The sequence below is a fragment of the Gorilla gorilla genome, chromosome 20 (genome assembly GCF_029281585.2).
Source record: "Gorilla gorilla gorilla isolate KB3781 chromosome 20, NHGRI_mGorGor1-v2.1_pri, whole genome shotgun sequence".
Classification (NCBI taxonomy): domain Eukaryota; kingdom Metazoa; phylum Chordata; class Mammalia; order Primates; family Hominidae; genus Gorilla; species Gorilla gorilla.
Window position 1 is genome coordinate 66,188,285 of NC_073244.2, and position 69,777 is coordinate 66,258,061.

General features: G+C 47.9%; 5 protein-coding genes across 7 annotated transcripts in view; 1 reads left to right on the top strand and 4 right to left on the bottom strand.

The window, feature by feature from the left end:
- Positions 1-301: 301 nt before the first annotated feature.
- Positions 302-1,194, top strand: LOC101153956 (ATP-dependent zinc metalloprotease YME1L1-like). Its single transcript, XM_004061429.4, has 2 exons — positions 302-649; positions 1,043-1,194. Exons 1-2 carry the CDS (start codon positions 302-304, stop codon positions 1,175-1,177), a joined length of 483 nt encoding a protein of 160 aa, XP_004061477.2. The 3' UTR covers positions 1,178-1,194.
- A 4,766-nt stretch (positions 1,195-5,960) lies between these two features.
- Positions 5,961-13,788, bottom strand: LILRB2 (leukocyte immunoglobulin-like receptor subfamily B member 1). 3 transcript variants are annotated; one of them, XM_055370523.2, is made up of 15 exons: positions 13,368-13,788; positions 12,870-12,951; positions 12,671-12,706; positions 12,198-12,482; positions 11,749-12,051; positions 11,216-11,512; positions 10,658-10,960; positions 9,951-10,001; positions 9,611-9,661; positions 8,869-8,991; positions 8,478-8,553; positions 8,361-8,398; positions 8,048-8,100; positions 7,001-7,159; positions 5,961-6,921 (listed from the first exon to the last, which is right to left on the bottom strand). In XM_055370523.2, exons 1-15 carry the CDS (start codon positions 13,368-13,370, stop codon positions 6,775-6,777), a joined length of 2,007 nt encoding a protein of 668 aa, XP_055226498.1. In that variant the 5' UTR covers positions 13,371-13,788; the 3' UTR covers positions 5,961-6,774. The 3 variants fall into 3 exon arrangements, with proteins under 3 accessions (XP_055226498.1, XP_030859810.2, XP_055226499.1); XM_031003950.3 differs by lacking the exon at positions 9,951-10,001 and having other exon boundaries at positions 7,001-7,156; positions 9,611-9,658; positions 13,368-13,787; XM_055370524.2 differs by lacking the exon at positions 9,951-10,001 and having other exon boundaries at positions 7,001-7,156; positions 13,368-13,787.
- A 4,278-nt stretch (positions 13,789-18,066) lies between these two features.
- LOC129528683 (leukocyte immunoglobulin-like receptor subfamily A member 2) lies at positions 18,067-30,941 on the bottom strand. Its single transcript, XM_055370527.2, is given in 10 exon segments — positions 18,067-18,547; positions 18,550-18,666; positions 18,807-18,857; positions 28,087-28,389; positions 28,641-28,937; positions 29,174-29,476; positions 29,623-29,907; positions 30,096-30,131; positions 30,295-30,376; positions 30,793-30,941. Coding segments are annotated over 10 exon segments (1,560 nt in total). The 5' UTR covers positions 30,796-30,941; the 3' UTR covers positions 18,067-18,464.
- A 16,691-nt stretch (positions 30,942-47,632) lies between these two features.
- LOC109024105 (leukocyte immunoglobulin-like receptor subfamily A member 3) lies at positions 47,633-52,009 on the bottom strand. Its single transcript, XM_055370537.2, has 7 exons — positions 51,976-52,009; positions 51,779-51,814; positions 51,302-51,589; positions 50,852-51,154; positions 50,321-50,617; positions 49,765-50,067; positions 47,633-47,939 (listed from the first exon to the last, which is right to left on the bottom strand). Exons 1-7 carry the CDS (start codon positions 52,007-52,009, stop codon positions 47,881-47,883), a joined length of 1,320 nt encoding a protein of 439 aa, XP_055226512.1. The 3' UTR covers positions 47,633-47,880.
- A 14,936-nt stretch (positions 52,010-66,945) lies between these two features.
- The window catches only part of LILRA5 (leukocyte immunoglobulin like receptor A5), a 6,148-nt gene continuing 3,316 nt past the window's right edge, over positions 66,946-69,777 (bottom strand). The window contains exons 6-7 of the mRNA XM_019014791.3: positions 67,651-67,701; positions 66,946-67,502 (exon numbers count right to left, since the gene is read on the bottom strand). Of these exons, the coding sequence (XP_018870336.2) occupies positions 67,366-67,502; positions 67,651-67,701 (188 nt within the window). The 3' untranslated portion in view covers positions 66,946-67,365. The remainder of the gene's footprint in view (positions 67,503-67,650; positions 67,702-69,777) is intronic.

The window sequence follows — 69,777 nt, forward strand, 5'->3', positions numbered from 1 at the left end:
CCTAAGTAGTCAGTCCTAATTCTTCCCTTCCCTCAGCCTTAAGAAATCACTAGTCTACTTTCAGTTTCTATGGCTTTGTCTATTCTGGATATTTCATGTGCATAAAATCACACCAAATATACGTCCTTTTGTAGCTGTTGATGGAAAAGAAGTGGTTACCATGAAGGAACTGAAGTTTTCCAAAGACAAAATTATAATGTGGCCTGACAGAAGAAGCATAGAAATTGATAACAAAAACAAATCCATCACAACTTATCATGAATCTGGTCATGCCATTATTGCACATTACACAAAAGATGAAATGTCTATCAACAAAGCTACAATCATGCCACAGGGGCCAACATTTGGACCTGTGTCCCCATTACCTGGTGATGACAGATGGAATGAAACCAGAGCCCAGCTGCTTGCACAAATGGACATTAGTATGGGAGCAAGAGTGGCAGAGGAGCTTATATTTGGAACTGACCATATTGCAACAGGTGCTTCCAGTGATTTTGCTAATGCCACTAAAATGGCAAAGCAGATGGTTATCAAATTTGGAATTAGCGAAAAGCTTGGAGTTATGACCTACAGTGATACAGGGAAACTAAGTCCAGAAACTCAATCTGCTATTGAACATGAAATAAGAACCATTCTAAGGAACTCATATAAATGAGCAAAACTTATTCAAAATTCAAATAATTGTATGACATGGTTATAACAAAACACCATCCTACCCCATCCATAGTATTTATTTAGATGAACAAGTTTTCTCAGTCCTGTATCTATACAAATGAAAACTGGATATAGTATTGATGTTTAGCTCTGTTTCAGTCTAGGAATAAGTAATATTTACCAATGGACATGTGAACAATTGATAACCATAATCAAGAAGTATTTTTAAAACATTTAGAATCTTAAATTTATATAGTAGAGATGGATAGGGTGATCCATGAAAGATGTTTAATTATATAATTATTACATTTCTCTAAAAACTTGTTGGTGATGTTGAATGGAAAATCAAGTCAAAAATAAAGAAGAATGATGCAAACCTTAAAAAAAAAAAAGAGCAAAACTTATCTTGAAAAGTCATGCAGAGGAGCATAAGAATCTAGCAGAAGCTTTATTGACCTATGAGACTTTGGGTGCCAAAGAGATTCAAATTGTTCTTGAGGGGAAAAAGTTGGAAGTGAGATGAGAACTCTCTTGATGTGGATGCTTTGCTGGTTTTATTGCAAGAATATGAGTAGCATTGCAGTAGTCTCCTTTTGCAATGCTTTCTCCTCATTATTGATGTTGTGTAATTTAAGGGTGTGAAACAGTTTGTCAATATTTTGTCACATTTACCCAATTTTGGTTATTCTCATAATGACACCCATTGCAAATCAGCATCCCGTGGCAAATATATTTTTAAAAATAAAGAACTATCAGGATTAAAGACAGCTCATTTGGGAAATGTCAATTAGTTATGAAGTTGAAAGTAACTAATGATTTTATGGTTGGTTACTCTACTAGAGGTGAATAAAACTTCAGCCTTTAGCCTTCTATATACATCAGTGGAAACTTAATTAAGATGCATTAATTATGTTCCAGATTGACCATCAGTAAAATGTTTTTAAATCTAAATGTAGAGAATTGTAAGCATACAGTTGCAACCCGAATTTAAATGATTATAACCTTTTGGCATGGTGTGGTGGCTCACGCCTCTAATCCCAGCACTTTGGGAGGCTGAGGCGAGTGGAAGGCTTGAGGCTAGGAAGTTCGAGACCAGCCTGGCCTACACGGTGAAACCCTGTCTCTACTAAAATTAAAAAAAATAGCCTCCTGTGGTGGTGCACACCTGTAATCCCAGCTACTCAGAAGGCTGAGGCACAAAAATTGCTTGAACTGGGGAGGCAGAGGTTGCGGTGAGTCGAGATCTCACAACTCCACTCTAGCCTGGGCGACAGAGTGAAACTTTGTCTCAGTAAATAAATAAATAAATAAATAAATAAATAAATAAATAATTATAACCTTTTAAAAATAAAAAAACCCCCAACAAATATATGTCCTTTTTTTGTCATTATTCATGATAGCTAAATAGTGAAAACAACCCAAATGTCCATCAATTGGTGAATGCGTAAACCAAATGTGATATAGGCATAGAATGGAATATTCTTCAATCATGTAAAGGAACAGAGAGCAATTACATGCTATAGCGTGCATAGAGCATGAGAACATTTTGCTATGTGCCCTTGTTGTTTTTAATGTGGTAAATTTATTTTTATTTATTATTTTTTAAAAAAAATTCAATAGCTTTTGGGGAACAGGTGGTGTTTGGTTACGTGGATAAGCTCTTTAGTGGTGATTTTTGAGATTTTGGTGCATTCATCACCCAAGCAGTGTACACTGCACCCAATGTGTAGTCTTTTATACCTCATTCCCCTCCCGTTGTTCCCTGTGAGTCCCCAGAGTCCATTATATCCTTCTTATGCCTTTGCATCCTCATAGCTTAGCTCCCACTTATGAGAACATACGATGTTTGGTTTTCCATTTCTGAATTACTTCACTTGGAATAATGGTCTCCAACTGCATCTAGGTTGCTGTGAATGCCATTATTTTGTCCCTTTTTATGGCTGAGTAGTATTCCGTGCTGTGTGTGTATATATACACACACACACATACATGGTTTTCATATGTTTGTGGACCGCTTGTATATCTTCTTTTGAGAATTGTCACAAAGGGAATTGGATTTGGAGGGAACAATTTTATGGCTATTTTTCAATATAATCATCAGGTGAATATAGTGTCTGTTCGGCCAGTGTTACTTTAATCCATTACCTGTAGCCAGGAAGGGAGACGTTTATCACAGAGATAGGCACCAACCTGGAATGCTTTCCTCAAAGGTGATTAACTGTAGTGTGAACCCTAAATTTCACCGCAGTTTGGTCCTGATTTGGCACAAGATATGCTTTATCCACTGATGTGAAATGTCCAGGTGTTTTTTGTACGGTTTTGTTGCTGAAAGACACAATACCCTCTAATCTAAGGCATCCTCTCCAAATCCCACTGAGGCACAGGAGTGACACTAGGGAGGGGGTCACGGAGCTTCCTGAGAGAGATTCGCCTCCTGAACCCTGGGCAGATCCTCCCCACCTTGGGATCTCTGTGAACCTCTGGGGTCTTCTATTCAATCAGGACCAAGTTGTGGGGTGGCATTCCTTCCAGGCTACAGTCTCCCCTCTCCCTCTTTCAATTTCATCAAGACAGATCAGAGGTTTGCGGGAGGGAGTCATGGCGTCTCCTCCACAGACCCCAGCTGTGCAGATGGATGAGGCCACAGTTCCTGGATGGAGTAAATCTACTGGGAGCCTGGGTTCTCCATCACAAGGTTGTCCCGTCATCAGCCCCACAAGAAGGGGAACTGCCCTCTCCGGGAGACTGGCTTTCATTTCTCCAAGGCTGGGGCTGGGTAAGGCACCAGGCTGTCTTCAGATACTTCATACAGAAATGGTGTCTCCCTGACCCTTTTCTGCGATTTGCCTCATCTGTCCTCATCTCATCAAGGGTCAGGACGTAGGAGCCGATAGACCCAGCACCTTTCTGAGTCTGTCCTGTCCAAGTGAGGGTGACTGGGGGCTTGTTCTTCTTCTCAGAGCCTCCCCGTGGGGTCCCCTTCCCTCCTTCAGCCTGCCCATCAACACAGCATTGAGGGATCCTTACCATGGCATCCAGCCCTGGAGATGCTTCAGGAAAGCTGCAGGTCCATGCTGCAGGACAGGCTCAGATCAGCAGAGACGCATCTCACATCGGGCTGTGAAATTCAAGTTGAGCTGCAATTGGCAATGAGAAAAAAAGGAGAAATAAAGAAATGCTGACTCTTCTTTTGTCTTTGGAGTATGGGTTTTATTTCTTCCAGTTTCCTTCTTAGACTTCCCTTCTTTTTTTTCTTCCTATTTTTTTTAATAGTGTTCAGGTCCCCCTCCCTTAAAAGTAACCTCTGAGTCATTCCTGCCTCCTCGGCGTCCCTCCCACCCCCAGCCCCGCTTCCTTGGGCATTCCCCTGCATCTCAGTCTGCCTTCAAGGTTTTGGGAACAAGTACTTGTCTTCGGCTCTGATTTGGGGGTGGGATAGGGAGTTAATTTTTTCTGAATTGCTCACCTTCACCCCGTCTGCATGACTTTGGGCAGTAGGTTCCATCTCTGAGCCTCGGTTTCCTCATTTGGAACTTGTTGTCATGAACCCCTCTCCTGAGTGGTTTTGGGGACCAGTTGTGCCTGGGTCATGGGAGGGCCTCAGTCATGGTACATTTCCAGACCTGGTTAAGACTTGAGGGGTTGAAACATGAGTGGATCCTGGTGTTGGACTGCACAGTCACGGTGAGCCACTTATGTGCTCAACAGCCCACATCTGCTCCTAACATTGGGAAAACCTACTTATAATGTGTCTGAAATATGTAGCCATGGTCCTATGAAGAAAATGAGAAATGAGACTTCCTGTCACAGGCAGGAAACCTTAAGAAGCAGAAGAGGCCAGAGCCGAGTGGCTGCTGGTGACTTGCAAAGTCTGGGGGTCACTAAGGGGGAGGTTTCTGCCTCTGTATGAGACGGAGGAGAACCCCAGGGCCCTCACAGACAGGGAGGGGTCGGGGTTTTGGATGGAAGTGGGAAGTTGTGGGTCCTCTTTCCCTGTGTTTGTGGATGGCACTGGGATATCTCTGCTCATTGACTCAGGTCCATGGTCAGCCCTGAGCCGCCTCTTCCATGTGTGTGAAACAGATTCACTGCAGCGTTGTCACACATGGGCATCTGTCCCACATGTGAGTCTGAGGCTCACACTGGACCCTCCCTGCTGGTTACAGCCCTGAGCAGACTCATGTGGCACTGGCAGGCGGAACCATCTCCCCTCTTCCAGGCTTAACTCCCAGCACAGCCCTGGTGGAAACCCTCTCTGGAAGATGAGGCATGTGGGAAGCATGTGTCCAAAAATGACAAGGAGGAGGAATTATCCTAATGATCAAAAGTGCTATGATAGGCTGGGCACCGTGGCTCATGCCTGCAGTCCCAGCCCTTCGGGAGGTCAAGGCGGGCAGGTCACTTGGGCCCAGGAGTTCAAGACCAGCCTGGGCAACATGGCAAAACCTCATCTCTACAAAAAATACAAAAATTAGCTGGATGTGGTGTCATGAATAATGGCCTCCAGCTCATCCAGGTTGCTGCAAAACTCAATCCCTTGTACATCAGTTGCAAAAAATTAAAAATATCTAAGAATGTACCTAACCGAGGAGGTGAAAGATCTCTACAAGAAGAACAACAAAATGCTGCTGAAAGAAATCGTAGATGACACAGCAAAATAGAAATATATCCCATGCTCATGGATTGGAAGAATCAATATTGTGAAAATGATCACACTTCCCAAAGCAATATTTAGGTTCAACGCAATTCCCATCAAAATATCAACATCATTTTTTTCACAGAATTAGAAAAAATCCTGAAATTCATATGGAACCAAAAAGAGGATGAATACCAAAGCAATCTTAAGCAAAAAGACAAATGTAAATTTAATAAACATATCCTAGGCTGAATTGTAGGGGGTTTGTTTTTGCTCACTTCAACCTCCACCTCCTGGGTTCATTCAAGTGATCCTCCTGCCTCTGCCTCGCAAGTAGCTGGGATTGCAGTGTGCGCCACCATATCCAGTTAATTTTTGTATTTTTAGTAGAGATGGGGTTTTGCCATGTTGGCCATGCTGGTCTTGAACTCCCGGCCTCAAGTAATCTGCCGCCTCTGCCTCCCTAGGTGTTGAGATTACAGGCATGAGCCACCGCACCCGGGCACATTGCCTCTTTTTCTATTCTCAAGAAACATTTGTGATGCTCTGGGTGTGTTTGTGTGTTTCATTAGTGCGTCAACATTTGTAAGAAATCACCAGTGAAACTTCCTGAACTGGAGTTGATACAATGGTAACATTTTTATTACAGTCAATGTTTTTCACACACACACACACACACACACACACACATATATATATACACACACATACACACACATCTAAAATGAGTCAGATTCTCTGATTACTCTTACGTTCATTATGTAAACTCCAGTTTTGAATATTTCATCTATTTAATCTGCATTTTCTAGTATGTTGGCATAGGTTTGCAGCCTGTTCTGGGGTTAGTTTGTGAAAATGTGTGTAGGATCTGCTGGGCTGTCTGCTGGCTCACTCCCATATGGAAATGTGTGCCTGCTCTTTCTTTCTCTTGCTCAGTGTAGTTAGGATTTATGACTGTAATTAATATTTTCAAGAATGAGCTTCATTGGCTTTGTTGAATTTTCAAGTTTTGGTTTTTCCTCATGAGCAACTCTTCTTCTTATTCCCTTTCTTACACCTTCATTTGGAATAATTGGTTATTCTTTTTCTAAATTCCTTATACGAAAGCCAACGTCATTCATTTCCTAGTTTTTTTTTTCTTTTCTACTTTTTTCATTTGTGGTTTGTAGTTTTTCAATTTCATTGTGTGATGTGTAATATTTATATTGTGATTCAGTTTAAAGCACATTCTTACTTCTGATTTTAGTTTTCTCAGTTAACTCATCGATTATTGAGAAGTCTGTTGCTTTAATTAAAAAATGTAGGGATATTAGTTATTTCGACCGCAGAAGCAAGTGAGTCCCAAAGTTCCCAGCATCTCCTCATGGTCTTTGTTAGGGGTCCAGGCTGGCTGGGGTTCACTGGTGTCCACTGGGGGCAGCTCCCGTGCCTTCAGCAGTCCTGAGTCTCCTTCTACTGAGTGTGGAGTCTGCCTACCCTCCGGGCTAGTGGATGGCCAGGGTGGCGTAGATGCTGGGCTCAGCTGGAGAGGGCCCTTCCTGGGATGGAGGAGGCTCAGTTGCCTCCCGTCTGAGGGTCAAGCTGTGCAGCTGGGCGTAGGTCACATCCTGGGAGGCTTCAGATGCAGCAGCCTGCAATGGGGGAGAGTGAGAGGGAAGGAACGTGGTGGGGGTGGGGGAGGCCTGGGGGCCTGGAGAGGAAAGGACTCACCTGAGTGTCCATCTGTCTGTCCTCTTCTGCCTGTGTGTCCTTTGTGTCCAGGAATTCCTCGGACAGTGAGGAGGGAGGAGAGGCCGTTTCTCTCCTGGGTCTGGAGTGTTTCACCGGGGCATACGTCACTGCCTGGGGGTCTTCATTGTGTGGGCTCTGCTGGAGAGAGACAGTGGTGGGGGGTGTCCTTGAATCCCCCTGACCCCCTGGAGTCAATTTTCCCCACTGTTCCCAGGGTGATCCAATTACATCCCTTTCCTGATGGAATCTCAGGGATGCCCTAAGGCCGTGGAGGGTCTGGCCGCTCCCTCCCTGTGGTTCTGGCCTCTGCTCCTCACTCTGACCTTGCCCATTTGGCTGCGGCCTCACGGGCCTTCCTGCAAGAGCTCGCTGCTGCCTCGGGGCCTTTGCACGGCTGTTTCCTCTGCCTGCAGGGGCTCGTCCATTAGAGGACCGTGTGGCCCCCTCCGTCCAGGCTTCTCAGATGACAGCTGAGCAGACAGCCCTCCCCTTCCATTCAGACTGGCCCCACTGCCCCACACTCTCTGCCCTTTCCCTGGTTTATGTTCCTTACAGCACGTTGCACTCCTGGACACGGTGCATTTATTTGCATTTTGTCTCCCACCACGAGGTGAGCTCAGGAGGCGGGGGCGGCTTTGCTCCCTGCTGTGTCTGCAGCTCCCACGGGGAGCCCCATCCACAGTGAGCTCCCTGGGAACACTCGCTGGATGAATGAATGAAGAGGAGCCCAGGGGACCGAGGTGGTTCATTTATTCCTCATCCTCCTGAGGCCTGGGGAGAGCTCTAACAACCAGACAGACGGCCAAACAGAGGATGAGGAGCAGGAAGGGGACCCGGGAGGAGGCCCACGAGGTCCCAGGACAGCAGGACAGAGTGAGGTCCCAGCAGGCGGGAGGCAGCATGCTGGACAAGGAGGGGTCCACCGTGACGATGCTGAGAGCCGGGGGAAGGAGGACAGAGAAGTCCTGCAGGATTAGATCTGGCACCAGGAGGACTTTGGTGCCCGGGACAGGGGCGGGGTCTCACCTGAGTGTCCATCTCCACCCTGTCCTCAGGCTGTGTGTCCTTCACGGCAGCATCTGCTGGGGCAGAGCAAAGGGTTCGTCTCTTGGGAAGGTTCCCTGGGACCGCTGAGTCCTGCCAGCCCCTGCTCAGCTCCCACATGGGGCCACTGAGATGCAGGGAGGGGCTGCGATGTCCCTGAGGCCCCACAGTGTGGGGTGAGATCATCTCACCCTGATCCCCAAACCCTTTCCAGCCGGTGCCCCTTTCTCCATTGCTACGGAAACTTCGGGGCCCCCATCTCCCTCCTGGCTGGTCACCTCTTCCTCTCACTCACAGAGGTTTTCTTCCTGGGCATCGGCAGCTGGGCTGGACCTGGGGGAAGAACAGGAGCTTTAGGGGCAGTGTATGGGCCACGAGCGGGTGGGAGTCTGGGGTCTTTGGGCAGAATTACCTCCTCTGCAGGCCTCTGTCTTTGGGTTCTGGCCCCACAGCCCCTGCAGGATGTTGGAAATCAGCCTTTCTCTGGGCTGGGGGAAGAAGGACAGAGCCTCAGCCCTGGGAACATTGGAGCCCCCTGCCCTGCACACGCAGCTCGAAGGTAAGGAAGGAAACCTGAAAACACTCCTGCCTCCATGTTCCAAATGCCTCATGAGATGGACAGAGTCCGAAGGACACTTTACATTTGTAGATGGGACTGACATTAAGTGCTTTCTCCATTCGCCTGGTGAGAAATGCTGGAACAGTTTCTCAAAGCTGCATTTGCCCAGTGGTTTGGATTCTCTTTGGCTGTGCCCTGAGCCCACCCTCGGTCGGCCCTCAGGGTCCCCCCATTCCCTACTCACTCCATGTCCAGCGTTTGCCCTGACGCTGGTGTCGGAGGATGAGGAAGAGGAGGAGGAGGAGGAGGAGCAGTAGGACGACGGCCACCAAGATGCCGATCACAACCCCCAGGTGACTTCCCAGACCTTGAGCACGATGATGTCAGGAATGGGGGTGATGTCATTGAAATGAGCGCCTACTGTGTGCAGGTGACTGCTGGACCTTCTGTTCACCACCTCCAGCCCCCACAATGGTCGTGCAGCACAGAAACATCCACCCCACCCACTCTACAGATGAAAAACTGACGCTCAGAGAGGGGAATCGCCTGCCCCGGGCCCCCAGCCAGGAAGGGGCAGAGCTGGGAAGGGAGCCCGGGAGTCTGACCTGCAGCCCTTGTTCCTGCACCAGAGCCGAGCCCCGGAGCTGCAGGGAAAGAGCCTGACCGTCCTGAACCACGGCCCTGCTCCCCTCCCCTGCCCCAGGTCACCGTCTCTGCTGCAGGTGGGACAGGACGGGTCCTTGTGGAATCGGGTCTGGGAGGTTCCCTGGGAGGCCTCCTCTCCCAGGAGGGCACAGCTGGGGGTCAGAGCTGAAAGGAGCTTTCCCACCCACAGGCCTCTCGCCTTTACACTTGGAGAAACTGAGGCCCAGGCAGGGGAGAGGCCTGTCCACATCGCCACCTCCAGCGGAGCCTGAACCTAGGACAGAACCCGACCCTGCCTCCCCGGGACCCCGCCCACCCCCCACTCAGAGCCCCTCACTCACCACTCTGGGGATCCGACTCGGTGGGGGTGAGGGGCTGGTCCTCAGGGCCTGCTGGGTCAGGATAGGGAGGTGAGGGCTGGGGCTGCCCTGCTCCCCACGTCAGCCCGGCTGCTCCTCCCACAGGCTGGGCCTCAACGTCTCCCCCTGCCTCGACCCCCCGCCCCTCACCAGCCCAGCCTCAGAGCCCCAGGGAGCCTGTGGCCCCTCCTCTGGCTCTGCCCGGCTCCCTGGATGGAAGCTCATGCTTGAATCCCCGAAGGGAATGGGATCCTCCGGGAGACTCCAAGCTGCCCTGGGGGAGGCTGTGCTCCCTCCAAGCCCAGAGGCCTCAGGGACTCACCAGATGTGGGGATGGGACCGGTGGGTGGGGGGCTGGGAACCATGGAGGGTCCTGGGTACAAGAATGAGAGGAGGCTTGGCCGGGCGCGGTGGCTCACGCCTGTCATCCCAGTACTTTGGGAGGCCAAGGTGGGTGGATCACGAGGTCAGGAGTTCGAGACCATCCTGACTACCACGGTGAAACCCCGTCTCTACTAAAAATACAAAAATTAGCCGGGCATGGTGGCAGGCGCCTGTAGTCCCAGCTACTCGGGAGGCTGAGGCGGGAGAATGGCGTGAACCCCGGAGGCGGAGCTTGCCGTGAGCCGAGATCGTGCCACTGCACTCCAGCCTGGGCGACAGAGCGAGATTCCGTCTCAAAAAAAAAAAAAAAAGAATGAGAGGAGGCTGAGGAGCTTGGGCTTCCCTGAAAAATCCCCTCAAACCAAATTTCTCTACATGGGCGCTTGGGCTTCCCTGAAAAATCCCCTCAAACCAAATTTCTCTACATGGGCTCTTGGCCTCCCCAGGCCCCTCCCTCCACCCACCTCTCCTGTTCATGATGCCGGCAATGCCGCTGAGTGTGGGCAGGCCTGGGAGGGCCTGTTGTCCTCCTTCCCTCTGAGGGTGAGTCCCCCTCTGGCTGAGCCCCGCTCAGACCAGAGCTCTCCTGGGGCAGGGCCTGAGCTGAGCCTTCGAGCTCAGAGAGGACAGGGTCAGCACCCCCACCTGAGACCACAAGCTCCAGGGGCTCACTGGGGTGAGTCAGCAGGTAGGGGTTGGAGCTCCATGAGCCGTAGCACCTGTAGGTCCCCGCGTGGGCTGAGGTCACAGGACTCAGGGGAAATTCAGCCTGGTACTGTTGAGCTCTGTAAGTGGAGCTTAGACGCAGCGGGGCATCAGCTGCTCCCTCCTTGGTCAGAAGGAAAGTGTGCATCCATCCCTGTGACTGACACAGCAGGGTCACGTTCTCTCCTGAGGCCACTGTGGGGCCCGGCTGCACTGAAACGGAGGGTCTGGCACGGATCTGTCCTGGAGAGAAGAAGGATGGATGAGGGGCTACCCCACCTTGTTCTGAGCTGAGACCTCCCCAGGCCTCTCCCTGGGACTCTTAGTCTCTCTGTCTCTGTTTTCTCTGAGTCTCCCTGTCCCCGCCCATCCCCTGTCTCTCTCTGTCTCTCCCTCCTTTGAGATCCCCACCCCTCATCCTGGCCATCACTACCTGGGCTCCCCTAGCAGGGCCTGTGCGGAGCCTGGGTCCCTGACTGAACCCTCTGGGCTCCTCACCTGCGATCAGGATGTCCAGGGGGTCACTGGGGGCCGACCACTCGGAGGAGAGGTTGTGTGCACCGGAGCATCTGTACTGGCCCCCGTGGGAGACCCTCACAGGGCTCAGGGTGAAGTTGGCCTGGGAGAGCCCAGCCTGGGGCTGCCGGCCAGGGAGCTGGAGGAAGTCACCTTCTCTATCCTTATACAGAACAAATCTGTCGTAGCCAACATCAGAGCCACACAGGAGGGTCAGGATCTCTCCAGGGGCCACGACAGGACCTGGCTGCACTGAGAGTGATGGCTTCTTAGAAACACCTGGGAAAAGGTGGTCATGGTTTCCAGGAGCCGACTCTCAGGCTTCCCCACAAACCCTCCCTCTCCCCCAGGGTCCCACCACTGCTGATCTTCCTGTGTCTCTGGCCCCAGAAGCCCTGAGCCCTCTCGCCCCAACATCATCCCACCTGGAGCTACCCTGATACCGGTCTGCTCCCCACCTGCCTGGAGACTCAGGGAGACTCAGGGAACTCCAGGCAATGCTGTGAATTTCTCACCTGGGACCAGGAGCTCCAGGAGATCACTGGGTAGAGACCACACATAGGGAGAGCTCGAGTCATAACCATAGCACCTGTACGACCACCTGCGACTCGGGTTCACGGGGCTCACAGAGAAGATGGCCCAGGACCATCCAAGGGTATGGGACTGGGAGTTCACACATTGTGGGTGTTCATCTTCTCCTTCCTTACACAGAGTGAAGCCACCAAATGCCAGCTGTGAGACACACTGGAGGGTCACGTTCCCTCCTGAGGTCACCACAGGGCTGGGCAGAGCTGAGAGGGTGGGTTTGTTGTAGGCTCCTAGGAGAGAAGGAGGCACCGTGTTAAATGGGGCTCCCACCTCCCACATCATCCCCAGGGCTGGGCTGTGAGAGGGAGACGCCCTGAAAGCCGACCCCCTTCCTGAGGGCAGAGCCTGGGGCTGGGAGCCCTGAGTGTCCTCTCACCTGTCACCACCAGCTCCAGGGGGTCACTGGGCTCTGACCACCGAGGGTGGCTGTAATACTGACAGCGATACCGCCCTGCGTGTTCCCAGGTGATGGATGGGATGGGGAACTGGCCCTTCTTCACAAGCTGTGGTTGTATCCATTTAATCCAGGATGCTGATTTTTTCTCCCTATATAGATGGTACTCCTGGGCTTCAAGGCTCCCCTGACACCTGAGGGTCACGGGACTCCCCTGGGTGATCACAGAGTCTGGCTCAGCCCTGAGGGTGGGCTTGGGGAAGGTCCCTGGAAGGAAATCAAAGGTAGGATTCTAAGTCATTTCCCACCCAGCAGATCTCAGCTCTCAGCCCAGGACCCTCCAGACGCCCCCATCAGTCAGCCCAGAACTGCTATTCCCCATTCCCAGCTGCACGGGGGTGGCCCCTGGCCCCCAGTGAGGAGGGGGGCCCTGGGACAGCTGGGGACAGACTCACCTGCCTGCACGTGGGTCCTGGGGCCCAGACTCAGCCCTGGAAGAGAGTTCCCTGTGAGGGATTTGTCCCCTGAAGCCTGGGCAGGTCCTCCCCTCCCTGGGATCTTTGTGAGCCCCTGGAGTCTCCTTAGGGACCAGAGTTTGGCTGTGGGGTGAGGTCCCTGCTAGGTTAGAAGCTCCCCTCCCTCTTCAAATCTCACCAAGACAGATCAGGACCGTGAGGATGGGGGTCATGGCGTCTCCTCCCACTGCCTTGCTCTGTGCATGGATGAGCCCTCGGTGCTGGCAGGACAGAGACACACAGAGAGAAATAGCCTCCCCTCCTTCCCACCCTGTGTGGACACTCGGAGGCTGGGTCCTTCTCATGGGGTGTTGTCATCTGCAGCCACACAGGAAGCAGAACTACCCTCCCAGGAGCCTAGCTCTCATTGTTTTAGGGCTGAGGTTGGGGCAGGCACCAGGCCCTCTGCAGACATTTCAGACTGTAATGGGGTCTTTCCTGACCACCAGCCACTGTCTGTCTGGTTTCTCCTTGTCTCACCGAGAGCCGGGATGTAGCAGCAAATAGAACTGGTGCTTCCGGGGTCTGTCCTTCCAGATGAGGGTAGTGGAGGCTTCCCCTTCCTTCTCACAGCCTCCCCCAAGGTCACCCTCCCTCCTTCAGCCCGTCCATCAGCTCAGTGTTGTGGGGTCCTTACCATGGCAGTCGTCCCTCCAGCCCTGGAGATGCTTCAGGGAAGACCCAGGTCCATGCTGCAGGCAGACTCAGATCAGCGGAGAAGCATCTCGCATCTGGCTGTGCCGTCCAGGCTGAGCTGCGTGTGGCAGTGAGCACAGAGGAGAAATGCAGGGAAATAGGGAAGAAAAGTTGACTTCTTTCTTGACACTGGATTGTGGGTTTTCTTTCAACCAAATAGTCCCCTCTCAACTTCCCCTTTTTAAATGTTTTTGCTCCAGCGTCCACTCGCTCCCCCCGGGAACAAACCTCTGAGTCTTTCCTGCCTCCTCGGTGCCCCTTGCGTCCTTAGCTGTCCCTCTGCACCTCAATTCCTGGTCAACATTTTGGGAACAATGACTTATGTTTGAGGTTTGATTTGGGGAGTTGGGGAGGAAGTTGATATTTATTTGATGACTGGTTATCATCCACTGCCTACGTGACCTTGGTTTGTAATGTCCCATCTCTGAGCCTCAGTTTCTTCCTTTGCAGATTGTTGTCACAAATTCCCCTCGTCACAGTGGTTGTGGGGTCAGTGGTGCCTGGGACATTGGGAGGGGCTCATTTGTGCTTGATTTCCAGACCAGGGTAAGACCTGAGGTGTTTGGGACGTGAGAGGATCTTGGTGTTGGACTCCACATTCTGTAGGTGATTGATGAGTCCACTCAAGGTGTCACATCTGACCGTAATGGAGAAATATATGTGTAGCATTTCTGAAATACCCAGAGCATCAATGTCAGGAGCAGAAAAAGGGGTGTGGAAGTTCCCAAGTGTAGACGGATCCACAAGAAAGAACAGAGGCCAGAGGTGAGATGCCACAGGGTCCCAGGACCATCAAGGGCTCATTAGGGTGGAGGTTTCCACCACTGAGTGGAGCCAGGAGAGGAACCTCGGGATCTGCAATAACAGTGAGGGGCTCAGGGTTCCAGACCAAGGTGGGAGGCTGTGTCCTCCAGCTACACCTGAGGCTGGAGTGGACCCCAAGCAACCCAGGGGAATTCCCTCAAGGAAGTGCACCAAACCGTCCAGACCTGCTGGAATTCCAAGGAAAGAAGCACTAAACACCAGGGTGTTCATAGAGCATTTATTAGGGGGACTTCCATATAGTGGGACATCCTTGTCTCCTTGCCCAGTGTCTGTTTGTGGATCTCAAGGATGTGCTTCCACATAGCAGCATGTTCTTCAGATGGACAAGGAGACACTGGGTGTTCTACCCAAGGCTCTAACCTAAAATAAAAACAAAAATAAACCCCTAGAGAATATGATGTCTCAGTAGAGTTGTTTCTTGGGATACACAGGGAATTCGTTTCAGTATTCCCTACATGTACCAAAACCTGATGTACCAAAGCAGCTGATAGAGCTGCTTAGAAACAGAGTTCCCTGGTTCCAGAGGTTCAAAGCCAGAGTTGCTGTCAGTCCATTGCAGGAGGTGCCGTTGCTGGGCAAGTGTTCTCTTGAGAGCATCTTATCTGAATTCCTAATGTCCTAAAGAATATCTAGTGATACACCTTGTCAAAGCAGGAGATGGGTGAAGGACATGGAAGAGTTTCTTGTGGGGTTTTAAAAAAGTTTTTAAACTTAGAAACAGTCCTTATCTGAGACCTGGCAACACGAGCCTCCTCTCCTTCAGGCCTTCCTGGCCCTATAGGTTCTGAGTTTGGCCAAAGTCATCTCATCCTTGCACATGTGTATTTCCTACTAGGTGTCTAGAGTGAAGGGATCGGGTTACAAAGTTTAACCTGAGAGTTTCAGGAATTTGGTTCAGGGCAAGGCTTGTTTCCACATCTTTAGCAAAAGGGTTAATTTTTCAGTGTTTTCTAGAAAAAAACCTAAAGTACTTTATCAGTACCTGGGAATGCTCAAGACCTCAGCTTGGGTTCCAGCCTGCAGGTGGAAACATGCATCTGTCCAGCCCACAGAGCAGTCATGGCACTTTGTCTCTCTCTCAGAACAAAGAAAGAAGTGGAGGAGACCGTTGGACCCTAGAGATACTGGCTCCCCCTCTTCTGTGTTTGTGGACAGACCCTGGGATAGCTCCACTCAGTGACCCGGGCCACACTCACCACTGAGCCACCTTCCTGGGTGGGCATGACACAGACTCGCTTTATCATTGCTGGACCGGGCATCTCTCACACATGTGTGTGAGGCTCACATGAGCCCTGCCATACTGGGCACAACACAGAGCTGATTCTAAGCTTGGGAACCTGGACACTGCAGGGCACGAGTGGCCACAGCAATGCCCTGCATCAGTTTTCTTTCTTGAGTCGGTCCTGGGAGAAACCCTGAATGGAAGATCAATTGGGTAAGAGAAAAGTCGCCCAAGAGGAATAAAAATCAAACAGTCTATTAGAGAAAAAACAGGCAATTCTAGAAATGAATTAGATATTTTGAGGTGAAAAATCATAAATTATATTAACACATTCAAAAATAATTTCATCCAGAACAAGACACAGCTGAAATGATAAATATTATATTGGTGTAGAATGTTTATTAAAATTTTCAGAAGTCATCAGAGCAACTTTAGAAATGAAAAAATGGAAAACATAATTAATGCACACAAGACATAGAATGAGAAGGGTAAACAGATATCTCTCTATGGATCACACTTTCAGAAGGAAAGAAGTAACGATTATGTTAGTCAGTAAAACTTGCAAAGAAAACAGTTGACGCTTTTACAGAAATGAACAAAGAACAACGTGCACAAATTTATAAATAAAATTAATATCTTGACCATGGTAGAATGAAAGATATCTAGAATAAATAAAGAGTAATTTTAAAACTACTGGAGAAAATGGAAATTATTCTCGAATGACAAGCACATTGGGACTGGATTTCCCGAGTAAAAAGTGGTGGAAAAAATGACCAGGGGCTCAAGTTGGGTGAATGGGAATAGCTGGCATGTGCCTCTCTCCTTAAGAGGAATCAAAATGGTGAGTAAATACCGAAACACCAGTGGATCTTCTCAGAGAGCACCCTGAGGCTCACCAGAGAACCATGGGGACATGGAAAGCACAGAGGATAAAAGCCCAGAGCCAGGAGAGCCTCCTAACAAGAGGAGGGGGTGAGTGAGTGAGAGGCCCCCTAACACAAAAAAGGGATGAGTGTGTTAGTCAAGGTTCTCTAGAGGGACAGAACTAGTCTTAAGCCTTTTGATTTATGATACTGGGATGACTTTTCCGTCATTTAGGTCTTTTGTTATTTCTTTGAGCAGTATTTTTAAATTATCAGTGTATACATATTGCATCTCTTTGGTTAGATGTATTTCTTTTCCTTTTTTTTTTTTTTTGGGACTGAGTCTCACTCTGTTGCCCAGGCTGGAGTGCAATGGCACGATCTCAGCTCACTGCAACCTCCACCTCCCAGGTTCAAGTAATTCTCCTGCCTCAGCCTCCCGAGTAGCTGCGATTACAGGCATGCGCCACCACGCCCACCTAATTTTTGTATTTGGTTAAATGTATTTCTACAAGCATTTTTTAAAATAAATTGACTTGTTCCCTTAATATACGTGTTAAAATTCTGAGACCCATTAGCTATAAATGTGAACATAGTTGGAAATAGAGTCTTTGCAAATGCATTTAAGTTATGATCAAGGGATCATAACGAATTAGGATGAGTCCTAATCTGATCTGAGTGATATCATAATCTGAAGAAGAGAAGAGACACACACAGAAGAATGGGTGTGAAGACAGAGGCACCCAGGTAGACGTAAGCATTGAGAAGATGGAGGCAGAAATTGGCGCGATGCTGCCCCAAGCCAAGGAGTGCGTGGACTGGCAGAAATTAGGACGAGTCATTTAAGAATTCTTCCGTCAGCCGGGCGCAGTGCCTTACACCTGTAATCCCAGCACTTTGGGAGGCCAAGGGGGCAGATCACCTGAGATCAGGAGTTCAAGACCAGCCTGACTAACATGCTGAAACCCCGTCTCTAGTAAAAATAGAAAAGTTATCCGGGCATGGTGGTGCACACCTGTAGTCCAGTTACTTGGGAGGCAGAGGCAGGAGAATCGCTTGAACCCGGGATGCGGAAGTAGCAGTGAGCTGAGATCCTGCCATTGCACTCCAGCTTGGGTGACAATAGCAAAACTCTGTCCAAAAAAAAAAAAAAAAAAAAAAAGAATTCTTCCATCGAAGCTGCATAGTTCTGTTAACACTTTTCTTACGTTGTACTTAGATTTTTAGGTGAGCCGTGTTATCTCTCACATCAGACATTAATATGTTTGTCTTTTGTGGATAAGCTAGGATAAGAGTGTCAGAATTTCATTTGACCTGTGCCGTAACACTGAAGTAGAAGTGATCATTGCCTCTGAAATAGAAAGGACTGTAGGTATATGGGTGAGCTCTCAGTGGGATGTGCCACAGGTGCCTGGTGCTCATTAGTGAAGACAGCTGTGTCTCTTGCTTCCCAATCCTGCATTCAGTGAGAACTCATTGGCACCTTGATTTGGGCCATGAAAAAAAATTATGTCACAGAAACTGCTAGATACCACTAATTACAGCATTTTAAAGATGTCTTTTTCAGAATCAGCATAGATGTGGTGTCACTTGAAATGCCAGTGTGATGATTCCAAGTGGTGATATTTCAGGAGAAATTACACAGATAGCATCTGAGAAAGAGGGAAGGGCTCATAGGGTACAGAGAGGGTGTCAGGGCAGCAGGGTGGATTTATCTTTACCTGGTTGGAATCTGATCTCCTGTCGTTGATTTAGTTGGTGGTTCAGGTTTGGATCTCTGAACTGAAGAGATGGGGACTCAGTAAGTGACATCAAGGAGTGTGACAATGAGGAATAAGGGAGACTGTGTCACATGCCGTGGACCACAGCACGCAGGTGTGCAGAGGTGTGGACCCAATGGTGCCATGTGGGATGGAGCCTCATGTCTGGGGATGGGAAAACAAAGGGGATCCAGTCAAGGAAAGTCAACATTCATAGATAAAAAAAAAAATCACAGTTTAATGATCTTCTAGGAATCACCCCAGACAGTTTCCCTGCACTCAAATATTGATTCCTGTCTCTAGAAATGACCAGCAGACAGTCCAGATAATGTAGGTCCTAGATTGTCCTCCAGAGCCTCCTGGGATCATCATATCTGTCCCTGGGGCTCCACCACGCTGAAGGATGCATTGTCCTCTCTGCTGTTCACCTCCCGGCTGCATCTTGGAGGCTTCTCTGGCTGTGCTGAGCCTCAAATAGCAGAATCCCGAGGACCACCAGGACCAAGCCAGCCACACCCATGCGGATGAGATTCTCCACTGTGTAATCCTGGTGGTGTTGGCCTAGGGATGCTGGACAAAGAGGTCACAGAGGTCAGGGCAGGTCAGAATCACCCCGGGACCCCTGTATGTCCACCCAGGGCACCCACCTCCCCTTCACAGGACCTGACCCTCTGTGCCAGCCCCATAACTGAGAGCATCTCCTCACTCACTAGTCGTGGAGTCTGTCTTGTTTTGTGATGGGCTGACGGTCTCAGCTGCTTCTGAGAATCAAAACAGTGGAGAAGAGCCCTGAGCCCAGCCTCACTCCTGGGCTCTGCATTCTTCTTTTCCCCTGCGTCTCTTGACATGAGTTTTATGGAGTTCCTCAATAAACCCTTCCTCTGCTGTAGCAGGGTTCCCTCCAGTCTCCTCATTGAATTATTTCAGACTTCCTGTGTTCTACAAATCCAAACTCGGCTCCTGAGTCATTTGGGAGAGTTTTCCTGCATCCCGGGAGCTCAGCATGTATAACGAAAGTGGTCCCCAGTACAGAAACAACTGGGACCTTATGTGCTGTACAGCCTGGGACCTTGTGTGCTCTCTGAGCCCTAACAGGCTGCAAGGAGCAGGTGCAGGACCACAGAAGCCAATGCTCCCCAGAGATAAGAGTTTCACGGATCCACCAGCTGAGGACCCAGGCTCCATGGAGGAGGGGTTGGACCTCAGGGGCTCCTGAATTCTGGGAGCACAAAGGGGTGAAAGTCTGGGTCTGCCTCCCCTTCATGCCCTCAACCACTTCACCTGGGGTTTCATCTTCCGTTTAATCCTTAAGTAACTAATTCCTCATACAGGCAGTAACCCCTAGAATGCGATACAGGTGCACGCACGCCCACCCACACACACAGATATGCATATGTTAAATGCTGGTGCTATCCGAGGTTCAGAAATGAATACTTCTGCTCTAGCAAGTGTGAATCTAGATGAGAAGACCAATAACAAACCTGTAAAGACCTGTCATGTCAAATATGTGAAGCATATAGATGAATACATATAAAAATATATTTAGATATACCTCCACTCACATCATGTGTAATGTATAGAACCTGTGTATAAAACTTCAGATATGTATTTATTATGTAGTTATATACACGTTAATATTTGAGAAATATTGGCATGTAATTTAGAAATAAAGAAATAAAATTTCCATGTATTATGGTTTCTATAAATTTTACCAGAAATTGAAGGAGATCATTGAAAAGTAATCAGAAAGGAGCCATTCTTTAGTGGGTGAATAACAAACAAAAAGAGTTTAATGAAAGCAGTCACTTTCTCATGGATACTTATCTCTTCTTTAAAAAAAAATATAGGCGTCACTTCCAAGATGGTCGAATACGAATGGCTCTGGTCTGCCGCTCCCAGCGAGATCGACACAGATGACGGGTGATTTCTGCATTTCCAACTGAGGTACCTGGTTTATCTCATTGGGACTGGTTGGACTGTGGCTGCAGCCCACGGAGGGCGAGCTGAAGCAGGATGGGGCATCACCTCACCTGGGAAGCACAAGGGGCTGGAGGATTTCCCTATCCTAGCCAGGGGAAACCATGACAGACTGTATCCGGAGAAACAGTACACTCCTGATCAAATACTGCACTATTCCCACAGTCTTAGCAACTGGCAGACCAGGAGATACCCTCCAGTGTCTGGCTCAGCAGGTCTCACACCCACAGAGCCTTGCTCACTGCTAGCGCAGAAGTCTGAGATCGACCTGCGATGCTGCAGCTGGATGGAGGGAGAGGCGTCCACCATTGCTGAGGTTGGAGTAGCTCACAGTGTAAACAAAGAGGCCTGGAAGCACGAACTGGGTGGAGCCCACCACAGCTCAGCAAGGCCTACTGCCTCTATAGATTCCACCTCTGGGGACAGGGTTTAGTGGAACAAAGGGCAGCAGACAGCTTCTGCAGACTTAAACGTCCCTGTCTGACAGCCCTGAAGACAGCAGTGGTTCTCTCAGCACGGCATTCGAGCTCCAGCAATGGACAGACTGCATCCTCCAGTGGGTCCCTGACCCCCGTGTAGCCTGACTGGGAAACACCTTGCAGTAGGGGCCGACAGACACCTCAAACAGGTGGGTGCCCCTCTGGGATGAAGCTTCAAGAGGAAGGATCAGGCAGCAATATTTGCTGTTCTGCAGCCTCTGCTGGTGATACCCAGGCAAATAAAGTCTGGCTGGACTGGACCTCCAGCAAATGTCAACAGACCTGCTGCTGAGGGGTCTGACTCTTAGAACGAAAACTAACAAACAGAAAGGAATAGCATCAACATCAACAGAAAGAACATCCACACCAAAACCCCACCTCTAGGTCACCAACATCAAAGACCAAAGGTAGATAAAACCACAAAGATGGGGAGAAACCAGAGGAGAAAAGCTGAAAATTCCAAAAACAGAGTGCCTCTTCTCCTCCAAAAAATCACAGCTTCTCACCAGCAAGGGAATGAGACTGGATGAAGCATGAGTTTGATGAGTTGACAGAAGTAGGTTTCAGAAGGTCAATAATAACAAACTTCTTCAAGCTAAAGAAGCATGTTCTAACCCATTGCAAGGAAGCTAAAAACCTTGAAAAATGGTTAGATGAATGGCTAACTACAATAAACCGTGTAGAGAAGACCTTAAATGACCTGATGCAGCTGAAAACCATGGCACAAGAACTTCGTGATGCATGCACAAGCTTCAATAGCCAATTCAATCAAGTGGAAGAAAGGATATCAGTGACTGAAGATCAAATTAATGAAATAAAGTAAGAAGACAAGATTAGAGAAAAGAGAGTGAAAAGAAATGAGCAAAGCTTTCAAGAAATATGGGACTATGTGAAAAGACTAAATTTATGTTTGACTAGTGTACCAGAAAGTGACGAGGAGAATGGAACCAAGTTAGAAAACACTCTTCAGAGTATTATCCAGGAGAACTTTCCTAACCTACCAAGGCAGGCCAACATTCAAATTCAGGAAATACAGAGAACACCACAAAGACACTCCTTGAGAAGAGCAACCCAAAGACACATAATTATCAGATTCACCAAGGTTGAAATGAAGGAAAAAATGTTAAGGGCAGCCAGAGAGAAAGGTCAGGTTACCCAAAAAGGAAAGCGCATCAAACTAATGCGGATTTCTCGGCAGAAACTCTACAAGCCAGGAGAGAGTGGAGGCCAATATTCAACATTCTTAAAGAAAATAATTTTCAACCCAGACTCTCATATCAAGCCAAACTAAGCTTCATCAGTGAAGGAGAAATAAAATCCTTTACAGCCAAGCAAATGCTGAGAGATTTTGTCACCACCAGGCCTGCCTTAAGAGAGCTCCTGAAGGAAGTATTAAACATGGAAAGGAACAATCAGTACCAGCCACTGCAAAAACATGCCAAATGGTAAAGACCAGTGATGCTATGAAGAAACTGCATCAATTGATGACAAAATAACCAGCTAACATCATAACGACATGATCAAATTCAAACATGACAATATTAACCTTAAATGTAAATGGGTTAAATGCCCCAATTAAAAGACACAGACCGGCAAATTGGATAAAGAATCAAGACCCATCAGTGTGCTGTATTCAGGAGACCCATCTCATGTGCAGAGACACATATAGGCTCAAAATAAAGGGATGGAGGAAGATCTACCAAGCAAATGGAAAGCAAAAAAAAAAAAAAAAAAAAAAAAAAAGCAGGAGTTGCAATCCTAGTCTCTGATAAAACAGACTTTAAACCAACAAAGATCAAAAGAGACAAAGAAGGCCACTACATAATGGTAAAGGGATCAATTCAACAAGAAGAGCTATCTTAAATATATATGCACCCAATACAGGAGCACCCAGATTCAAAAACCAAGTCCTTAGAGACCTACAAAAAGACTTAGACTCCCACACAATAATAATGGGTGATTTTAACACCCCTCTGTCAATATTAGACGGATCAATGACACATAAGGTTAACAAGGATATCCAGGACGTGAACTCAGCTCTGAACCAAGCAGACCTAATAGACATCTACAGACTTCAACACCCCAAATCAACAGAATACACATTCTTCTCAGCACCACTTCACACTTATTCCAAAACTGACCACATAATTGGCAGTAAAACACTCCTCAGCAAATGTAAAAGAACAGAAATCACAACAAACTGTCTCTCACACCACAGTGCAATCAAATTACAACTCAGGATTAATAAACTCACTCAAAACCACACAACTACATGGAAACTGAACAACCTGCTCCTGAATGACTACTGGGTAAATAATGAAATGAAGGCAGAAATAAAGATGTTCTTTGGAACCAATGAGAACAAAGACACGATGTACCAGAATCTCTGGGACACATTTAAAGCAGTCTGTAGAGAGAAATTTATAGCACTAAATGCCAAAAAGAGTAAGCAGGAAAGATCTAAAATCGACACCCTAACATCACAATTAAAAGAACTAGAGAAGCAAGAGCAAACAAATTCAAAATCTAGCAGAAGGCAAGAAATAACTAAGATCACAGCGGAACTGAAGGAGATAGAGACACAAAAAACCCTTCAAAAAGATCAATGAATCCTGGAGCTGGTTTTTTGAAAAGATCAACAAAATTGATAGACCGCTAGGAAGACTAATAAACAAGAAAAGAGAGAAGAATCAAATAGATGCAATAAAAAATGATAAAGGGGATATCACCACTGATTCCACAGAAATACAAACTACAATCAGAGAATACTGTAAACACCTCTACACAAATAAACTAGAAAATCTAGAAGAAATGGATAAATTCCTGGACACATACACCCTCCCAAGACTAAACCAGAAAGAAGTTAAATCTCTGAATAAACCAATAACAGGTTCTGAAATTAAGGCAATATTTAATAGCCTACCAACCAAAAAAAGTCCAGGACCAGAAGGGTTCGCAGCCGAATTCTACCAGAGGTACAAAGAGGAGCTGGTACCACTCCCTCTGAAACTACTCCAATCAATAGAAAAAGAGGGAATCCTCCCTAACTCATTTTATGAGGCTAGCATCATCCTGATACCAAAGCCTCATAGAGACACAACAAAAAAAAGAGAATTTTAGGTCAATATCCCTGATGAACATTGATGTGAAAATCCTCAATAAAATGCTGGCAAACTGAATCCAGCAGCACATCAAAAAGCTTACCCACCATGACCAAGTCGGCTTCACCCCTGGGATGCAAGGCTGGTTCAACATATGCAAACCACTAGAGGTAATCCATTACATAAACAGAACCAATGACAAAAACCACATGATTATCTCAATAGATGTGGAAAGGGCCTTCAACAAAATTCAACAGCCCTTCATGCTAAAAACTCTCAATAAACTCAGTACTGATGGAACATATCTCAAAATAATAAGAGCTATTTATAGCAAACCCACAGCCAATATCATACTGAATAGGCAAAAACTGGAAGCATTCCCTTTGAAAACCAGCACAAGACAAGAATTTCCTTTCTCACCACTCCTATTCAACATAGTGTTGGAAGTTCTGGCTAAGGCAATCAGGCAAGAGAAAGAAATAAAGTGTATTCAGTTAGGAAAAGAGAAAGTCAAATTATCTGTTTGCAGATGACGTGATTGTATATTTAGAAAACCCCATCGACTCAGCCCAAAATCTCCTTAAGCTGATAAGCAACTTCAGCAAAGTCTCAGGATACAAAATCAATGTGCAAAAATTACAAGCATTCCTATACACCAATAATAGACAAACAGAGAGCCAAGTCATGAGTGAACTCCCATTCGCGATTACTACAAAGAGAATAAAATACCTAGGAATCCAACTTACAAGGGACATGAAGGACCTCTTCAAGGCGAACTACAAACCACTGCTCAATGAATTAAAAGAGAACACAGACAAATGGAAGAACATTCCATGCTCATGGATAGGAAGAATCAATATCGTGAAAATGCCCACACTGCCCAAAGGAATTTATAGATTCAATGCCATCCCCATCAAACTACCACTGACTTTCTTCACATAATTGGAAAAAACTACTTTAAAGTTCATATGGAACCAAAAAAGAGCCCGCACAGCCAAGACAACCCTAAGCAAAAGGAACAAAGTTGGAGGCATCATGCTACCTGACTTCAAACTACCCTCCAAGGTTACAGTAACCAAAGCAGCATGGTACTGGTACCAAAACAGATGCATAGACCAATGGAACAGAACAGAGCCCTCAAAAATAAAACCACACATCTACAACCATCTGATCTTTGACAAACTTGACAAAAACAAGAAATGGGGAAAGAATTCCCTATTTAATAAATGGTGCTAGAAAAACTGGCTAGCCACATGTAGAAAGATGAAACTGGATCCCTTCCTTACACCCTATACAATAATTAAGTCAAGATGGATTAAAGACTTAAATGTAAGACCTAACACCATGAAAACCTAGAAGAAAACCTAGGCAATACCATTCAGGACATAGGCATGGGTAAAGACTTCATGACTAAAACACCACAAGCAATGGCAACAAAAGCCAAAATAGACAAATGGGATCTAATTAAACTAAAGAGCTTCTGCACAGCAAAAGAAATTATCACCAGAGTGAACAGGCAACCTACAGAATGGGAGAAAAATTTTGCAATCTACCCGTCTGACAAAGGGCTAATATCCAGAATCTACAAAGAACTTAAACACATTTACAAAAAAAAAAAAAAAAAAATCAGAAAGTGGGCAAAGGATATGAACAGACACTTCTCAAGAGAAGAAATTTATGCAGGCAACAGACATATGCAAATGTGCTCATCATCACTGGTCATCATAGAAATGCAAATCAAAACAGCTGTGAGATACTATCTCACCCCAGTTAGAATGGCGATCATTAAAAAGTCAGGAAACTACAGATGCTGGAGAGGATGTGGAGAAATAGGAAAGCTTTTACACTGTTGGTGGGAGTGTAAATTAGTTCAACCGTTGTGGAAGACAGTGTGGCAATTCCTCAAGAATCTACAACTAGAAATACCATTTGACCCAGCAATCCCATTACTGGGCATATACCCAAAGGGTTATAAATCATTCTACAACAAAGACACATGCACACATATGTTTATTGTGGCACTATTCACAATAGCAAAGACTTGGAACCAACCCAAATGTCCATCAGTGGACTGCATTAAGAAAATGAGGCACATATACACCATGGAATACTATGCAGCCATAAAAGAGGATGAGTTCATGTCCTTTGCAGGGACATTGATGAACCCGCAAAACATCATTCTAAGCAAACTGTCACAAGAACAGAAAACCAAACACCGCATGTTCTCACTCATAATGGGAGCTGAACAATGAGAACACATGGACACAGGTCAGGGAGCATCACACACCAGGGCCGGTCTGGGAGAAGGATAGCATTAGGAGAAATACTTAATGTAAATGACGAGTTGATGGGTGCAGCAAACCAACATGGCACCTGTATACCTACGTAACAAACCTGCACGTTGTGCACATGTAGCCTAGAACTTAAACTATAATAATAAAATATATATATATAAGGAAATCAAATACCTCACTTATCAATTGTTAAAGATGTTGAATAATTCTTTAAGTTAAAATGAGCATACAATATTCTTAGGAGTAAAATTTCAAAATGTGTCTTAAATTCATTAAGAAAATCTTCACTTTTAATGTGTAAAAGAGGAAGACTTGATATTAATGAGAAATTTGTTTCTACATTGAATGTATAAATTAAATCAAGACTCAATTAAAGGGGAGTATAATTAAGGATTTTTAAATAATAAATGTGTACAACAAATAAAAATTATAAATTCATATATTCAAATATTGTTTTAAAAGTTTTAGAAAAAAAGTAACAATGGACAAGTGCATACAGAAAATGCAGAGTAGAAATGAGTTAAACAGAAAGACGTGCTGTGAATAATTGCCTGACTCGTCCAGGGAGCAGGTGCAGGGCCCCTCCTTATTCTCAGGAGTGCCCTGAGCACAGAGGCCTCCAGGTGAGCACAGGAGGGGCGGTGTGAGCGGCACCCACAGCTGGGGTGCTTCTCTCTAAAGGAGCACGTCTGGGGTGGACTCCAGCCTCATCACAGTCAGATCCCACCAAGGCCCGAGCAGCCTCCTCTCTTGTCTTGAGATGGCCCAGGGACCCCGCAGGTGTGGATGAGGGGCTCATACTCAGGGGCTCTTGGAAATGAGAAATGAGAGCTGCCAATGGACTGTCCATCTGTCCTCTCTCCATCTCACCTGCCTCTCTTCCTCCTCCGTCAGTCCCAGCATCTTCTCAGTGTCCAAGTTCAGGCCTGGACCCCAAATCCTCCCGACCCACCCTGTTCTCCTTCCTCTACTCATTACACGTCCTGCAGGACAAGGTCAGGGGCTGGGGGTCCTGCAGAGCTGTGCCAGGTGTTGATTTTGGAAGAAAATGGGAGAAATTTTCTCTTGTACACAAGAGAGGGGAGACTCTCAACGAGCGGGGTTTTGTAAACTTTTGTTTTTTTCCATAATATTGTGTCTTTGTCTTACTAAGCTGAGATTCCAGGAGGGATGGGTAAAACTGCATGCACCTGCCCCCATCTCCATTGGTTTTTTAACTCTTAACAAGTCTCAGTTATTGGGAGAATTAGGAGAGGGCCAGAGAGGGCTGTAGACAGGAGCAGGTCTAGGATGAGCCACATCCCAGATGCCCCAGAAGGTCAGAAATGAAGGGGCTTTGGGGCGGTCACATCCAGGCAGCTCCCCCTTATTCAGATGGGGAGTCCAGGGTGCAAGGGGAACGGTCTTTTTCAGGAGTTCCACCTCCCAAGGAGAGGCTGAGCCATCACAGACCCAGCCCCACCTCCCCGGGCTCCTCCCACCTGACTCCTAGACCAAGCACCTGACTGTGATCTCCTCTGACCCTGGCTCCCCCATGAGAGGTGACGGCTCCTGGGAATCCTGCTGAGGGAGGGGGAAAGATCCTGCTGCTCCACTCACCAATGCTGAACCTCAGACACCTCCCTCCCCTCTGAACACCACGGAGGGAACATCTGCCCCATCCCTGGAGCACCAGGAAGCCACGTGGAACACACCCTCCCCTCTGCTGCCCTGGAAGTCAGACCCTGAATATTGGAGGTAGCATTGAGACGAGTCTAGAAACTTCTCTTGAGCTGGGAGTGGCTGGTTTTGTCACCCATGGGGTCAGGACATAGGGTTTGGGACCCCCAGAGGCTCTGATTCTGAGGTGGAGACATCAGGAGGGGAGCGGGTGGGGTCTCCGTCTTCCACCCTCAGTCTAATCACATCTCTGAGGTTCACACCCATCTCCTCCCAGCCCTTCCTGCTCTTTACTGAGACTTCAGGGGTGGGAGCCAGGGGTGGGAGGTCCCTGCCTCTTTCCACCCTCCCATGGGCTGGACCCTCCCCTGTCGACCCTCCCCCTTCACTCCCCTCATTCATTATTGTCCCAGAGCTCTGCTGGGGGCAGGGCCTGAGCTGAGCCTTTGAGCTCAGAGAGGACAGGGTCAGGGCCCTCACCTGAGACCACGAGTTCCAGGGGCTCACTGGGGAGAGACAGCAGGTAGGGGTTGGAGCTGAGTGAGCTGTAGCACCTGTAGGTCCCCACGTGGGCCGAGGTCACAGGACTCACGGGGAATTCAGCCTGGTACTTATGAGATTGGCGCTTTGATTTTAGACGCAGTGGGGAATCAGCTGCCCCCTCCTTGGTCAAAAGGAAAGTGTGCATCCCTCCCTGTGACTGACACAGCAGGGTCACCTTCTCTCCTGAGGCCACTGTGGGGCCTGGCTGCACTGAGAGGGAGGGTCTGTCAGGGATCTGTCCTGGAGAGAAGAAGGATGGGTGAGGGGCTGCCCCACCTTGTTCTGAGCTGAGACCTCCCCAGGCCTCTCTCTGGGACCCTCAGTCTCTCTGTCTCTGTTTTCTCTGAGTCTCCCCTCCCTGCCCATCCCGTCTCTCTCTGTCTCTCCCTCCCTTGGGACCCCACCCCTCATCCTGGCCATCACCACCTGGGCTCCCCTGGCAGGGCCTGTGCAGATCCTGGGTCCCTGACTGAACCCGCTGGGCTGCTCACCTGCGATCAGGATGTCCAGGGGGTCACTGGGGGCCGACCACTCGGAGGAGAGGTTGTGTGCACCGGAGCATCTGTACTGGCCCCCATGGGAGCGGCTCACAGGGCCCAGGGTGAAGTTGGCCTGGGAGAGCCCAGCCTGGGGCTGTGGGCCAGGGCGCTGGAGGAAGTCACATTCCCCCTCCTTGTACAAAACAAATCTGTCATAGCCGACATCAGAACCACACTGGAGGGTCAGGGTCTCCCCAGGGGCCACGACAGGGCCCGGCTGCACTGAGAGTGATGGCTTCTTAGAAACACCTGGGAAAAGGTGGTCATGGTTTCCAGGAGCCGACCCTCAGGCTTCCCCACAAACCGTCCCTCTCCCCTGGGGCCTCACCACTGCTGATCTTCCTGTGTCTCTAGCCCCAGGAGCCCTGAGCCCTCTCGCCCCAACATCATCCCACCTGGAACTGCCCTGAGACGCGGCTCCTCCCCACCTGCCTGGAGACTCAGGGAGACTCAGGGAACTCCAGGCAATGCTGTGAATTTCTCACCTGGGATCAGGAGCTCCAGGAGATCACTGGGTAGAGACCACACATAGGGAGAGCTCGAGTCATAACCATAGCACCTGTACGACCACCGGCGACTCGGGCTCACGGGGCCCACGGAGAAGATGGCCCAGGACCATCCAAGGGTATGGGACTGGGAGTTCAGGCATTGTGGGTGTTCATCTTCTCCTTCCTTACACAGAGTGAAGCCACCAAATGCCAGCTGTGAGACACACTGGAGGGTCACGTTCCCTCCTGAGGTCACCACAGGGCTGGGCAGAGCTGAGAGGGTGGGTTTGTTGTAGGCTCCTAGGAGAGAAGGAGGCACCGTGTTAAATGGGGCTCCCACCTCCCACATCATCCCCAGGGCTGGGCTGTGAGAGGGAGACGCCCTGAAAGCCGACCCCCTTCCTGAGGGCAGAGCCTGGGGCTGGGAGCCCTGAGTGTCCTCTCACCTGTCACCACCAGCTCCAGGGGGTCACTGGGCTCTGACCACCGAGGGTGGCTGTAATACTGACAGCAATACCGCCCTGCGTGTTCCCAGGTGATGGATGGGATGGGGAACTGGCCCTTCTTCACAAGCTGTGGTTGTATCCGTTTAATCCAGGATGCTGATTTTTTCTCCCTATATAGATGGTACTCCTGGGCTTCAAGGCTCGCCTGACACCTGAGGGTCACGGGACTCCCCTGGGTGATCACAGAGTCTGGCTCAGCCCTGAGGGTGGGCTTGGGGAAGGTCCCTGGAAGGAAATCAAAGGTAGGATTCTAAGTCATTTCCCACCCAGCAGATCTCAGCTCTCAGCCCAGGACCCTCCAGACGCCCCCATCAGTCAGCCCAGAACTGCTATTCCCCATCCTCAGCTGCACGGGGGTGGCCCCTGGTCCCCAGTGAGGAGGGGGGCCCTGGGACAGCTGGGGACAGACTCACCTGCCTGCACGTGGGTCCTGGGGCCCAGACTCAGCCCTGGAAGAGAGTTCCCTGTGAGGGATTTGTCCCCTGAAGCCTGGGCAGGTCCTCCCCTCCCTGGGATCTTTGTGAGCCCCTGGAGTCTCCTTAGGGACCAGAGTTTGGCTGTGGGGTGAGGTCTCTGCTAGGTTAGAAGCTCCCCTCCCTCTTCAAATCTCACCAAGACAGATCAGGACCGTGAGGATGGGGGTCACGGCGTCTCCTCCCACTGCCTTGCTCTGTGCATGGATGAGCCCTCGGTGCTGGCAGGACAGAGACACACAGAGAGAAATAGCCTCCCCTCCTTCCCACCCTGTGTGGACACTCGGAGGCTGGGTCCTTCTCATGGGGTGTTGTCATCTGCAGCCACACAGGAAGCAGAACTACCCTCCCAGGAGCCTAGCTCTCATTGTTTTAGGGCTGAGGTTGGGGCAGGCACCAGGCCCTCTGCAGACATTTCAGACTGTAATGGGGTCTTTCCTGACCACCAGCCACTGTCTGTCTGGTTTCTCCTTGTCTCACCGAGAGCCGGGATGTAGCAGCAAATAGAACTGGTGCTTCCGGGGTCTGTCCTTCCAGATGAGGGTAGTGGAGGCTTCCCCTTCCTTCTCACAGCCTCCCCCAAGGTCACCCTCCCTCCTTCAGCCCGTCCATCAGCTCAGTGTTGTGGGGTCCTTACCATGGCAGTCGTCCCTCCAGCCCTGGAGATGCTTCAGGGAAGACCCAGGTCCATGCTGCAGGCAGACTCAGATCAGCGGAGAAGCATCTCGCATCTGGCTGTGCCGTCCAGGCTGAGCTGCGTGTGGCAGTGAGCACAGAGGAGAAATGCAGGGAAATAGGGGAAGAAAAGTTGACTTCTTTCTTGACACTGGATCGTGGGTTTTCTTTCAACCAAATAGTCCCCTCTCAACTTCCCCTTTTTAAATGTTTTTGCTCCAGCGTCCACTCGCTCCCCCTGGGAACAAACCTCTGAGTCTTTCCTGCCTCCTCGGTGCCCCTTGCATCCTTAGCCGTCCCTCTGCACCTCAATTCCTGGTCAACATTTTGGGAACAATGACTTACGTTTGAGGTTTGATTTGGGGAGTTGGGGAGGAAGTTGATATTTATTTGATGACTGGTTATCATCCACTGCCTACGTGACCTTGGTTTGTAATGTCCCATCTCTGAGCCTCAGTTTCTTCCTTTGCAGATTGTTGTCATGAATCCCACTCGTCACAGTGGTTGTGGGGTCAGTGGTGCCTGGGAGATCGGGAGGGGCTCATTTGTGCTTGATTTCCAGACCAGGGTAAGACCTGAGGCTTTGGGACGTGAGAGGATCTTGGTGTTGGACTCCACATTCTGTAGGTGATTGATGAGTCCACTCAAGATGTCACATCTGACCGTAATGGAGAAATGTATGTGTAGCATTTCTGAAATACCCAGAGTATCAAGGTCATGAGCAGAAAAAGACATGTGGAAACCCCAAGTGTAGACGGATCCACAAGAAAGAACAGAGGCCAGAGGTGAGATGCCACAAGGACCTGGGACCATCAAGTGCTCATTAGGGTGGAGGTTTACACCACTGAATGGAGCCGGGAGAGGAACTCTGGGATCTGCAATGACAGTGAGGGGCTCAGGGCTCCAGACCAAGGTGGGAGGCTGCGTCCTCCAGCTGCACCTGAGGCTGGAGTGGACCCCAGGCAGCCCAGGGGAATTCCCTCAAGGGAGTGCACCAAACCGTCCAGTGATAGAGCTGCTGGGATTCCAAAGAAAGAAGCACTAAACACCAGGGTGTTCATAGAGCATTTATTAGGGGGACCTCTGCACAGTGGGGCGTCCTTGTCTTCTTGCCCAGTGTCTCCTTGTGGATCCCAAGGATGTGCTTCCACATAGCAGCATGTTTTTCAGATGGACAAGGAGACACTGGGTATTCTATCCAAAGCTTTAACCTAAAATAAAAACAAAACCAAAAATAAACCCCTAGAGAATATGATCTCTCAGTACAGTTGTTTCTTGGGATACACAGGCAATTCGTTTCAGTACCCCCTACATGTACCAACACTTGCTCGTACTCCAGCCCTGACATTGTCTCTGCTGGGCCTGCATATAGGAAAAGTCTGCCGTTCATATATGCAAGTCTTGCTTCTCAGAAATGCAATAGTTTTGATCCCCATTTGTTTGGAAAAAGTGTGCATATAAGAGACCCCAGGAATTCAAGGCTGCATTGCTCCAGGGTTGCCTGGATTTTGAGTTTATTTGGGAGTGAGAAGCAAGGATTACAATCTGGAGTGCATGGCACGGCAAGCCACAGTGTGTCCAGAGAGGGAAGTGTGATGTTGTGATATATGCTGGTTTTCACCCGCGGTTCCTGGCTCGTAACTCCCATAGCCCTTGTTACAGTCTTTTGTTATAACATTGGCTGTGCTGGGCCTCCCCTGAGGCCCTGACCTCCTCCTGCCTTTCCTTCACCTGACCCAAAGTAAGACTCGAATGTTCCCTGCCTTTCTGATAGTGGATCTTAAGACCCTCCCAGAAGACAGTCTCACCCTGTTCCTTGTGGGAGGAAATGCTGATGTCATGGAGCTTTCATAAAAGCCCCAGAGGACTGGGTTTCATGAGTTTCTGGATGGCTGAGCATGCGGAGGCTCCTGGAGGGCGACGCCCAGGGAGGGTATGGAAGCCCCGGGCCTCTTCCCCCATGCCTCCTCCTATGAGTTTCTTCATCTGTGTCCTCTGCAGTGTTCTTTGCATTCAACCAGGAAATGTCAGTGTTTCCCTGAGTTCTGTGAGCTGCTACAGCAAATTAATCAACCCAAAGAGTGGGGCATGGGATCCCCAACTTGAAGCCAGTCAGTCAGAAGTTCTGGAGGTCTGGACTTGGGAATGGTGTGGGGGGCAGTCTTGGGGAATGGGCCTTCAATCTGTGGGATCCGGGACTGTCTCTGGGTAGACAGTGCCAGAGCTGACTTAGAGGACACCCAGCTGCTGTTCGCTACTGGGTCTGGGGAAAAAAAACCCCATACATCTGGTCCTAGAAGTCTTTTTCTGTGTTGATGATTCCTGTGATGTGAGAGTCGAGGAAAAGCACCGTAGAGAGAGCTCTCTGTACATAGAGAGGTAAAGGAAGTTCTTATCAGCAACAAGGGAGGGGCTGACAGAGCTGCCTGGAAACAGAGTTCCCTGGTTCCACAGGTTCAAAGCCAGAGTTGCTGTCAGTCCACTGGAGGAGATGCCATTGCTGGGCAAGTTTTTTCTTGAGAGCATCTTATCTGAATTCCTGACGTCCTAAAGAATATCTAGTGATAAACCTTGTCAAAGCACGAGGGGCTGAAGGACATGGAAGAGTTTCTTATGGGTTTTTTAAAAGTCCTTAGAAACAGTTCTTATCTGAGAGCTGGAAGCATGGGCCTTCTCTCCTTCAGGCCTTCCTGGCCCTGTGAGGTCTGAGTTTGACCAAAGTCATCTCATCCTTGCACCTGTAACTTTCCTATTGGGAGTCTGCAGTGAAGGGATGGGGTTATGAAGTTTAACCTGAGAGTTTCAGGAATTTGGTTCAGGGGAGGGCTTGTTTCTACACTTTTGGCAAAAGGGTTAATTTTTCAGTGTTTTCTAGAAACAACCTAAAGTGCTTTATCAGTACTTGGGGATGCTCAAGACCTCAGCTTGGGTTCCAGCCTGCAGGTGGAAACATGCATCTGTCCAACCCACAGAACAGTCATGGCCCTTTGTCTCACTCTCAGAACAAGGAAAAAAGTGGAGGAAACTGTGGGACCTTAGAGACTGTGACTCCCCCTCTTCTGTGTTTGTGGACAGACCCTGGCATGACTCAGTGACCCCGGCCACACTTAGCACTGAGCCACCTTCCCGGGTGTTCATGACACAGATGCGCTTTATCATTGTTGGACTGGGCATATCTGACACTTGAGTGTGAGGCTCACACGGACCCCGCCATGCCGGGCATAACACAGAGGTGATTCTAAGCTTGGGAGCATGGACACCGCAGGGCAGGAGCGGCTACAGCAATGCCCTCATCAGCTTTCCTTCCTGAGTCAGCCCTGGGAAAAACCCTATATGGAAGATCAGCTGTGTGGGAGAAAAACCCACCCCAGAGGAACAAAAATCAAAGAGTCCGTTAGAGAAAAAACAGGCAATTGTAGAAATCAATTAGGAAAATAGTAAATTATATTAACACATTTAGAAATAATTGCATCAAGAACAAGACACAGCTGAAATGATGAGCATAGTATTGGTGTGGAATATCTATCAAATTTTTCATTAGTCATCAGAGAAAAACTAGAAATGAATAAAGTAGAAAACATAATTAACGCACACAAGAAATGGAATGAGAAGAGGAAACAGATATCTCTCTGTGGATCACACTTTCAGAATGAAGGAAATAAGGAGTACGTTATTCAGTAAATATTGCAAAGAAAATGGTTGACATTTTTACAGAAATGAAGAAAGAACGTGAGTTTAATGTCCACAAATTCATAAATAACATCAATGTCTTAACTATGATAGAGTAAGAGATACCTAGAATAGATACAAAGTAATTTTAAAACTACTGGAGAAAATGAAAATTATTCTCAAATGAAAGACAAGCACATTGGGACCGGATTTCCCAAGAGTAAAAAGTGACAAGAAAATGATTGTGGACTGAGGTTCAAGTTGGCTGAATGGAAAGAGCTGGAGTCTGCCTACTCACAAAGAGGACCCAAAATAGTGAGTAGATACCAACAGGTCAAGTAGATCTTCCAAGAGGATGCTGGGGTTCACCTGAGAAGCATGAGGACATGGAGAGAAGAGAAGAGAAAAGGTGGGAGCCAGGAGAAGCTCCTAACACGGGGAAGGGTGAGTGAGTGAGAGATTCCCTAACATGGGGAAGGGGTGAGTGAGTGACAGGCTCCTAACACGGGGAAGGGGTGAGTGAGTGAGAGATTCCCTAACACAGGGAAAGGGTGAGTGAGTGACAGGCTCCTAACACGGGGAAGGGGTGAGTGAGTGAGAGATTCCCTAACACGGGGAAGGGGTGAGTGAGTGACAGGCTCCTAACACAGGGAAGGGGTGAGTGAGTGAGAGATTCCCTAACACAGGGAAGGGGTGAGTGAGTGAGAGATTCCCTAACACGGGGAAAGGGTGAGTGAGTGACAGGCTCCTAACACAGGGAAGGGGTGAGTGAGTGAGAGATTCCCTAACACGGGGAAGGGGTGAGTGAGTGAGAGGCTCCTAACACGGGGAAGGGGTGAGTGAGTGAGAGATTCCCTAACACAGGGAAGGGGTGAGTGAGTGAGAGATTCCCTAACACGGGGAAAGGGTGAGTGAGTGACAGGCTCCTGACACGGGGAAGGGGTGAGTGAGTGAGAGATTCCCTAACACGGGTAAAGGGTGAGTGAGTGAGAGATTCCCTAACACGAGGAAGGGGTGAGTGAGTGAGAGATTCCCTAACACGGGGAAGGGGTGAGTGAGTGACAGGCTCCTAACACAGGGAAGGGGTGAGTGAGTGAGAGATTCCCTAACACAGGGAAGGGGTGAGTGAGTGACAGGCTCCTAACATGGGGAAGGGGTGAGTGAGTGAGAGATTCCCTAACACGGGGAAAGGGTGAGTGAGTGAGAGATTCCCTAACACGGGGAAGGGGTGAGTGAGTGAGAGCCTCCCTAACACGGGGAAGGGGTGAGTGAGTGAGAGGTCCCTGGCATCCTCTGCCGTGGGCCCTTAGGATCCTGCCCACAGGAGAGCGCCTGTCCCCTCTGGGCCTCCAGAGGCCCACAGTTTGCTCCTGGAGACTGTACCAAGGCCCCGCTGGAGCCCACGTGGAATCCCACAGGCTTCTGATCCCTGAGCAGCCTGGGTCCAGCTGCCACTGCCTTAGCAGGGAGGGAGGAGGCCAGGCACCTCTGTGGGCCCCAGAATAAGTATGACAGCTGGAGCACGGGAGCAGCCAAGCTGAGCACCACACAGCTGCCCACCTCTGTTGCTTCCTGCTAAATGGGGCTTCCTTCCTGCTAATGGGGCTTGCCAGCTGCAGGGCCTCAGTGCATCCGTCCTGCCCCCACCCGAACACCGTGGCCCTGGTTCAGTGCCCTCTGAAAGCCTAATGCTCAGAGGCCCCTGACAAGCCCTTCGCAGTCACTGCCACCTCTGCCTCTGCCCCTGCTGCCCCAGGCCCAGGGAGGGTGTGGGGAGGCCTGGCACTTTTGCGTGTCCCCAGAGCAAAACCGAGTGACACTTCTTCAGGAGGGAAGTGTGAGCAGGCCCTGTGCCTCACAGCTGCCAGTCTCCAGTGCCCCAACCGAGGGTCCCTGCCCTCCCTAGTGACAGGCCCACAGCACAGCCACACTGCCCCCACCTGGACATTTCAGCTTCAGCCCCCAGCGCTTCTGAGAGCCCAGTCCCCACAGGTCTGTGATCTGCCCCAGGCTCTACCACCTGAGCCTTCTGCCTGCCCCGCCTGAGGGTTCTGCCGGTGACCTGGGGACCAGCCCATCCCTCCCCATCACAGCCAGCACCTGAACCCCGGAGCAGCCGAAACCCAGTCCAGCCCCTTCAGGACTCACACACGCTGTCCAGCCGGCTACCTGGGGGCCTGCGATCCGGGAACTACCTGCCCTTTCCTACCTGCTGGCACCTGACCACTCACCCCAGGGCCTGAGGTCGGGCCCACCCAGCCAGCAACACCACCACAACTGACGTCCACTCTCCCATCCAGAGAGGCAGAAGCCCCACATCCCACTTACATGAAGCAGCTACCACGTCAGACAACAGACAGCCGCTCAGGGTCTGCACTGGTCTGAGGGAGGAGGCTCTGCCTTGGAACCATGCCTGCAGAGAGTGGCAAGGCAGGTGTTTCCCACGGCCCTCAGCCACACTGTGGCCTGGGGAGAGACAACAGTGTGTGTCTGAACTGAGACTCATGAGCCCTGGAGCACGGGTGTGACAGGGAGACAGACAACATTCCTCCCTATGGGACTGGAAGCGGGTATAGCTCCTTCACCCCCAGCAGAGACCTCAGGGCATTTCACTAGAAGCTGCTCCAGCCATGTCCATCAGGACTAGTGCCTGCACTCATCACTGGGATATCTGTGGGCAAGCCGGGGGTTCCAGCTCTGCCCGGGGGTGTTCCCTCACCCCTGTGGAACACAAAGCTCAGGGCACCTGACGCTCCACGGTCCAGCCCTTCCCCTGAAACAACAGTCAGCACCTCACAGGAAACACACCAGGTCCATATCCACCTGCTTGTGCCGAGGGTGGCTCTTACCCTTAAGCACCAGCTCCTGGCCTGCAATCTGAGCTGCACGGCCCGACACAAACCCTGCTGTAGAAGCTCCCAAAGCTATGGGAAAAGCCAAAAGACCCTTCCCAACATGCTCTACAGTCACCCTCCCTGCAGGGCCGGGGGAAAATGTGCAAAACAAATCCCATCCAAACGAAAATAAATTCGAAGAGAGTAAGTGGAGGCCTCTCCAGAAGAGAAGGAATCAGTGTAAGGATTCTGATGCCGTGAAAAATCTGAATATTGTGGCACCACCAAAGGATCGCACTAGCTCGCTAGTGATGGATGCTGAAAACAATGGAAACTCTGAAAGGACAGATAAAGAATGAGACTGACACAAAAACATTACAAAGAATCAATGAAAGAAAACGTTGATTTTTTGAAAGTATAAATAAAATTGAGAGATGGCTGACTACACTAACCAAAAAAAGGAGATTTAAATAAGCACAATCAGGAATGATAAAGTTGACATTACAACCAACACCACAGAGATACAAACGATCATCAGAGACTACTATGAACACCTTTATGCACATAAACTAGAAAACCTGGAGAAAATAGATGAATTCCTAGACACACACAACTTCCCAAGATTGCACAGGCAAAAAACAGAAACCCTAAACAGACCAATAACAACCAATGAAAAAGGATCAGTACTAAAAATCTTCCAGCAAAAAAGTCCAGGAACAGATGGATTCGCAGTTGAACTTAGCTGTATGTACGAAGAAGGGCTGATACCAATCATACTGAAAGTATTCCAAAAATCAAGGAAGTGGGATTCTTTGCCAGCTCGTTTTACAAAATCAGTATCATCCTGATAGCAAAATCAGACAAGGATCCAACAGAAAAATAAAACTACAGGCCAAGAAATCTGAGGAATACAGATGCAAAAATCCTCAAGAAAATACTAGCAAACGGAATCTAACAGTGTATCAAAAACATAATTCATCATGATCAAGTTGGCTTGATTCCAGGGATGAAAGGATGGTTCAATATATGCAAGTCAGTAAAAGTGACTCATGACATAAACTAAGAACAAAAAGCATATGATCATCTCAATAGATGCAGATAAAGCATTCAAGAAAGTCCAACATCGCTTCGTGACAAAATCCCTCAACAGGCTAGGCGTGAAAGAAACATACCGCAAAATACCAACACCCCCTGTGTGACAAACCCACAGCCAACATCAAATTGAATGGGGAGAAGTGAAAACATTTTCCCAGGAAAATGAGAATGGGATCCTCCCTAGCCCCTGGGGTCTCCTACTGGACCAGGGCCTATCTGTGGGGCAGGGTCCCTCTCATGCTAGAATCTCCCGTTCCCCTCGTCAAATCTCAGTGAAGTGGACCGTGGCCATGGGAGTGACAGTCATGGCGTCTCCTCCTACTGGCCCCGGCTGTGTGGGTGGATAAGACCGTGGCGCCCACAGGACGGAGACACACGTGGGCACAGAGAGGCAGGGCTCTCCTGTAGCAGGAGGAGCCGCAGACAAAACTCCTCAGACACCGGATTAAAGAAGGAAGATGTTTTTATTCAGCTGGGAGTGTCGGCAGACTCACGTCTTAAGAGCCGAACTCCCCGAAAAAGAAATTCTTGGCCTTTTTAAAGGCTTATAACCTTAAGGGGTCCACGTGAAAGGGTCGTGATACATCAAGCAAGCGTGGGAAAAGTGACTGGGGGCTACATGCGTCAGCTAACAGAACAAAAAGTTTTACAGTGCTTTTTTCATGCAGTGTCTGGAATTTACAGATAACACCAGTAGTTTAGGTCAGGGGTTGATGTTATTATTATTACTTTTTTTAACTCCTACGGCCGGGTGGTGGTGCCAAGGTCGTCTGGCTATTTATCTTACTTTTGTATTTTTCCAACTTTTTGCTTTTTCTCTCTTCCTGTTTTGTGAACTAGGCAAGGTGAGGGGAGGAGGGCAGCAGGAGTAGTGGTCTCCTTCCTTACTCCCACTTACAGGATTTTCCCACCAGCATCTCCATGGGTAGTGTACTGTCCCGGATCCCGCCACGAGCCTGGCTCTTGTTTTCCTAGGGCTTGGCCTGAGACAGGTACCAGGTTTTCTGTTGATATTTCAGACACACATGGGGTCTCTCCTCATCTCCTTTCACTGTCTGCCTGTCCTGTCCTCTACTCATTAAGGGCCAGGACATGGCTGCAAATGGACGTGGTGCCTTCCTGAGTTGGTCCCTTCCAGGTGAAGGCAACGGAGGGTTCTTCCTTCCTCTCAGAGCCTCCTCATGGGGTTTCACTCTCTCCTTCAGCTCACCCATAAACACACCCTTGTGGGGAACCTACCACGGCCAGTCTTCTCACCAGTCCTGGGGAAGCTTCAGGGAAGATGCAAATTCAGGCTGCAGGGCAGACTCACATCAGCAGAGACTCATCTCGCATCTTGCTATGCAGTTCCAGTTGAGCTTTATTGTGGCGATGAACAGAAAGGGGAAATACACGGAGACAAGGGAAGGAATCATGACTCTTTTCCCAGAACTGGAGTGTGGGTTTTCTTTATGCGAAAACGTTCCCTTCACGAACTTCTCATTCACTCATCGCAACAGCATCCGCCCCCGTCTCCCTGGAAACAACATTGACCTGACTCTGCCTTCTTGGTGCCCCTGTCTTCTTTCAAACACTCCTGTTCCCATCCTGTGCTCCTGAGTTCAAGGTTCTGGGACAATACATGGGGTTAGCACTCTGCTTTGAGGGAAAATCTTGTCTTTATTTAAATATTCATGTGTCACCCCCTGCCTGTGTGACCTTGGGCAGTAACCTCCCATTTCTGAGCCTCAGTTTCCTCATTTGGAGCCCGTCATGAGCCCCATTTATCACAGGGGAGCTGGGTCATTGGAGCCTGGGGGCTGCAGGGGGCTCAGCCATGGGTAATTTCCAGAGCAGGTGAAGACAGGAGGGGTGGGGGCATGAGGGGATGCTGGCGCCCACCATCAAGGCCTGAGATTGATGTTTCCACTAAGGAGAGCCCCTTTGTTCCTGCCCTTGAGAGATGCTTCTCGTAATATTTCATCAACACCCCGGTTATCACAGTCATGTCCAGAAAATGAGAAATGAAAGTTCATCAGAAGGAGAAGCGCCTGCATTAAAGAGAAAATTAAAACTGACAGAGCATTTGTGTCTGGTGCCATTGGGGTCACCAGGGAGGAAGTAATTAAGTCACTAGTGTGCATACATTTAAGCATGAAATGCAAATTTTTTTTTTTTTTTTTTTCTGAGACAGAGTCTCACTCTGTCACCCAGGCTGGAGTGCAGTGGCACAATCTCAGCTCACCGCAACCTCCACCTCCCGGGTTCAAATGATTCTCCTGCCTCAGCCTCCCGAGTAGCTGGCACTACAAGCACGCACCACCACACCCGGCTAATTTTTGTATTTTTAGTAAAGATGGGGCTTCACCATGTTGGCCAGGCTGGTCTCAAACTCCTGACCTCACCTGATCCGCCTGCCTCCGCCTCCGCCTCCCAGAGGGATTACAGGGGTGGGCCACCGCGCCTGGCCAAAATGCGAATCTTGACCTCTCATGATAAACTGAAAAATAGGAGTAAATTAAAAAATACATATGCTAGGCTGAATTATGTAATTTAAAATGCATTTTTGTGTTTTGTGATTTTCAACTCAGCATGTCAACAGCATTGCTTCTCAGTGCGACTGGACTTCCCGATAGTAAAAAGAAAGGGCAGGAGATGCTAAAAGAGTACTCTCGGGGAACTAACTGCAAGTGAGGAATTCTGTACTTACTCAAGGTAATACCTGAAAGGTAAAGGGGTCAGCAGGGGACCAATTCCTAAACAGAAGAAGGCTCAGGGCAAGACGGACCTGTGAAGCTGTCTGGTTGGGCTTCCCCTTCGTGAGGGCTGAGGAGGGACTGGAGGGTGGATCTCTCAAATCATCAGATGTGCTTTCTCTTCCAGGTGTTATACTTACCCTTCAACTAATACAGAAATGTTTTCATCTATTTTGATAGACAGAGTGGGAGGAAAAAGTAGGCATTTTCTGAGCTGCAAGTTACTAGATATTACTGTTTTCATGCTCAGTGAAAGCAATTTTAAATGACATCATCCAGTTGGAAGATCAATGAATCCGGCCGGGCGCGGTGGCTCACGCCGGTAATCCCAGCACTTTGGGAGGCCGAGGAGGGCGGATCATGAGGTCAGGAGATCGAGACCATCCTGGCTAACACGGTGAAACCCCCGTCTCTACTAAAAATACAAAAAAATTAGCTGGGCCTGGTGGCGGGCGCCTATAGTCCCAGCTACTCGGGAGGCTGAGGCAGGAGAATGGTGTGAACCTGGGGGGCGGAGCTTGCAGTGAGCGCAGATTGTGCCGCTGCACTCCAGCCTGGGCGACAGAGCAAGACTTCGTCTCAAAAAAAAAAAAAAAAGAAAAAGAAGATCAATGAATCCAAAACGTAGAATATGAGATGCCACAGTGATGTAAGTGAGAAACAGGCAAGTATTTGAAAATCACACACAGACATGAACACATGAATGCAACCACATACGGGCACACACGTATGAGTCAGTGTGCATGTACACATATGAGTACTCAGAGTTCAGCTACAGTGGAATTAGAACCTGTCTTCTCTAAAGGCAAGGACAAATGAATCCTCATTCGAAAATATATAATTGAATGAATACTTAACTAAATAGGTGAAGTTATTCCAAACTTTTCGCTTTTTTTAATCCTGTATGTAAAAGAGTAATTCACCCACTGAAGGATGAGTTAAATAGCCCAGTACCCCAATCACACCTAGGCACGAAACACAATAGTACCATCTAAAATGAAATGATAATTTACAATCAGTAAGTGAAGAAAGGTATGCTAGTAAAATATCTATTGGAAATATTAATATTCAACAAAATGTAACATAATACAAAAACTTTTAGAAATAAAAAATAAAATTTTTGTGTTTTAATGAAGTTGTAAGGGCTGGGCATGAAGGGATGTGCAGGCGGAGCGGGGGAGGATCACTTGAGCCCAGGAGTTCAAGACCAGCCAGGGTAAATAGTGAGACTCATCTTTATTTATTTTTTTTAAAAAGAAGGCATTAAAGATGACAAAAGGTATGTAAACATTTTTTTTTTTTGAGATGGAGTCTTGCTCTGTCGCCCAGGCTGGAGTGCAGTGGCGCGATCTCGGCTCACTGCAAGTTCCGCCTCCCGGGTTCACGCCATTCTCCTGCCTCAGCCTCCCGAGTAGCTGGGACTGCAGGCGCCCGCCACCAAGCCCGGCTAATTTTTTATATTTTTAGTAGAGATGGGGTTTCACCGTGTTAGCCAGGATGGTCTTGATCTCCTGACCTTGTGATCTGCCCTCCTCGGCCTCCCAAAGTGCTGGGATTACAGGCGTGAGCCACCGCACACGGCCAAAGGTATGTAAACTTTCATTCATCTAACCATATGTTCTTAAAATTATACAACATAAAGTTATATTTATTTGGTGTTTCAAACAAATGTTTATCAAGTTCTGATAGGTTAAGAGAAAAAATTAATGAGTAAAGTATACACGTTAATGTTCAATCTCAATTACATAAGTATGGTAAAATGTTCTAGTTGTATATGTTATGGGATTTGTATAGACAAATTCTGATACGTGTGTATACATATATATGTTAATATGTGTATATGTTTACATATTATGTACGTAAATACTATATATACACACACGTTATATATGTGTGTAGATGTATAAAGAAATATTATAGAGTTTGTGTAGAACAAAGAATCCATGTATATTTGGATATATAGGATATATACACTTACTCTAAGTGTTATGTGTATTACTCACATATTACATAAAAACACACTATGTGTGTATACATCATATGTGTAGATGCTACTGTACAGTATATACGTGTGTGTGAGTGTATATATGTGTGTACATTTATGAACCCATATCTCAAAGGAGGGAATGCCCATATTTAAGACAGGCATTGCACATAAAATATTAAGTATTTAGTAGACAAAAAAGGAAAAAACTCTTTCTACATGGCTATCTTACACATTATATTCCCAGACACAATTGTTACTTAGTTTTCAGTTAACAATCAAAGATATTATGAGAAAACCTCAATATTGCTCAAACTATATAAAATCCTCAGTCATTTTGTACGATATATATTTGAATTCATGATGTACTAAGAAATATTTTGCTAGATGGATGTTTGTGTTTTATACTGTTTGGATAATTATTTTCCTTTTTAAGGCATATGAAGAATTCCGTTTCCATTTTATGAAATAGGAGTCCTGAGGAGATTGCCGTGGAACCAGCAAGGAATTTCTGGCAGAGGAAAGTAGACAGCAGTACTGGGAAAAATCACTGTATGAAAAACGGAGGAAGAAGGAATTAGGGCTCCCGGATGGGGTGAAGACCCACATGCAGAGTGTCTCCGAGCCCTGAGAGTGGAGCAGTGTGTTCAGGATCCTGAGCCTGTGGAACCAACATTCTCTGAGATGTGAGTCTATGGAATGTGTGTTATAAGACCTGCCTTTTGTTGGTATAATCCAGCAAAAGCCCATGGGCGAGGACCCAGTTTTATTTTAGGGGATGTGGGGACAGTATATTTTCTATTTGTATTTATGCAAATTTCATATTGCTGGTCAGTCATGTAGAAGGCGGAGGTCAGTGTGTTCACAGGATTCATACCTGAGAGTCTGGAGACACACGTGGGGTCCATGGGAAAGGCTGGTGGCCGGGTATGGTGGGAAGGTAATCAGGGACAGATGCCAGAGTCTCCTGCTTGATCTTGCCGAAATCTGGCTCAAATGTTTGGCCTGGCACAACCAAACTAGAACTTGGAAGACGCTGTACAGGTAAAACATAATATTGTAATCATTCATATTCTGTTAAGGCTTTGAAAATGTCCTTAATAAGATTTCTTTATCCTGGAAGGTAGATGGCAAATGATAACATTTCTTTATTCTAGAGGGTAGGTGGCAAACGATAAGATTTCTTTATTCTAGAGGTTAGATGGTGAATGATAAGGTTTCTTTATTCTAGAGGGTAGATGGTGAATGATAACATTTCTCTATTCTAGAAGGTAGATGGTGAATGATAAGATGTCTTTATTCTAGAGGGTAGCTGGCGAACGATAAGATTTCTTTACTCTAGAGGGTAGATGGCAAATGATAAGATTTGTTTACTCTAGAGGGTAGATGGTGAATGATAAGATTTCTTTATTCTAGAGAGTAGATTGTGAATATTTGGTCCTTCATGTTTCTCAGGATCCTCCCTCCAAATATTCCATCCTATGCAGCAGGGCTTTACATCCTTCAAACACAACAGTGGTCTTGGACCTAGATATGTTGAACTCTTTAATGCCAGGACTCAAGTCCTCTTGCTGTTTGGGACAATTCAGAAAAGAATCAGCCCCAGTCATTTTGCATACTTCTGTCTGACTGTCGTCATAGGTGAGTAGAAAGAAACAACTCAACTGCTTGACAAGATTCATCGACCTGAGGTCTTGTCTGCAGCTGGATTTCTATCCTACTTCCGTGATTTTCCTTTCGTGGATCACCAACACACTGCAAATGCCTATCATTGCTTTTGACGTGGTGTACTTTGGTTCCGCCTGGAAAGGCAGGAAGTCTCGAAGTGAGGAGCTCACAGGTCAAAGCAGGTTGAAATGTTTTCAGACAGAATAGGCAAATCCGTAGAGACAGAAAGCACACTCATGGTTAGCAGGTGCTGGAGGGAAGAGGGAATGGGGAGTGGCTGCTGAATGGGAGTAGGGTGATGACAATGTGTGGAACAGGATGGCAGTGATGGTTACACAATAATCTGAGGAGAAGATACACGGGTAGCATGTGAGAAGGAGGGAAGGGCTTGTAGGGTTCAGAGAGGGTGTCAGGGCATCAGGGTGGATTTATCTTTTCCTGGTTGAAATCCGATACTCTCCTATTGATTTAGTTACTGAAGCAAGTTTGGAACTCTGAACTGAAGAGATGGAGGCTCAGTAAAGCACACCAGGGAGTGTGGCAATGAGGAATAAAGAAGACTGTGTTACACACCATGGACCAGAGCACACAGATGTGCAGAGGTGTGGACCCAACACTGCCATGTGGGATGTAGCCTCATGTCTGGGGGTGGGAAAAGAAGGGGATCCAACCAAGGGAAGTCAACATTAATAGAGAGGAAAGGTATCACATGTTAATGGTCCTCCATGGATCACCCTGGAAAATATCTCTGCAATCCAACACTGATTCCTCCTTCTAGAAATTATCGGCAGACAGTCCAGATAGCATTGGCCCTAAGTTGTCTCCCGGAACCTCCTGGGATCACCATATCTATTCCCAAGTTTCCACCACTCTGAGAGATGCATTGTCCTCTCTGCTGTTCACCTCCTGGCTGCATCTTAGGGGCTTCTCTGGCTGTGCTGAGCCTCAAATAACAGAATCCTGAGGACCACCAGGATCAAGCCAGCCTTGCCCATGTGGATGAGATTCTCCACTGTGTAATCCTGGGGGTGTGAGGTTGGGGATGGTGGACAAAGGGACCACAGAGGTTAGGGCAGATCAACATCACCCAGGACCTCTGGATGTCCACCCAGGGCACCCACCTCCCCTTCACAGGACCTGACCCTCTGTGCCAGCCCCATAACTGAAAGCATCTCCTCATGCACCAGTCTTGGGGTCTGAATTGTTTTGTGATGGGCTGAGGGTATCAGCTCCTCCTGAGAATCAAAGCAAAGGAGAAGTACCCTGGGCCAGCCTCTCCCCTGGGCTCGGCATTCTTATCTTCCCGTCTCCTGACATGAGTTCTAAGGAGTTCCTCAATAAACCCTTCCTCTGTAGCAGTGTTCGTTCCGTTCTTCTTAATGAATTATTTCAGCTTTCCTGCTTTCTACAAATCCAAATGTTGCTCTTGAGTCATCTGGGGGAGAGTTTTCCTGTAACCCGAGGGCTCAGGATCTGCAAGGAAAGTGGCCCCCAGTACAGAGGTCACTGAGCCCTGTGTGCTGTCTGTGCAGCCTGGGACACAGGAGCACATGAGCCAATTCCCCCGGAGATGAGAGTTTCACGGATCCACCAGCGGAGGACCCAGACTCCCTGGATGAGGGGTTGGTCCTCAGGGGCTCCCGAATATCAGAAGCACAAAGCGGTGAAAGTCTGGGGCTGCCTCCCCTTCACCTGGGTTTTCATTGTCCAATTAATCTAATTAACTAATTCTTCATATAATCAGGAAAACCTAGAATGATGTGATACCTTTCCCCCGGCCCCCACACAAAAATATCTGTCTGCTAAATAGTGGTGCTATTAGAGGTTCATAAATCAGTATTTCTGCTTTTACAAAGTGTGAATCTAGGTGAATCTAGACCAGTAACAAACATGTAAACTCCTACCACATCAAATGTCTTATTTATTTATTTATTATTTTTATTATTTGTTTATTTATTTATTGAGGCAGAGTCTTGCTCTGTTGCTCAGGCTGGAGTGCAGTGGTGTGATCTCAGCTCACTGCAACCTTCGCCTCCCGGGTTCAAGCAATTCTCCTGCCCCAGCATCCCGAGTAGCTGGGATTATAGGTGCACGCCACCATGCCCGGCTACTTTTTTTGTATCTTTAGTAGAGATGGGGGTTTCACCATGTTGGCCAGGCTGGTCTCGAACTCCTGACCTCATCATCCTCCCACCTCGGCCTCCCAAAGTGCTGAGATTGTAGGCATGAGCCACCGCCCCCGGCCTATTTTTATTTTTATTGAGATGGAGTCTCACTCTGTCGCACAGGTTGGAGTGCAGTGGCACTATCTCGGTTCATTGCAACCTCCGCCGCCCGGGTTCAAGTGATTCTCGTGCTTCAGCCTCCCTAGTATCTGGGACTACAGGACTGCACCACCATGGCTGGCTAATTTTTTTTTTGTATTTTTAGTAGAGATGGGCTTTTACCATGTTGGCCAGGCTGGTATCAAATTCCTGACCTCAGGTGATCTGCCCGCCTTGGCCTCCCAAAGTGCTGGGATTACAGGCATGAGTCACCGCGCCTGGCCATCAAATATATTAAGAATATGGATATATTTATCAAGTGAACTTGGAAATACTTACACACATATTCAAATGTAACTTATATAACCACACATAAATATGTATAGATGTAAAACTTTAGATATTTATTTAAGATGTAGTTACATACATATTGATATTTGAAGAGAGAAATATTGGCAAGCAATATAGAAATAAGTAAAATCTCCATTGTCTCATGGTTTGTATACATTTTATCAGGAAATTAGAGGAGATCCATAGAAAAGCAATTAGAACGGGGTAATTTGGTAGTGAGTTAGCATGAAATACAATGAATATACTCAAACGAGTAGCTTTCTCATGGATAATTATCTTTTATTTTTAAAATATGAAAGAATAAAGTACTTCACATATACATTGTTAAAGGTGTTGAATAGTTCTTTAAGTTGGAATGAATATAATTCTTCAAATGTCCACCCAGGACACCCAGCTCCCCTTGACAGGACCTGACCCTCTGTGCCCAGCATCATCACGGCAAGCATCGCCTCACTCACCAGCCTTGGAGTCGGACTCGTTTTGTGGTTGGCTGAGGGTCTCAGCTGCTCCTGAGAATCAAAACAGAGGAGAAGAGACATATTCAGAGGTAACTTATATGACAAATTACTCAACACCTTTGACAACTTATAAGTGAAGTATTTGATTCCTTTATATTTTTTAAACAAGAGATAAGTACCCATGAGAAAGCTACTGGTTTGGGTATATTCATTGTATTTCGTATTAACTTATTACCAAATTGCCCTCTTCTGATTTAAATTTAAATTAACAATTTTAAAGCATCTCTTTTTCCTATAAAAGAGGTTTAGTTAGATGTTAGAATTATCCAGTGATTGGACAACATTGGACATGAACCCACCCAGGCCCGGGGCTGAGCTGCACTGTAGCTCCCGCTGACCTCCCCCGGGTTTCTCATGCCACAGGGAGCCCCCCGGTCAGTTTCCCTCGGGCCATTGTGCTTTAAAACATCCAAACACAGCCGGGTGCGGTGGCTCACGCCTGTAATCTCAACACTTTGAGAGGCCGAGGCGGGCACATCACAAGGTCAGGAGATCAAGACTATCATGGTTAACATAGTGAAACCCTGTCTCTACTAAAAATATAAAAAATTAGCCGGGCGTGGTGGCGGGCGCCTGTAGTCCCAGCTACTCGGGAGGCTGAGGCAGGAGAATGGCGTGAACCTGGGAGACGGAGCTTGCAGTGAGCGGAGATCGCACCACTGCACTCCAGCTTGGGTGACAGAGCGAGACTCCGTCTCAAAAAAAAACAAAACAAAAAGAAAGACAGGAGATTCTAAAACAGTGGGGCTTTGTAAACCTTTGTTGTTTCAAAATATTGTGGCTTTGTCTTACTAAGCTGAGGTTCCAGGAGGGATGAGTGAAACTGCATGCACCGGCTCCCATCTCTGTTGGCTTTTTAACCCTTACAAGTCTCAGTTATTTGGAGAATCAGGACAGGGCCAGAGATGGCTGGAGATGGCAGCAGGTCTAGGATTGAGCCACATCCCAGATGCCCCAGAAGGTCAGAAATGAAGGGGCTTTGGGGCGGTCACATCCAGGCAGCTCCCCCTTATTCAGATGGGGAGTCCAGGGTGCAACGGGAACGGTCTTTTTCAGGAGTTCCACCTCCCAAGGAGAGGCTGAGCCATCACAGACCCAGCCCCACCTCCCCAGGCTCCTCCCACCTGACTCCTAGACCAAGCACCTGACTGTGATCTCCCCTGACCCTGGCTCCCCCATGAGAGGTGACGGCTCCTGGGAATCCTGCTGAGGGAGGGGGAAAGATCCTGCTGCTCCACTCACCAATGCTGAACCTCAGACACCTCCCTCCCCTCTGAACACCACGGAGGGAACACCTGCCCCATCCCTGGAGCACCAGGAAGCCACGCAGACCACACCCTTACTGTCCACTCTCCTCTCTGCTTCCCTGGAAATCAGACCCTGAATATTGGAGGTAGCATTGAGATGAGTCTAGAAAATTCTCTTGAGCTGGGAGTGGTTGTTTTTTTTTTGTCACCCATGGGGTCAGGACTTAGAGGTTGGGACCCAAAGTCTCCGATTCTGAGGTGGAGACATCAGGAGGGGAGCGGGTGGGGCCTCCGTCTTCCACTCTCAGTCTAATCTCCTCTCCTCTGAGGTTCACCCCCCCGCCCCGCCGTCTCCTCCCAGGCCTCCCTGCTCTTTACTCTACTGGGACTTCAGGGGTGGGAGCCAGGGGTGGGAGGTCCCTGTCTATTTCCACCCTCCCATGGGCTGGACCCTCCCCTGCAGACCCTCCCCCTTCACTCCCCTCATTCATTATTGTCCCAGAGCTCTGCTGGGGGCAGGGCCTGAGCTGAGCCTTTGAGCTCGGAGAGGACAGGGTCAGGGCCCTCACCTGAGACCACGAGTTCCAGGGGCTCACTGGGGAGAGACAGCAGGTAGGGGTTGGAGCTGAGTGAGCCGTAGCACCTGTAGGTCCCCGTGTGGGCTGAGGTCACAGGACTCATGGGGAATTCAGCCTGGTACTTATGAGATTGGCGCTTTGATTTTAGACGCAGTGGGGAATCAGCTGCCCCCTCCTTGGTCAAAAGGAAAGTGTGCATCCCTCCCTGTGACTGACACAGCAGGGTCACGTTCTCTCCTGAGGCCACTGTGGGGCCCGGCTGCACTGAAACGGAGGGTCTGGCACGGATCTGTCCTGGAGAGAAGAAGGATGGGTGAGGGGCTGCCCCACCTTGTTCTGAGCTGAGACCTCCCCAGGCCTCTCCCTGGGACCCTCAGTCTCTCTGTCTCTGTTTTCTCTGAGTTTCCCCTCCCCACCCACCCCTGTCTCTCTCTGTCTCTCCCTCCCTTAGGACCCTCACCCCTCATCCCAGCCATCACCACCTGGGCTCCCCCGGCAGGGCCTGTGCAGAGCCTGGGTCCCTGACTGAACCCACTGGGCTCCTCACCTGTGATCAGGATGTCCAGGGGGTCACTGGGGGCCGACCACTCGGAGGAGAGGTTGTGTGCACCGGAGCATCTGTACTGGCCCCCGTAGGAGCGGCTCACAGGGCCCAGGGTGAAGTTGGCCTGGGAGAGCCCAGCCTGGGGCTGCCGGCCAGGGCGCTGGAGGAAGTCACGTCCCCACTCCTTGTACAAAACAAATCTGTCGTAGCCGGCATCAGAGCCACACTGGAGGGTCAGCTTCTCCCCAGGGGCCATGACAGGACCCAGCTGCACTGAGAGTGATGGCTTCTTAGAAACACCTGGGAAAAGGTGGTCATGGTTTCCAGGAGCCGACCCTCAGGCTTCCCCACAAACCGTCCCTCTCCCCTGGGGCCTCACCACTGCTGATCTTCCTGTGTCTCTGGCCCCAGGAGCCCTGAGCCCTCTCGCCCCAACATCATCCCACCTGGAGCTGCCCTGAGACGCGGCTGCTCCACCTGCCTGGAGACTCAGGGAGACTCAGGGAATTCCAAGCAATGCTGTGAATTTCTCACCTGGGACCAGGAGCTCCAGGAGATCACTGGGTAGAGACCACACATAGGGAGAGTTCGAGTCATAAGCATAGCACCTGTACGACCACCTGCGACTCGGGCTCACGGGGCCCACGGAGAAGATGGCCCGGGATGACCCACGGGCATGGGAATGGGAGTTCAGGCATTGTGGGTGTTCATCTTCTCCTTCCTTACACAGAATGAAGCCATCAAATGCCACCTGTGAGTCACACTGGATGGTCACATTCCCTCCTGAGGTCACCACAGGGCTGGGCAGAGCTGAGAGGGTGGGTTTGCTGTAGGCTCCTAGGAGAGAAGGAGGCACCGTGTTAAATGGGGCTCAGACCTCCCGCGTCATCCCCAGGGCTGGGTTGTGAGAGGGAGAAGCCCCTGAGAGCCGACCCCCTTCCTGAGGGCAGAGCCTGGGGCTGGGACCCCTGAGTGTCAGCTCACCTGTCACCACCAGCTCCAGGGGGTCACTGCTCTCTGAGCGGCCTGCAGTGTGGCTGCCATAGATACAGCGATACCGCCCTGCATGTTCCCAGGTGATGGATGGGATGGGGAACTGGCCCTTCTTCACAAGCTCCTGTGGGATCCGTGTAATCCAGAGTGCTGTTTTCTTTTCTCTATATAGATGGTACTCCTGCGTCTCCAGGCTCCCCTGACACCTGAGGGTCACGGGACTCCCCTGGGTGATCACAGAGCCTGGCTCAGCCCAGAGGGTGGGCTTGGGGAGGGGCCCTGGAAGGAAATCAGAGTTCAGATTCTAAGTCATTTCCCACCCAACAGATCCCAGCTCTCAGCTGCAGGACCCTCCAGACACCCCCATCAGTCAGCCCAGAACTGCTATTCCCCATCCCCAGCTGCACAGGGGTGGCCCCTTGTCCCCGGTGAGGAGGAGGGACTTGGGACAGCTAGGGACAGACTCACCTGCCTGCACGTGGGTCCTGGGGTCCAGGCTCAGCCCTGGAAGAGAGTTCCCTGTGAGGAATTTGCCCCTGAAGCCTGGGCAGGTCCTCCCCTCCCTGGGATCTTTGTGAGCCCCTGGGGTCTCCTTAGGGACAAGAGTTTGGCTATGGGGTGAGGTCCCTCCTAGGTTAGAAGCTCCCTCCCTCTTCAAATCTCACCGAGACAGATCAGGACCGTGAGGATAGGGGTCATGGCGTCTCCTCCCACTGCACTGCTCTGTGGATGGATGAGCCCTCGGTGCTGGCAGGACAGAGGACACACAGGGCGTGGACACTTGGAGGCTCGGTCCTTCTTCTCATGGGGTTTTGTCATCTGCAGCCACACAGGAAGTGGAACTGCCCTCCCAGGAGCCTGGCTGTCTTTCCTGTAGGGCTGGGGTGGGGGTGGGCCCAACTCCTCTATAGACATTTCAGACAGAAATGGGATCTTTCCTGACTCCAGCCACTGTCTGTCTGCCTTGCCTTCATCTCACTAAGACCGGGGATGCAGCAGGAAAAAGAACCAATGCCTTCCCGAGTCAGCCCCTTTCAGGTGAGGGCGACCTCCTCCCTCTCACAGCCTCCCTCAAGGTCTCCCTCCCTCCTTCAGCCCGTCCATCAGCTCAGCATTGTGGGGTCCTTACCATGGCAGTCGTCCCTCCAGCCCTGGAGATCCTTCAGGGAAGATGCAGGTCCATGCTGCAGGGTAGACTCAGATCAGCAGAGACGCACCTGACACCTGGCTGTGCAGCCCAGGCTGAGCTGCGTGTGGCAGTGAGAACAGAGGAGAAATGCAGAGAATAAAGAGAGGAAGTCATGACCCTCTTTGTGGCCCTGGACTATAGGTTTTCTTTCTAATCAATAGTAATCCCCCCCCTTTTTTTTTTTACTTCCCTCCCTTTTTTTTTTGGCTACAGCGTCCACCCCTGACGTCCCTGGGAACAAACCTCTGAGTCTTTCCTGCCTCCTCAGTGCCCATTGCATCCTTGGCCATCCCTCTGCACCTCAATCCCTGTTCAACGTTTTGGGAACAATGACTTATATTTGAGCTTTGATTTGGGGAGTGGGGGAGGAAGCTGATATTTATTCAAAGACTGGTTATCATCCACTGCCTACGTGACCTCGGGCAGTAATGAACCATCTCTGAGCCTCAGTTTCTTCCTTTGCAGCTTGTTGTCACAAATCCCACTGGTCACAGTGGTTGTGGGGTCAGTGGTTCCTGACACATGGGAGAGGCTCATCTGTGCTTCATTTCCAGACCAGGTCAGCACATGAAGTGTTTGGGATATGATAGGATCATAGCGTTGGATGATTGATGTGTTCTCTCAAGATCTCACATCTGAGATCCCTAATGGAGAAATGTACATGCAGTATTTCTGAAATATGCAGAACATCAATGTCATGAGCAGAAAAAGAGGCGTGGAAGTCCCCAAGTGTAGATGGATCCACATTAAATAACAGACGCCAGAGGTGAGTCGCCACAGGTGCCTGGGACCGTCAAGGGGTCATTAGGGTGGAGGTTTCCACCAAAGGTGGCCCAAAGTGATTAGATTCAACATGCCAGACCTGCCTTGGTTTACTACAGAGAAAGAGATTCAAATGTTTAGGAAGGTTAAAATGTTAGAGAGGAGTTGTCATTCAAGATGGGCTCATCTAAATTGGAAGAGTCTAGAAGATCTATCTTTCTTTTTTTTTTTTTTTCTTTTTTTTTTTGGGATGTAGTCTCACTCTGTTGCCCAGGCTGGAGTGCAGTGGCACCCTCCTCCTCCTCCTCCTCCTCCACACCCTCCTCCTCCTCCTTCTTCTCCTTCTCCCTCTCCCTCTCCCTCTCCCTCTCCCTCTCCCTCTCCTTCTCCTTCTCCTTCTTCTATTTTTTGAGACAGAGTTTCATTCTTGTTGCCCAGGCTGGAGTGCAATGGCATGATCTCGGTTCACTGCAACCTCCGCCTCCCTGGTTCAAGCAATTCTCCTATCTCAGCCTCCCAAGTAGCTGGGATTACAGGCACCCGCCATCATGCCAGGCTAATTTTTGTATTTTTAGTAGAGGTGGGGTTTCATCATGTTGACCAGGCTGGTCTCGAACTCCTAACCTCAAGTGATCCTCTTGCCTTGGCCTCCCAAAGTGCTGGGATTACATGTGTGAGCCACCATGCTTTCATATCCAGCACTGCTAATAAAGACCACCAGAAACCATTTTCCTTGAGCAGGCACAGCCAGCAATATACATTCACTGTCCTACCTCAGGCACATACCAACTGTTTAGTTCTATCCCATAGTTTAGTTCTCACCATAATCATCATTATCATCTCCTTTCATAAAATATTAGACTGAATCATTACATTGATAAAATTATGCTGGTTGGAATGCCCATCAATGACAGACTGGATAAAGATACTGTGGTACATATACACCATGGAATACTATGCAGCCATAAAAAGGAATGAGATCATGTCCTTTGCAGGGACATGGATGGAGCTGGAAGACATTATCCTCAGCAAACAAACACAGGAACCGAAAGCCAAACACTGCATGTTCTCATTCATAAGTGGGAGCTGAACAATGAGAACACATGGACACAGGAATGGAAACAACACACACTTGGGCCTGTTGCGGGGAAGAAGGGAGGAAGAGCCTCAGGATAAATAACTAATGGGTGCGGGGTTTAATACCTAGGTGATGGGCTGATGGGTGCAACAAACCACCACAGCACACGTTTGTTTACTTATGTAACAAACCTGCAGGTCCTGCACATGTATCCCAGAACATAAAATTAAATTAAATTAAATTAAACATCAAAAATAAAAATAAAATAAAGTTAAAAAAAGAAATTATGCCATTTGGACCAGGAAAGCAAGAAGTAGCACCTAGTCCAAATTTATTAGTAACACATTTGCATGACAGAGGGTGAGAAATAAATTCCACAAAAATATTGGAGCCTTCCGCCTCAACACAATTTCTGAGTCCACTGATATGGAAAATGTTGAGATATAACTCCTAAAGCAAAAGGTAAGTTGTTGCATCTGGCCCTTCCTACAACCAAAAGAACCATGATACCTAGTAAGCCTCTTGGGTTTTTTTTTTTTTCTGAGACAGAATTTTGCTTTTTTTGCCCAGGCTGGAGTGCAGTGGCACAATCTGGGCTCACTGCAAGCGATTTCAAGCAATTCTCCTGCCTCAGCCTCTCTAGTAGCTGGGATTACAGGTGCCCGCCCTCACGCCCAGCTAATTTTTGTATTTTTAGTAGAGACAAGGTTTCACCATGTTGGTCAGGCTGGTCTCGAACTCCTGACTGCATGATCCGCCCACCTCGGCCTCCCAAAGTGCTAGGATTACAGGCGTGAGCCACCGTGCCCGGCCCTACCTCTTGGATTTTGAAAGCAACATATTTCTCATGTGGGTGTGCGCCATTAGCCCATTTACTAAGTGACTCAAAAGGAGGCCGGGTGCAGTGGCTCATGCCTGTAATCCCAGCACTTTGGGAGGCTGAGGTGGGCGGATCATGAGGTCAGGAGTTCGAGACCAGTCTGACCAGCATGGCAAAACTCCGTCTCTACTAAAAATACAAAAAATTAGCCAGGCATGGTAGCGGGCGCCTGTAATCCCAGCTACTCAGGAGGCCGAAGCAGGAGAACTGCTTGAACCTGGGAGGCAGAGGTTGCAGTGAGCCGAGATTGTCCCATTGCATTCCAGCCTGGGCAACAGTGCGAGACTCCATCTCAAAAAAAAAAAAAAAGGTTTTGAGTCGGGTGTGGAATAGGGGAAGGCTCTGCAACAGATCCAGGTCCTGCACAAGCTCTTCTGCCACCTGGGCCATATGATCCAGTGGAACAGATGCTGCTTGAAGTGTCAGTGGCAGATCGAGATGCTGTTTGGAGGTTTTGACAAGCTCCTTCCTATAGGTGAATTGGGGCTTAGACACTTAGGATTGTGGAGCGAAATCCTATCATCATTCACAGATAGCTAGTCTCCTTTTGAAAAACATATATATATTTTTTGCCGGGCACAGTGGCTCATGCCTGTAATCTCAGCACTTTGGGAGACCAAGGTGGGCAGATCACCTGAGGTCAGGAGTTCGAGACCAGCCCAGCCAACATGGTGAAACCCTGTCTCCACTAAAAATAAAAAAATTAGCTGGGCATGGTGGCACCTGCCTGTAATCCCAGCTACTTGGGAGGCTGAGGCAGGAGAGTCGCTTGAACCCAGGGGGCGGAGATTGCAGTGAGCCGAGATCATGCCACTGCACTCTAGCCTGTGCAAGAAGGGTGAGACTCCATCTCCAAAAAAAAAAAAAAAAAAAAGGAAAATAATATTTTTTTTCCATTATTGAGCCTTAGGAGAGACTGGATGCTTGGGCACAGGTCACCAAGGTACCATGAAATGTGAAGTGTGTGTTAGCCGATGCAAGCTGTATAATAAGATCATGTCCACTCAGGCCCTGAAAGTGTGAGCAATTTACACAAAGCAGGGAGCCAAATGCCCATGGTTCCTGTCCCTGCTACACAACCTTCTGCCTTCCAGCCTGCACCTATAATCTCATGGGGATTTCTCTATGCTCCGTTGACAGAGAAAGTGAAGACTCAAGCCTGGTTTGCAGAAGGTTCTGCACGATATGCAGACGCCACCCAGAGGTTGAGAGCTTCAGCGCTTCTGCCCCTTTATGGGACATCCCTAAAAGACAGTAAAGTCAGGGCGCAAGTGACCCCCTTCCTGAGGACAGAGCCTGCGGCTGGGTGCCTTGAGTGTCCTCTCACCTGTCACCACCAGCACCAGGGGGGTCACTGTGCCCTGACCAGCCTGTGGCACTTTGATAATAACAGTGACAGTTCTCTGCATTGTGCTCTGGCTTGTGTGAGATATAGGTCCTGGTCTTGTTCCCAGGCCCCAGTGGTTTCCTTAATGTTCTGTGACACTGAGCTTCCCTCTTTATCCAGCTGGTGCTCTTGGGGCTCCAGGGTACCCTGACACCAGGTGGTCACAGGCCTCCTCCCAGGGATCACACAGTCTGGCTCAGTCCAGGTGGTGGGTTTAGTGAGGAGCCTTGAAATGAAATCACAGGTTGGGTCCCAAGATACTAATGCATCCCTCAAATCCCAGCTGTCAGTCCCAAGACCCGCCCAGACGTCCCCATCAGTCAGCTCAGAGATGCTGTTCTCCATCCCCAGGTGGCTGGGGGTGGCCCGTTGTCCCCAGTGAGCAGGAGCGACCTGGGACTGCTGGGGACAGACTCACCTGCCTGCACGTGGGTCCTGAAGCTCAGACTCAGCCCTGGAAGAGAGCTCCCTGTGAGAGATTTGCCCCTGAAGCCTGAGCAGGTCCTCCCCTGCCTGGAAGCATCCTGACCCCTGAGATTTCCTGATAGACCAGGGCTTGGCTGTGGAGTGAAGTCCCTTCAAGACTAGGGTACCGCTTCTCCTCTTGAAATCTCACCAAGTCAGAGTAGGGTTGTGAGGGTGGGAGTCATGGCACCTCCTCCCACTGGCCCCAGCTGTACAGATGGATGAAACCATGGTGTCCAGGAGGACAGACAGACACACTCAAAGGCTGGGTTCTCCCTGTCATGGGGTTGTCCCATCAGCAGCCCCACAGGAAGGGGAGCTGCAGAAGCCTGGCTCTCATTTCCCCAGGGCTGAGGTGGGAGTCAGCACCAGGTTCCCTGAAGACATTTCAGACAGAAATGGGCTCCCCCTCATCCTTGGCTACTGGCTGCAGGATCTTTCCTCATCTTATTGAGGGCTAGGATGTAGTAGAAAAATGGGCCCAGGGCCTCCCTGAGTGAGCCTCTTCCAGGTGAGGGTAACTGAGGGCTTCTCCTCCCCTCTCAGAGCCTCCACATGGGGTCTCCTTTACTCCTTCATCCTGTCTATCAGCACGGGGTTGTGGGGTCCTTACCATGGCCAGTCATCTCATCCGTCATGGAGATGCTTCAGGGAAAATGCAGGTCCATGGTGCAGGGCAGACTCAGGTCAGCAGAGACGCATCTGACATCGGGCTGTGTAGTTCAAATTGAGCTGCATTGTGGCAATGAGCGCAATGGAGAAACACAGGAAATATGGGTAGAGAACACGACCTGTATCCAACACTGCCAGTTCGTTCTATCAACCCGTGCCCTCCATGGACTTTCCCTTTCTCTTAGCAGCAGCATCCACCTTCATCACCTTGGAAACAGACTTGTGATCCACTCCTGAGTCTTCAGTGTCCTTTGTTTCCCTGAGGGGAACTCACCTTTTGGGATGGGGAGCTGATTTTTACTTAATGATTGCTCATTATCTGCTGCCCATGTGACCTTGAGCCTTCACACCCCCTTCTCTGAGCCTCAGTTTCCTTGTGTGGAGCAAGTTGTTACACACCCCACTCATCAGAGGGGTCGTGGGGGTCGGCGGTGACTGGGACTTTGAAGGAGCTCAATGATGGTTAATTCCCAGGACAGAGTAAGACATAGGGTTGTAATTTGAGAAAATCAGGGTGTTGAACAATTGACGCTCCCACTCAAGAATCCTCATCTACCCTGAGTACTAAGAAATTGTACATATAATATTGCTTAAATACACAGATTATCAGAGTCATGAGTAGAAATCCTTCCTTCCTTCCTTCCTTCCTTCCTTCCTTCCTTCCTTCCTCCCTCCCTCCCTCCCTCCCTTCTCTCCCTCCCTCCCTCACTCCCCCCCCTTTCTTTCTTTCTTTCTTTCTTTCTTCTTCCTTTCCTTTTTTTTTTTTTTTTGACAGAGTCTCACTCTGTTGCCCAGGCTGGAGTGCAGTGGCACAATCTTGGCTCACTGCAACCACCATCTCCTGGGTTCAAGTGATTCTCCTGCCTCAGCCTCCCAAGTAATTGGGATTACAGGCGTGTGCCACCACACCCAGCTAATTTTTGTATTTTTTATAGAGACGGGGTTTCTCCACGTTGGTAAGGCTGGTCTTGAACTCCCGACCTCAGGTGATCCGCCTGCCTTGGCCTCTCAAAGTGCTGGGATTACAGGCGTGAGCCAACGTGCCCAGCCCATGTTGGACCTTTTCTTATCAGGCACACTTCTGAGAGGATGCTACGTTTGGAAGAGTAAATGCTTGATCCATTCTGCTTTTGAGAGCTTGTAATAAAATTTTCAGTTCAGCCAATGTGTTTCTCAGCATTAGTATTTCTGTTTAAATTCTTGAAACTATTTCAATTTCTTTGCCAAATTTATCTGATACATTTCTAAATTGGTTTTATTTGTTATCATGGAGTTTGCCTAGTTTTTTTTTTTTGTTGTTGTTGTTTTTGCATAACTGCTATTTGGAATTCTTCATCCAAGAGCTCACGCAGCACCATCTTTTTAGGCTCAGTTCCTAGCTCCATGCTTTGTCCATTTGAGGTGGTCATAATTCCCTGTTTGCTCTTGTTTCTTTTGGACGTTTGTCCATGGTCTTTCAATGAAGGACTAGTTATTTATTTATTTATTTTTTTGAGATGGAATCTTGCTCTGTCACCCAGGCTGGAGTGCAGTGGCACGATCTTGGCTCACTGCAACCTCTTTCTCCCAGGTCCAAGCAATTCTCCTGCCTCAGCTTCCTGAGTAGCTGGGACTACAGGGGCATGCCACCGCACCCGGCTAATTTCTTTTGTATTTTAGTAGAGATGGGGTTTCACCATGTTGCCCAGGTTGGTCTTGAACTCCTGAGCTCAGGCAATCCGCCCGCCTCGCCCTCCCAAAGTGCTAGGATTACAGGCGTGAGCAACCGCGCCCAGTCGAAGGACTAGTTTTTAATTCCGGTTCTGGCTGTCTGGTTGGTTTTGGTTTTCCTCATGTATGTTTGCTGAGAGGATCTATGTAGTTGCCTGTGATGCCCGTTAATCCAAAATTGCTACCTCACTTTCATCAGTAGGTGGTATCTTAGGCCATCGTTATATAAGAGTAACTTTTTTTTCACTTTTTGGAAAATATTTTATTTGCCAAAATACATTTGAGAAAAATAATGTTGATTATACAAGTGGATAAAGCAATTGTCATATATATATATACACACACACACACATACATCTATACATATACACCTATATATACATATACACACATATATACATATATATACACACATATATACATATATATACACATACATCTATACATATACACATATATATATACATATACACACATATATACACATATATACATATATACACACACATATATCCATATATATACACACACATACATCTATACATATACACATATATATACATATACACACATATATACACATATATACATATATACACACATATATACATATATATACACACACATATACATCTATACATATACACATCTATACATATACACACATATATACACATATATACATATATACACACATATATACATATATACATATACACATATATATACACATATATACATATATACACACACATATATCCATATATATACACAAACATACATCTATACATATACACATATATATACATATACACACATATATACACATATATACATATATACACATATATATACATATATACACACACATATACATCTATACATATACACATATATACATATACACACATATATACACATATATACATATATACACACACATATACATATATACATATACACATATATACACATATATACATATATACACACACATATATACATATATACATATACACATATATACACATATATACATATATACACACACATATATCCATATATATACACACACATACATCTATACATATACACATATATATACATATACACACATATATACACATATATACATATATACACACATATATACATATATACACACACACATATACATCTATACATATACACATATATACATATACACACATATATACATACACACACATATATACATATATATGTATACACACACACACACACATATATATATACACTGTGGAATACTACTCAGCCATAAGAGGGAACAAAATAATGGCATTCACAGTGACCTGGATGAAATTGGAGACTATTATTCTAAGTGAAGAAATTCAGGAATGAAAAACCAAATATTTTATGTTCTCATTCCTAAGTGGGAGCTAAGCTATGAGGATGCAAAGGCATAAGAATGCTACAGTGGACTTTGGGGACTCGGGGGAAAGGGAGGGAGGAGGTGAGGGATAAAAGACTATAAATCGGGTTGAATGTATACTACTAGGGTGATGGGTGCACAAAATCTCAGAAATCATCACTAAAGAACTTCTGCAAGTAACCAAACACCACGTTCCCCAAAAACCTATGGAAATAAGACAGAAAATAAAAGAAAAATGATGTTGGTTATAAGTTGTGCAAACCTGTGTCTTAACTTGTTCATTCCACCAGCATAAAATCAGCAACACATGTGCAGTGTTGGCCCCAGGCAAATCTGCTTGAGACTCAATGTTCAAGATTGTTATTAGGTGGGGACCACATAGGCATAATGAGCAGGTACAGAGAAACCAGAGGAAACCGGGTGTTCACTATGAATTACACTGTTTACAGAAACAGCCTAGTGAAGACATAGCAGCAGAATTCAGTGCTGCAGGCACACAACCTCACGTTGTCTCTTAGTAATACAGGGGACATGCTAGAAGCAAGTTCCTAGATGCCAACCAAGAATCAAGCTCACAAACAAGTCCTTCTAAAGTTAGCATCCTCATCAATGTTAGGTTAACTTCTTCTTGCATACCCTTCACCTAAAAGAAATAGTAGTTATCTTCAATCCTTCAGCACAGCGTTCACACAGAACGTGCCTCCAGCTCTCCCAGATTCTTCTAGGGCCAGCACAGCTTTTCTGATGCAGATTTTTCAAAGTTCTCCAAACCGAAGAGTCAATCCAAAATCATCTTGACTTTCCATGTTGGCGGCCTTTGGGGGCCTTCTCTGGCTGTGCTGAGCCTGAAAGATCATCCCCTAGAGACCGCCAGGATCAAGCCAGCATGGTCATTGGAATGAGATTCTCCATTGCATAGTCTGAAGGGGCATGGTCAGTAGACAGAACAGGGCATTCACTGGGGGCCAGACAGGCTGCACTCACATTGGGAGCCTGGATGGGTGTTTACACATTCACACTCCTGAAAGGGAAGTCGTAGTTACTCCTGACTTTGAAACTATACTTGGTGGATGCTGGTTGAGAGGATCAAGGACTCCTATGAATAAGAGCATGGGAGGATTAGAGCAGCTGGGGCCATTCTACTCCTGCTCCCCTGTCTTGGCTCCTTCATAACAACTCTCTTCCCTTCTTTTTTTTTTTTTTTTTTTTTTTTTTGAGATGGAGTCTTGCTCCATTGTCCAGGCTGGAGTGCAGTGGTGCAATCTCAGCTCACTGCAACATCTGCCTCCCAGGTTCAAGCAATTCTTCTGTCTCAGCCTCCAGAGTAGTTGGGACTACAGGGGCCTGCCACCACGCCTGGCTAATTTTTGTATTTTTAGTAGAGACAGTGTTTCACCTTGTTGGTCAAGCTGGTCTCGAACTCCTGACCTCAGATGATCCACCTGCCTTGGACTCCCAAAGTGCTGGGGCCACCGCACCCGGACCTCTCTTCCCTTCTCATGGGAGAATTGTGTAACCATCCTTGCTAACCTCAACTTCCACCTCAGATGGAGCACTGTATGATTTCCTTCCTCAAATTTGTTCAAGTTCTTGGGCCTCATTGAGGTCACCACCAACCTCTCGGTTTGGGGGATATTAAGAGTTTAGTTTTGCAACCACAACTCAGTGACAGAAAAAAGGAATTCAAAGATACAGGAATACTTAACAGTGCTCCTTTCTCATCTTCAATTTGTTCCCATATTAGCTAAACCCATGCTTAACCCCTTAAGGTAAATACCCCTAGTAACTCTTCATCTGTCAATACAGAATTCAGAGATGCGTATGTGGGACTCTAGATTGTACCAGAGTCCAGGGTACAACAGAGCTGAAGGCTGTCACTGCCTTTTCTATTGTTCTGCCTCATCTAATTATCTCTGTGGTCCAGTGTAGCTTAATACTACTACTATTAAAAGTAATAATCACTGCCTCACTTTTAATGATTGGGTCCACTCATCTGTCCTGTTTTGCGATGAATGAGAGAATGATTTTAGAATCCAAGCCTTTTTTTTTTTTTTTGAGACAGAGTTTTGCTCTTGTTGTCCAGGCTGGAGTGCAATGGTGCAATCTCGGCTCACCACAACCTCTGCCTCTGATTCAAGCGATTCTCCTCCCTCAGCCTCCTGAGTAGCTGGGATTACAGGCATGCACAACTACACCTGGCTAATTTTGTATTTTTAGTAGAGACAGTGTTTTTCCATGTTGGTCAGGCTGGTCTCGAACTCTTGACCTCAGGTGATCCGCCCACCTCGGCCTCCCAAAGTGCTAGGATTACAGGTGTGAGCCACCATGCCGGGCTGCATCCAAGCCTCTTTTCCAGGAGCAAGAAATACTACAGTGAACAAAATCTCCCATTGTTAATTCAATGTAGAAACTCATGAGAAAAAAGCAAAAAATTTTAAGGAGATAAATTAGAAAACAACATGTGCAGATGGATACATGGACAAAAAAATTAAGCTACCTAGAGATCTCGAATGTGTGTTAACCTAATACAAGGACTATTAGAGAATACAGGTGGGCAAGAATCACTTTACCCACTTTGTCATGGAAAATGTCTTTGAGGATGTGACAGGTTTGGTAAGAACGAAAAAATGAGAAAGTGGTCATTATATGAAGATCCAGAAAAATAATATTATTCAATATAGGATCAGCTGATTGAAGTATTCAACAAATATGCAGAAAGTTTCCTAGTGTGGACAACACTTATTTGATTATGAGGAAATTTAATAAGTGCTGTGAAGTAACATAGATCTGTATTCACAGATGTGCAATAAATTAAGTAAAAATCAATAAAGACATAAAATGAGAAAAAAACCTATCTACAATAAAACCATGCATCTCAAATCATTGGATGGAGAGAAATATACATACACAGAATACTCTCTGAGAATAACTAGAATAAGGAGATATGTGGCCGGGTGCAGTGGCTCACACCTGTAATCCCAGCACTTTGGGAGGTCGAGGTGGGTGGATCACTTGAGGTCAGGAGTTCAAGACCAGCCTGACCAACATGGTGAAACCCCGTCTCTACTAAAAATACAAAATTAGCCGGAAATGGTGGTGCACGCCTGTAAATCCCAGCTACTCAAGAGGCTGAGGCAGGAGAATCGCTTGAGCCCGGGAGGCGGAGGTTGCAGTGAGCAGAGATCACGCCACTGTACAGGAAGTTTCAAACCCAGGAGAGATTATCTTTCAAGTACTCAGTGTTGTGGTTTCTCCTGCCAGGGTGACAACATGATGATTATGGAAATCTAATCAGAAAACTGCTATCTTGCTTTTATTCCTACCTCCACAGGATGAAAACAGTTAATGGTGGAGACAAAATATGTCCAGAGTAGACAGGAGTCACAGAAAAAGTGAATTCTGATACGTTCTTTCCCAGGAAGTTACTGGTACAGAAGTTTAGAACTGAGATACCTTTTGGAAACAAGGATGGCATTCTGCCTTTGATGGATGGAAGAGTACTATCCCAGATTTAGATAGAATTTGCTAAAGGCGTCTATCTTAGAGTGGTTGAGCCATCTCCACTTCAAGCTATGACTTTCTGTGAATTACCCACCCACTTGTCCTTCACAATAACAGCTTACCCACCCACTTGTCCTACAGAATAAGAGGGACCTTTTAGTCTGCTCTTCTGATTGCGGACCTGATTCCACAGGTGCCTGGGGCATCTTTGCAATCCCTAGGAATCAGCACCATGGACAGGGGCAAGGAATAGGGTCCACTCCTCTCTCCGCTTCAGCTGGACCTCTTGTTCGTTTTCTCTTTCTTTCTTTCTTTCTTTCTTTCTTTCTTTCTTTCTTTCTTTCTTTCTTTCTTTCTTTCTTTCTCTCTTTCTCTTTCTTTCTTTTCTCTCTTTCTCCCCTTTCCTTTCTTTCTTTCTTTCTCTCCTTCTCTCTTTCTTTCTCTTTCTTTCTTTTCTCTCTCTCCCCTTCTTTCCTTTCTTTCTTTCTCTCTCTTTCCTTCTTTCTTTCTTTCTCTTCCTTCCTTCCAACTTTTATTTCAGATACAGGGAGTACAAGTACAAATTTCTTACATGGGAATATTGCTTGATGCTGAGGTTTGGAGTACGGATCGCATCCCCCAACTAGTGAGCATAATACCCAATAAGTAGTTTTTAAGCCTCTTCCACCCTCTAGTAATCCACAGTGTCTATTGTTCCTATCCTTATGCTCATCTTTTTCTTTACACATTTCACCTCATACTGACCACCCAGCAGGAACAAAAGACCTCAATGCTGCTTGGAAAATAAGGCTCCCTCCCTTCATCTCTACCTTCCTTCCCAGGCTCTCTGGAAACAACCTCTTTTGTAAAGACTTCAAGGGCAGAAGAATAAGCTGAGAAACTCAGCCCAGAGCTGCAGGAGACTGTGACTCCTGTAGTCTGTGAGGACCTTGTTGCTCAGCCAACATGAAGTGAGTCCATGAGGGTGAGGAGCTGCAGATCCCACAGACTGTTTGGGGCAGGGACAGAAGGAGTAGGTGGGGTTGTGGTGCCTCTTGCTCTGTTCCTCAGCTTCATCTCTTTTGCTCAAAGGTTGGCCCCCAACTTTTTCAAATCTTCTCATTCCACTCACCCAGCACCTTCTGTGACCCCCGAGTAGGGTAAGGCATGGAGTGAGAGTGAGAATCACCCCGACTTTCATGACTTTCTTCATCCCTTTCTGAGATGGGATTGCTGTATGACTGGTCCCTGCTGTTTTTCCTTCCTTCTATCCCAGGCCAGGGCTCTCCTAGCACAGGGATGCATGCTAAGGGTTTAGAATCTTAACGGATGTGGTGCTTGGAGCTCCTATACTGAGACCAAAATCTTTAGGGGTCACTGAGGAGTGACAACGGGTGTAAGGAGGAACTATGTGGACCACAGCACTAGTAGGTCCCCCTGTGGGCTGAAGTCAAAGGGCTTGGTGTAAACTTGGCCTGAGAGAGTAAGGCCATGTCTTTCAATCGATGGCTTTGGGGAGGCACAAGTGACCTGTCCTTGGACAGACAGAAGGTACCCAAGCAGATCTCTGAGTAGCACTGCAAGGTCAAGTTCTCTCCCGAGGACACTAAGGGCCCTGGCTCAGACAAATGGAGGGTTTCTTGTACATTTCTAGGAAATATGAAGGTTGCAGTGTGTACAAAGCAGCCCCTTCCCACATGTCCTGGACCCCGAACTGAGGGACTGGCCTCCTCTCTCTCAGCTCCTGTTAGACTCTTGGTGTGGGTCTTTGTAATCTCCAGGCCTCTCACTCTCCTTTTCTAAGTTGCTCTCCTTGGACCACTGCCTCATCGCATCCTCTACTCTAGGACCCTCTCCCTGGACCCTCATCCTAGGGATGACCCTGGTCCCAGGACCCTGAGCATATAATCAAGACAGGGGGCTAGGCCAGGCGCAGTGGCTTACTCCTGTAATCCCAGCACTTTGGGAGGCCGAGGTGGGCAGATCACGAGGTCAGGAGATCGAGACTATCCTGGCCAACATGGTGAAACCCAGTCACTACAGGCCGGGTGCGGTGGCTCACGCCTGTAAGCCCAGCACTTTGGGAGGCCGAGGCGGGCAGATCACGAGGTCAGGAGATCGAGACTATCCTGGCCAACATGGTGAAACCCTGTCACTACTAAAAATACAAAAATTAGCTTGGCATGGTGGCGTGCGCCTGTAGTCCCAGCTACTTGGGAGGCTGAGGAAGGAGAATTGCTTGAACTCGGGCAGTGGAGGTTGCAATGAGCCGAGATAGTGCCACTACACTCCAGCCTGGGTGACAAAGAGAGACTCCATCTCAAAAAAAAAAAAAAAAAAAAAAGAGTGAATGGGGCTTGAAGGCTACAGACAGGAGGTTAGGACGCCATTTTGGATTTATCTTTTCCTGGAGGGCATCTGATCTTCTCCCATGGATTTAGTTACTGGTTCAGGTGTGGAACTCTGAACTGAAGAGATGGAGGCTCAGTAAAGCACACAGGGAGTGTGATAATGAGAAGTGAAGTGGACTGTGTGACATGCCAAGGACCAGAGCAAGCAGGTGTGCAGAGATGTGGACCCAACGCTGCCTGCCATGTGGGATGTAGCCTCATGTCTCGGGCTGGGAAGAGAAGGGAATCCCACCAAGGGAAGTCAACATTAATAGAAAGGAAAGGTGTCACATTTTAATGGTCCTCCATGGGTCACCCCAGACCAGTGTCCCTGCACTCAAACACCCATTCCTCCCTCTAGAAATTGCCAGAGGCTGAGGCAGGAGAATCACTTGAACCCGAGAGGCGGAGGTTGCAGTGAGCCCAGATTGCGCCACTGCATTCCAGCCTGGTGACAGAGCAAGACTCCATCTCAAAAAAAAAAAAAAAAAAAAAAAAAGAAAGAAAAAAAGAAATTGCCAGCAGACAGTCCAGATGGCATAGGCCTCACATGGTCTTCCTGAATCTCCTAGGACCAACAGATTCACTTCCAAGGCTCCAGCATTCAATGGTGCATTGTCCTCTCTTCTGTTCACCTCCCAGCTGCAGCTTGGGGGCTTCTCTGGCTGTGCCAATCCTGAAATATCAGAATCCCAAGGACCACCAGGATCAAGCCGGCCATGCCCATGCGGATGAGATTCTCTACTGCGTAATCCTGAAGGTGTGAGGCTGGGGTTGGTGGACAAAGAGGTCACAGACGTCAGGGCAGATCAGTATCACCCAGGACCCCTGGATGTCTCCCCAGGGCACCCACATCATCTTGACAGGACCTGACCCTCTGTGCCAGTTCCATAACTGAGAGCATCTCCTCACTCACCAGTTCCAGAGTCAGACTTGTTTTGTGACGGACTGAGGTTATCAGCTGCTCCTGAAAATCAAAACAGGGGAAGGGGAAGGAGAAGTTCTTGAAGCAATCTGAGCCCAGCCTCTCCCCTGCGCTCTGCATTCTCCTAGTTCCCTGTGCCTCTCAACATGACTTTTATGGAGTTCCTCCATAAACCCTCCCTCTGCTGGAGCAGGGTTCCCTCCAGTCTCCTCACTGAATTATTTCAGCTTTCCTTTGTTCTTTGAATTTAAACTTTGCTCCTGAGTCATTTGGGAAAGAGCTTTCCTGAACCGTGAAAGCTCAGGATCTGCAAGGAAAGTGGCCCCCAGAAGTCACTGAGCCCTTTGTGCTCTCTGTGCAGCCTGGGACACAGAAGCACATAAGCCAATTCCCCCAGAGATGAGAGTTTCACGGATCCACCAGCTGAGGACCCAGGCTCCATGGATGACGGGTTGGTCCTCAGGGGCTCCTGAATGTCAGAATCACAAACAGCTGCCTCCGCTTCACGCCACCTCAACCACCTCACCTGGTGTTTCATCATACAATAAGTCTCTAGTCAGCTAACTATTCATATAGTCAGTCATATATATATATGTATGTATATAAATGTGTGTGTGTGTGTGTGTGTGTGTGTATATATATATATATATATATGGTGTTACAGAGGCTCATAAAACAATTTCTGCTTTTAGGGCCAGGCGTGGTGGCTCATGCCTGTAATCCCAGCATTTTGGGAGGCAAAGGCGGGCAGATCATGAGGTCAGGAGTTCGAGACCAGCCTGGCCAACATGGTGAAACCCCGTCTCTACTAAAAATAAAAAAATGAGCCGGGCATGGTGGCACCTGCCTGTAATCCCAGCTACTTGGGAGGCTGAGACAGGAGAATCGCTTGAACCTGGGAGGCAGAGGTTGCAGTGAGCCCAGGTCGTGCCATTGCACTCCAGCTTGGGCGACAGGGCAAGAGACTCCATCTCAAACAAACAAACAAACAAACAAAAATTTCTGCTTTTATAAAGTGTGAATCTAGGTGAGAAGACCAATAACAAACATGTGAAAGCCCTCCATGTCAAATACATTAAGCATGTAGATATACATATAAAAAATATATGCAGATATACCTACACTTATATACAGATGTAACTTATATAACCATACATAAATATGTATATATGTAAAACTTTAGATATTTATTTAAGATGCAGTTACATGCATATTAATACTTGAAGTGACAAAAATTGATATGCGGTTTAGAAATAAAAAATAAAATTTCAATTTTCTTATAGTTAATATAAATTTTATCAGTAAATTTGGGGAGATCAGTTGAAAGATAATTGAAAGGGAAAAATGTTATAGCAAGCTAAAATGAAATTAAATGAATATACTCAAACTAAAAGCTTTCTCATGTGTATATCTTACTTAGAAATATAAATGAATCAGGCTGGGCACGGTGGCTCACGCCTGTAATCCCAGCACTTTGGGAGGCCTAGGTGGCTGGATCACGAGGTCAGGAGATCGAGACCATCCTGACTAACACAGTGAAACCCCATCTCTATTAAAAATACAAAAAAATTAGCCGGGCATGGTGGTGGGTGCCTGTAGTCCCAGCTACTCGGGAGGCTGAGGCAGGACAATGGCGTGAACCCAGGAGGCAGAGCTTGCAGTGAGCCGAGATCGCGCCACTGCACTCCAGGCTGGGCGACAGAGCAAGACTCCATCTCAAAAACAAAAACAAACAAACAAAAAAAAGAAATATACATGAATCAAATACTTCACTTAAAAATAATTAAAGTAGTTGAAGAATTTTTTAAGTTAGTCTAAATGTACACATTCTTATGAACAGAACTTGAAAACACTTATTAACTTCATTAATAAACTTCAATTTTATATATTAATAATAGAAATACTTGTTATTAACAACTAATTTTATACAGCAAATGTAAATATTGAATTATGCCCCCAGGACAATGGGAGTGGAATTACTTGTTTTTAAATCATAAATCCATATATCTTAAAGAGACAAATTTAAATATTCAAATATTGTTTTATAAGATTCAGAAGAAGAGAGAAAAAATAGACAAGTATGCCCAGAAAATGCAGAGCAGCAATGAACAGCAGACA

What these genes read in the sequence shown, in the direction of transcription:
- LOC109024105 (XM_055370537.2), bottom strand. Translation starts at nt 52,009, where the DNA reads ATGACCCCTATCCTCACGGTCCTGATCTGTCTCG. An exon ending in CACGGTCCTGATCTGTCTCG is followed by an intron (nt 51,815 to 51,975) that starts GTGAGATTTGAA and finishes ACTCTCTTCCAG; the next exon opens with GGCTGAGCCTGGACCCCAGG. An exon ending in CCTGGAGCTCCTGGTCCCAG is followed by an intron (nt 50,618 to 50,851) that starts GTGAGAAATTCA and finishes ACCTTTTCCCAG; the next exon opens with GTGTTTCTAAGAAGCCATCA.
- LOC101153956 (XM_004061429.4), top strand. Translation starts at nt 302, where the DNA reads ATGTCTATCAACAAAGCTACAATCATGCCACAGGGGCCAACATTTGGA. An exon ending in CCATTCTAAGGAACTCATAT is followed by an intron (nt 650 to 1,042) that starts AAATGAGCAAAA and finishes CCTTAAAAAAAA; the next exon opens with AAAAGAGCAAAACTTATCTT.
- LILRB2 (XM_055370523.2), bottom strand. An exon ending in GGGCAAACGCTGGACATGGA is followed by an intron (nt 8,554 to 8,868) that starts GTGAGTAGGGAA and finishes TTCTTCCCCCAG; the next exon opens with CCCAGAGAAAGGCTGATTTC. An exon ending in GACAGAGGCCTGCAGAGGAG is followed by an intron (nt 8,399 to 8,477) that starts GTAATTCTGCCC and finishes TTCTTCCCCCAG; the next exon opens with GTCCAGCCCAGCTGCCGATG.